The following is a 72,089-nucleotide window of genomic DNA, read 5'->3' on the forward strand; positions in this document are numbered from 1 at the left end:
CAGCCGGGTATCTTGCTTGTAGGACACCGTGTGCGTATACAGAAGGGTGTCTTGCACGTAGAACAGTGTGTACGTATATAGTCGGGCGTCTTGCACGTAGAACAGCTTTGACGTCTACTGCCGGGTGTCTTGCACGTAAAACAGCGTTGACGTATACAACAGGGTGTCATGCATGTTGAAGAAACATCGATAAATCCCAGTAGCACACCGTCCCGCATTCCACTAAAAATCGATTTAATAGAGATTTCTTTCCACAAAAATAGTTCAGTTGACTGGAAAGTTTTATTTGTTACGTTGAATGTCAACGTTTCGGATTGCAAACAGAAGAGATGAAAGGATTTTTTAATTGTCTCACTTTTACGTATTTATATATTTACTGACGTACAGTTTTTATTAAGCAGGATTGTTTGTTTTATTGGAACTTTATAACAATCAAATTTGTAGACTTTGTCTCGTAACGATTTATGCAGAAAAATGGCTTGTAAATTGTCAGTTGATAACCTTGTCATTCGCTATATATACACTTGCTGGAACAGTGCATTGATGAGAATCGATAGTGTGTAAAGGCCGAATATAAATAATATGTGAAAAAAGAAAACGATTATAAACAGTTTTTGGTTATCAATACATTATATTCGCAAATGATTTCCTTCATTAGTACTTTCCGATATTGTAGTGAGCGAGTATGGTTTTACGCCGCTTTTAGCAATATTCCAGCAATATCACGGCGGGTCCGATATTGTAGTCCATTCATTAACGAGACATAAGTGGCATTCTATAATGAGGTTAAATGAAGAAGTGAATGGTTAGCACATCTGGGTCAAGAGGTCACATTAGTTGGTCATCATCCACGCGACAGACCAATAACTTTTTTTTTATAACGAACACGTTTATACCGAACTGACGGATATAACGAATTGTTTTGGGTCCCGTCGATTTTCTGTATGTAGGGTGTATATGTGCCTATAAGGAACTACGGTTATAATGAACTAAAATAAGTGGTCTATTTTAATTCGTTATAACCGTAGTTTACTGTAAATAAAAGAACCATATACACATATTTTTTTGAAGACTTGCCTGAATATTTCCACAAACGCTACGGAATTTGTTCATATTGCTGATCAGGTGAGCTACAGTACCTCGGAACGCCTACCGCTTTCTATTTGACTCAGGAATCTCAGACCGACAACAAAGAACGTGATGGTACATTAAAGATTGTCCATATACATGTCATGCTATGCTACCCGTGAAGTGTGCAGTGTTTAGATAAGGCACAGAGAGAGAGTTGAAGGGAGCATCAATTGACCAGTGGATCTGTGGCCATCGTAGGTACTGGCGGTGACTTGAAGATTTGCTTGCGGGTAAAGTAGGGCGTCAAGAATACATGACAGTGAACATGGCAGTGAACATGACAGTGAACATGACAGACTATGTGAACGCCTCCGTCCCTTCAACAACATCTTCTCCATTGGGGATGGCAAATGTATCCGAGATGGCTGCCTTATTCGTGAGTAATGGGACCAACGACGATAACAGAACCGGTGTCATATGGTTGGCGAATTATTGGTCCAGTTTTGTAGAAAGACCAACATCTCAACAATCTACGTCAGCTGGTGTCTGGATTCGTCTTGTCGGCTTACCACCTGTCATGCTCCTTGGAATTGTTGGAAACATTCTGGCTATATTGGTCATGTCCCGGCCGGCGATGAGACGCCATTCTTTCAGCTCCTACCTGTTGCTGTTGGGCGTCTGTGATACCATATCTCTCCTCGTCCGGTTACTCTTCTGGGTCAACTTATTTCTGGAGTTTCAAGGGTCGCCTGTGGTCATCACTTTCACAAACCTCCCCGCCTGCATCATCAGTGAATATTTCATCACCGTCAACACAGTCGTCTGCTCCTGGGCTGTCGTCTGCATCACATACGAGCGGGTAATTATAGTGATCTTTCCTCTGACTGGTACCAAGTTGTGCAAGCCATTTATCTCCCGCAGGGTCGTCGTCCTGCTCATCCTGTTCCCCCTCCTGTTGATGTCCTACATTCCCTTCAACACGAAGTACCTACCAAACCTTGGCTGCGTCATGCGCTACGTACCAGACATGATGATCCATTACGTCATGGCCACGACGTTCGTAACCATGCTCCCCCTAGCTCTCATCTTCTTTGGAAATGCTGTCATAATAATACAACTAAAACGTCAAAACAAAGCAATAACCGGAACCGGAAACCGCGAAGACAAAGTCAGCCGGGTAACTACCATGTTGGTGACGGTGTCCTTGACCTTCTTCATTCTTGTTTTGCCGAACGCGCTGATGGCGTTGTTGCTCGCCCTCCGGTCTGATTGGGGTTTTCTCCGTGTAGCTGTGGATCCTGCCGCCTTCCTTTGGGATCTCAACTTCGCCATTAACTTCTACCTTTACGTCATCACCGGTGGCAACGTGAGAACCGAGGCGAGGGAGATGTTATCATGTATTAAGGCAATGTCTAACACTGGAACTACACCTGCGCTACAGCGAGACGGTGCCGTGGCACGGAAGTAAGACGAGCGGTGTTGTGTGACAATCCTATTGACGTTGATATGTTATCAGAAGCTGTTAATCCTAAATGTTACCTAGATCTTTATGTCTGAAGCCTTTTAGAGTTAATTATCGTGGATGAGCTGATACGTGATGCTAGGATACATAACTATTTGTTACCCCTATTTGTTAGTGCAACAGTATCAATGTTCACATGAGCTGTAACAGCTTTTCTATCTTTAAAACTGGTTATGATAAAAACTACTACACATGGAACATATTTGCTGAAGAAAAAAGCTCTTGGTGGCATTTCCAAACAGAGTGACATAGTTCTTCGCTTTTTATGACGGATGAACTTCGGATTCATTAATATATTGAGGAAGAGAATTCATATATGTCAGCTTCCAGTTGAGTTGGCTTCCATTTCTCCGTTGCTAATCACCTATCAACGCCAATTAACTGTTGGCTTCCCTTGTTAAGTTTCGACCTTTGTTATCTTATTACTTTTGTTGTTCTTCGGGCTTTCCTCCCACATTATGCTGACACACCGCGATATAACTGGAATACTGTTAAAAGCGACGTTAAACCCAACTCACTCACTCACTCATATAATCCGAAAATGTTCATCATAATAATAAATTGACATCCATAAATTCTCACTAAATGTATCACTTCTAAATGTCATTCAATGACATTAATATAATGGTTACATGATTTCTGATTTATGAAACGTATTCATAACGTTGACCTAGTTTGATAAAAAAAAATCACGCATATTCAGAAGAAGTCCAAATGCAATGCAGTCAGTTCACCAAGTTCATGCTCATGGCGCTACGTACGTTGAAGCAGGTTATGCTACAGCAGGGACAATGTCCTGGCTGGGGGCGAGGGGTGTTGAATTTAGACTGAATAGTGCTGCTTGAAAAGGTGGGTCTTTAGAAGTGACTTGAAGGATGGGGGTGATGGTGAGAGCTTAAGATCTGTTGGTAGATTGTTCCAAAGTGTTGAAGCATAGGATTTGAAAGATCTGTGAGCAAGTTTTCAAGAGTGTTCCTGGAACTTGCAACATAATATATTTATGATAGTTGACAAATCTTGTCAAACGACATGGCTATCGTGAATCTCAAGCCCCGACAAAAACAGACGTAGCTAGTTTCACGAGTAGCACATGTGAAAGAGGGAATGAGGTTATTGTACCGTTGAACAGTATTGCAGCTCTACCATGGCGTGTCGGTTTGATGTAACAGTCAAAAAAGGTCCTACCACTTTGATGCAACTCACGGGCAGGGGTATATGGTATATGTTTCTTTTTTGTTGTTGTTGTTGTATAACGCCGCACTCATGAATATTCCAGGTATATGTTGGCGGTCTGTAAATAATCGAGTCTTGACCAGATCGATCTACGCAACTGGGATACAATGACATGCATCAGCCGAGTCAGCGAGCCTGACCGCCGATCTCGTTAGCCACCATTTTGTTTAAAGCAAATACAAGTGATATGAGAGATGAAATCTGATTAGCCAGTAGGAAGGACATAGAAGGGACATAACTCGTCATAGCCACTGGTGGTGCTGCGATCGAGCCTGTAAATTCAAGCCTCGTTCGGCAAGGGTGAAAACTGGACTTTTAAGGTCAGTTAACTCCCTTGCCTCGGGAAGATGCGTTTACACATGTAGCTAATGTATTCGTATGTGTATTGAAGTCTAACTGCAACACAGCAAGATGAAGTCATGAATGAGTGAGTGAGTTGGGTTTAACGCCGCTTTTAACAGTATTCCAGTTATATCACGGCGTGTCAGCTTAATGTGGGAGGAAAGCCCGAAGTGATGCAGGTCTCAGACGTTTACCACTTCGGTAAAACCCACGGGCACGGGTATGGTGCTGACAAACCTAGAAACATAATTGGGGCGAACCGGGATTCGAACCCACAATCATAGGTTTCTGGCGTGCGCCAAGGGACGCAACTCTGCACAGCGAATCGCGGCGCCTTAGACGACTGGGCCACCCGTGCCCCCAAGTCATGAATGAACATCGATACATTTAAACGTGGCGCCCAAAGTTCCATGCATCTTTCGTCCCGCTCAGATACGTACAATTGTTTGAAGTCTGTATTATGTTGAGATCTTGCCCTGTGAAATATTCCTGCATATTTATATAATAGATAAGAGTGGTACGGGTAAACATACATATGTTGTAAAGTAGGTATAGAGCGGCTTTGTTCTCGTGGATGAGGTGACATCTGATGTCAAGATGTATTGCCATTCGTTACACCGCGCTTTCCATCAGCTGTAATAGCACAATAATACCGTGGTTGAAATACATGGAGGATATTTTATTTCTTGAGTGAAATATCATGTTTTCCTCATCGAGTGACGGGGAGAAAGGAGCTATTTTTACGAGTGGCGTATATGCTTTTTTGTGTAGTTGTCTACAGGAAAATAAAAATGTTTCATGGGAAATGTGAAACCTTGAAACCATCGTTAATCTCATTAAAATTATATATTAGTTCAAAGATCGTATAATAATGAGTCTGTGTAAAAGTGAGTTAAGTGAGTTTATCGTATTTTAACTTTGGCACAAATAAAATATATAGTCTCAGTTAGTGAATTTGTGTTTCGTTCCTACAGTCGTATTATCAGTATGCAGAGGGAGGGAGTTGATGGATGCTCAGAGGTTAGGGGAGGCGGACGAGGAGGGGGTGGGGGGCATCTTCTCGAGACAAGGAAGGGAGTAAACTGACTGAAAACGTCCTGTTTCCATGTTTCCATGTCGAACCAGGTTGGTGGTTGGTTGGTTTGTCGGAGATTTAACGTGCGCTTTCCGCGTGTAATAATAACACTTAAGCGTATCTCGCACACGGGGCTGCACTTATAGTATTGGGAAAAAAAGCGTAATGAATAAGATAAAGAAGTGCAACCCCCAAAAATATAAATTCCAATAACCTAATCTACGCAGCTAAGGGGGACGGGTGATGGGTGGATGGGAGTGGGGATAAAACCAGGCTCCAATTATGGAGTTATATTTTGGCTGGACTAACGAGTCTCTGCATATCCAATCAAAATCGCGAAACGACATCGACTTCCGGTTCGTAAACAACATGGACTTCAACGTGCAGATTTTGGTCGACTGCAGGATTTGCAAAGCATGTGTACCGTCAACTGGGCGTCGACACATATTTTCCAAATCTTTTCATGTTTTTAATCTAGGTGCTCGCGTGATTTGATGCACTTCGCGAAGATCCATTTTATTACAATATATATCTTGATCGTCGATCAGATCTTGACTAGGCGCCGCCATTTTCCTTGGAGCAAATGCAAGCGATATGAGAGGTGGAATCTGATTGGTCAATAGGTGGGGCATAGAAGGGACATGACTCTTAATGGAAACTAGTGGCGCTACGATCGAGCCTGTAAATTCCAGCCTAGTTCGGCAAGGGTGGAGTCAGTTAACTCCCTTGCCTCGGGAAGATGCGGAGCATCCCGAGCTACGTTACCTTTACATAATACTGCAGCGGACTCGCGATATTGCATCACCGTAAATCGTCCGATCCCTCCACATATAATTCGTACAACAACGCTTTTAATAATTTTAGGAGGTAGCTGTCAGATTGCATGTGCAAAGGATCAGTTTAAAAGTTTAATTTTGGATAATGAAACTAACTGTTTACGTTTAACGACAATCCCCAAAACATACTAAAAAAACCTTCTTGTGGAAATGTTGACATTAGGAAAACTGAAATAATCGCGCCAGTAAACAACTTCAGCAGAAGGAACACCAACTCATGGCGGGACACCAGAAATGATCTGTATGTATTGTACCCTTGTTGAGAATCGAACCCGGACCTTCGTTGTGACGAGTGAACGCATTTAACCACATGCCTAAACCATCGCCCCTTAACAACAACGAGGGTGAGATTGAAGTTCACCCTACATAAACTCCGTTCTTACAGTAATGGCATATTAAATTACAGGATCCATAACCCGCATGGAACATTCATCGTCACACATTTCATGCTGTCATTTTGATCACCCAGCACCGCTATCTTAGTCATCGATCGAGTCTTGCTGACAAATCAATAATACGTGCTTTTACACATGTGGATTGGAACAGACAGTGATTGACTTCCGGGGCCGGCGAATCCAGTCCGTGAAATACCATCCTATCTCGGCACCAGCCACCCGGTATATGGTTATATCCGATTTCCGTTCTCCGTGGTACCCGAGTTCCACGTGGAGTTACACGTGATGATAAAAGAATAGTGACTCCCACACAACTCATCAAAACAAACACTCCCTGGGGACGATCTTATAGCGTTTGGTGCAGAAACATTAGTAGTGGATTATGTCTTGTCATTGGTGAAGTCGCAGTAGCAGTAGAAGAAGTATTAGTAGTAGTGGTAGTAGAAGTAGTAGTAGTAGTTTTGTTTGTTTGTTTGTTTGTTGTGTACGCCGTACTCAGTAATATTCCAGCTATATAACGGCGGTCTGTAAATAATCGAGTCTGGATCAGACAATCCAGTGATTGACACCGCCGTTTTTAACATTATTCCAGTTATATCACAGCGTGTCAGCTTAATGTGGAAGGAAAGCCCGAAGTGATGCAGGTCTCAGACCTTTACCACTTCGATGAAACCCATGAGCACGGGTATGGTGCTGACAAACCTAGAAATATAATTGGGGCGAACCGGGATTCGAACCAACAATCATAGGTTTCTGGCGTGCCCAAGAGACGCAACTCTGCACAGCGAATCGTGGCGCCTTAGACGACTGGACCACCCGTGTCCCCGATTGACATCATGAGCATCGATTCACGTAATTGGGATCGATGACATGTATCAACCAAGGCAGCGAGCCTGACCGCCCGATCCCGTTAGTCGCCTTTTACGACAAGCATAGTCGCCTTTTACGGCAATCATGGGTTGCTGAAGACCTATTCTACCCCGGATCTTCACGGGTCTAGTAGTAGTAGTAGTAGTAGTAGTAGTAGTAGTAGTAGTAGTAGTAGTAGTAGTAGTAGTAGTAGTAGTAGCAGCAGTTGTAATGGTGGCAGTATAGTAGCGCACACACACACACACACACACACACACACACACACCACACCACACCACACCACACGAACAAAACACAAAAAAGCACGCATAAAAACACTTTACAGAATGGGCAAACAAATAACATCATCCACTGTTCAGTTTGAGTGCGAGTTTGATTCAATCTCATTATAATCAGACCTTAGTTCTCGCTACCGCTAAACAAAGATCTGAAGACATCCCATTAGGGTAACTAGGCAACTAACTGACCAGACGTTTATCGTCAGTTTACTCACTTGCCTTGGCAAGACGGTGTAAGGTTGGTCAGTTCGACATGGGCATGAGTCTGTGGTGCAATAAAACTTGCATATTAATAATATATTGCGCGGACATGAAATATGATCGTGTGGCTATAGAATATGTGTACCGAGTTTTCATGCGACGATGCAATACACGATAGGTTTTTACTGTTTCGATACAAGACGATACACTTGCTGAAATATATTACTTAATACTCAGCAATTTTATCAGTCAACTATCTCAAAATGTGTTTAAGCGTTGGTTCGAAAACCTTGGTTCATTTCCCCACAATTTCGAGTGAAACCCGTTCTTGGTCTCCCCGCCCTGACATAGTAGTCCGGTAATTAAAGGTTTATTTTTCATGAAGGTTCAACAAAATTGACGGAAAAGGTTTTTTAACACATTTCACTGCCTTGATAGGTCTACTTTAAAAAAAATAATAGTTTACCAAAATTTGACTTGGGGAAACACTCAAAATAGGTCAAATACAAGATGGCCGCCATCAATACAAACGAAAATCGAAAAAGTAAAAAAAAAAGAATCAATCAAAAATCTAAACATGGATGATGACTCTATTTATAATCAACTTCATAAGATTAAGACAGGGAAATATATATTTAACAATTTTAAAGTGAAATCTTACACAGAAATAAATTACGGCTGCCCGAAATGTGAAAAAAATGCAATTGTTCCATATCGGACTACAAAATACTTAACACGGCCTTATAAAGAGGGAATAACCCTGCAATACTACAGTTTACAAGTCAAACTTACTATCAATTTAAATGTCTAAAGTTCAAGACAGTCACACTCATATATTGGACATGAAGAGACGATTATTCAGTAATGTCAGAGAAGTCATGACTTGGTCCATTTGAAAATGTTATCCCTTTGCATTGTCCACATGCTGAGGTACATTGTAGACAAAAAAATTCTGCATGAGCATGTGTTTTCATCACACTTTCCAGTGCAATTGTATCTGATTATTTTCAACAGAAATTTAGGAGTGACAGCTTGGTGCCTTGTGATTGGTTTCAATATATTGCCCTTGTTGCTCTTGTGAAACGTCCAGCCCCATTCTGTCGCATCCATATTGTTGCCTAGCCAGGTCTGCACTTGGAGTCAGACTCGTTGGCTGGGCAATCTGGCAGCATCTGATGTCGGTGGAAGGTGTCGAAGGGTTAGGTAATTTGAGCTTGATAGATACCTTCTCAGTGAATTTTGTCACACGTTCAGAATTCAAATCCAAGCCAGGCATACAGCCGCAGAGGATTGCAAGTGCCTGATTACCAGCCTGCTCGATTTCTGCATGGTTTCCACCTGTCACCATGAAAACCTTTGAATATTCCTGAGACCATCCCTATGCCATATGGCCTCAATGTTGTGTCGGTCCCTGACAATGCATGTACAAAGAGCAAAGAATGGCTGAGATTAGGATCAAGGATCATCTGTAGGATGAAGATGTCAGTGATCTTTGTACTTGTCTGAAGAAAGATGGCCTCCAGTTCTTCTCTGATGGGTCTCATCCTTGGTAAAAAAAACACCACAATAACCATCAAACACGATAAGAGCATTGCAGAAGCGGTTCCTCAAGAAATGAGCCCGCACAGCTTGTGACACAGATTTGCCGTACAACATCTGATCTGTACTACCCTCTGAATATACTTGAGTGATGATCTCCTTTAACCCAGATCCAGCCATCAGATTCCCAACTGTACCCACAAAACTCATCTAAGTATGGAATCCCCCCAAGACCAGGGCTATTTGATGCAAGGGGCTCTCAGCTGGCCGTGATTCGAAGATCATGTATGCAATTCACCAAAGTTGCTGGTCGATTGTAATAACCGGTGTGATTCCATGTCGTCTGGCATATTTTGAAATATACTCCAGCATTGATCTGACACAGGATTCGTCACATGGTGTCACGTTGATAATCAACAAGAATATCTCAGAGCTCTTCCTGGGGTATGGAATGTCAGAATGGAGCAACTGCATGCAACTGGAACACAGTGGTCAACACACACAGAAGTGGCGCACTCCACAAATTATCTAGTTTGCTATTCTTTTCATCAAGACAGAAGTCACCAATTGGTGAATAGATAATGTTCGCCAGCACTGCCTTTGGATTTCTTTGTGAGAATGGTTTGACACTGTTGATTTTTTTAACATCATCCAAGTCCACCTTAACTCTTGGTACCCTCCGTCTCACCATCTCGCCCATAGCATGGATTGAGCCAGTCCCATCAAACCTTTTGCTGGCATGATCTATATAACCAGCCTGGTATTGCACGAATGTATCTGCAATGTCTCTGATTAGGTGAACACCATGAGTGGTCACCGAGAATTTTCTAAATTTACGAGGAGCTGAAACCGAGTTGGCTTATCATATCCACTAAATTACTATGACCATATATGTGTTATAGTGTGATACTTTGTCAAACCTGTCGAGGAGGCAGAAATGATGGGGACATTTCGAATGCATTATTGCCTGACCCAATGACGCAGCTCAGCTCTTGATGATAGCTTGAAGGAGGATGCGTAATGCATGTGGGAGGTAATCAAGATTGGTGTCAATCAATGCCATCTGCTCATTGTCGAGATACACATCAACATGTTTCGACATGCTCTCTACCTGCGTATGAATGTATCCTCCTCCAACTTTAATCAAACTGTCCATGTCGGATTTGTCTACCTTTGCAACATTTTCATATGCCGTAAGAGATGCAATGTTAGGTTGTTGCCTGATTTGTTATGAATACCTTGTTCCCATAGTGATTCATGAATTCCCTTTTCAGCTGAGATGTAGTGTGTAGTTGATTATCACTCAGTGCACTCATTGACTTCATAATGTGATGCAAATTGTCCAAAGGAATCGTTTCATCATCATTCTCTTCCCAGTAATAAATGGCAATCTCAAATGCTGTCATCTAGGACATACACTTCGGTCGACCAAGTCTCCATTTCTTTGGTGGAGCCTCCCCATGTTCAATACAAGCTGCAGGTATACTTGTCCCTCTCCGAAAATTCGTATCACAAGCATGGTGATGGATAGCTTCTTCAGCTGGTAGATTGTATATGGGCACAATACTTGACTGTACCATCTTGGTCCAATCATCTTGCCTGTTGACACAGTATGTTGCAGACATATGTTGAGTAACTGAAGAGCCATCGCAGGGCTGAAGTACACTTCTATATGGATGTTTGTACAAGTACCACATAGAAAACAGTGAGTTTTAAAATTTAAGGCTTTAACATATGATCAAAAGGTTTCAGCTACTTTGATTGCCTTTGGATTTTTATGCATACTTCGACACTGTCTGTGTACCAACAGGCTACAGTTGTATATGATGTCTGGTGCATCGAATTTACAGCAGCATTTTGCTGTCAACTTCACATAATCCTGGGGTTTGTCCAGGTTAACTGGTTCCATACATAGCAAACAAGTCGCCATCTGTGATCTACATAGGACACCTTCAGTTGAGAATAGTCACCTGCGAATAGTAACAGTTGATAGAAATATGGTTGACATGTGTCCAGATACAAATGTTGCTTTTCCGATTATAGCAAATGATTTTTGTGCTAAATGTCTTGATTATATCTTCTGAATTAACTTTTAATAAAGTTTCTGAGAAGCTAATACCATTTGAGAAAAATAACTGCTTCCCGGAGTTTGGATTATCTCCCTTGATTTTCCTTTAAACAAATGTTGATGTTAATTTTAAGGCTCTGTTTCAAATTTTATATTTATATTCGTTCATATTTTCATCAGTTATTCCTCTCTAGAGCCAATCAACTATCAACAAGTTTTCATTTTAGCTATAAAAGAAAAATAGCTTATACATACCTTTATGTTCTTGAGGTCTATCTTTAAGACATTGTATGCTCGCCCGCCATTTTGAAGAAGGGAATACTTTGGGTTTTTTCAATTATATTTGTTTCTAACTTGATTATTTACGTGAAGACAATAAACTGCATGATTTTATATGCAAAACGTCAACATAATAATAAATCGGTTCATGTTCTGCAAGAATTACTGAAAAATTTATGTACTTTTTCGTCATTTTGAAGCATTATTTTAAATTTCTATGTGTATTTTCCTTTCAAAATTGTTAAATATACATTTTTTGGAATTTATCCTGGCAAGCTAATATAGATAGACTCATCATAAATGGGTTTTTTGTTATTGGTTCCACGTTTATGACTATTATTACTTTTGCTGGTGGCCATCTTGGATTTGACCTATTTTCGGATGGTTCCCCATGTCCTATTTTGGTAAACTATTTTTTATTTTAATGTATAGGTGCCAAGGCACCAAAATCCAGCAATAAACCTTTTCCGTCAATTTTGTTGAACCTGGTTCTTTTAATTACTGGACTATAGGTCAAACGCTGCTAAAGGCGACGTTCGCGATATTCACACACTCAGAATAGATATGGGCAAATTGGATTTTATATCAATGGGTTTGCACTACTTTCAAAGTACATGTACTTAAAAGACTCGTATCAAGTCTACATTAGATACATTGACCGAGTCTTTTACGCCGCTTTGTGCAATATTACAGCGATATCACGACAGGGGACACCGGAAAATTGGCTTCACAAATTGTACACATGTGGGGAATCGAACCCCGGTCTTCGACGTGACGAGCAAATGCTTTAACCACTCGGCTGCCCCACCGCCTCCTGAGCCATTGAGACTTAACGACCACTTCCAGCTCGTGCCAATACTGATTTGTTTTCCTTTTGTATGTTTCCCGTTCAGAAAGGACTAACTTGTTTGTGTGTTGTTTATTAAGCTATCAGCAATATCCGATCTCTATTAGGACGACCTGCAAATAATCGAGTCTTGGTCAGACAGTACAGTGACTGACATCGTGAACATCGATCCACACATGCGATGACATGCATCAACCAAGTCACCAAGATCATGACCATCCGATTCATTGAGAAGCCTCCCACGGGTACCAATGAAGACAAACAGCATGTCAATTGGTCAACTGAAGATAAATGACGTGTCAATTGGTCCGCTGAAGACAAACAAAGTGTCAGTCGGTCCACTGAAGACAAAGTGTCGGTTGGTCCACTGAAGATAAACAACGTGTCAGTTAGTCCACTGAAGACAAAGTGTCGGTTGGTCCACTGAAGACAAACAAAGTGTCAGTTGGTCCACTGAAGACAAAGTGTCGGTTGGTCCTCTGAAGAAAAACAACGTGTCAGTTGGTCCTCTGAAGACAAAGTGTCAGTTGGTCCACTGAAGACAAACAACTTGTCGGTTGGTCCAGTGAAGACAAATAACTTGTCAGTTGGTCCTCTGAAGACTTACGGAGTGTCAGTTGGTGCACTGAAGACAAACAACGTGCCAGTTGGTCCACTGAAGACAAAGAACTTGTCAGTTTGTCCACTGAAGAAAACAACTTATTGGTTGGTCCACTGAAGACAAACAAAGTGTCATTTGGTGCACCGAAGACTAACAATACGTCGGTTGGTCCACTGAAGACAAACATAGTGTCAGTTGGTCCACTGAAGACTAACAGTATGTCGGTTGGTCCACCGAAGACAAACAAAGTGTCAGTTGGTCCACTGAAGACAAACAACGTGCCAGTTGGTCCACTGAAGACAAAGAACTTGTCAGTTTGTCCACTGAAGAAAACAACTTATTGGTTGGTCCACTGAAGACAAACAAAGTGTCATTTGGTGCACCGAAGACTAACAATACGTCGGTTGGTCCACTGAAGACAAACAAAGTGTCAGTTGGTCCACTGAAGACAAACAACATGTCACTTGGTCCGCTGAAAACGAACGGAATGTCAGTTGGTCCACTGAAAACTAACGGAGTGTCAGTTGGTCCACTGAAGACTAACGGTGTGTCAGTTGGTCCACTGATAACAAACGGTGTGTCAGTTGGTCCACTGAAGACTAACGGAGTGTCAGTTGGTCCACTGAAGACTAACGGTGTGTCAATTGGTCCACTGAAGACTAACGGTGTGTCAGTTGGTCCAATGAAGACTTACGGAGTGTCAGTTGGTCCACTGAAGACTAACGGTGTGTCAGTTGGTCCACTGATAACAAACGGTGTGTCAGTTGGTCCACTGAAGACTAACGGAGTGTCAGTTGGTCCACTGAAGACTAACGGTGTGTCAATTGGTCCACTGAAGACTAACGGTGAGTCAGTTGGTCCAATGAAGACTTACGGAGTGTCAGTTGGTCCACTGATATCAAACGGTGTGTCAGTTGGTCCACTGAAGACTAACGAAGTGTCAGTTGGTCCACTGAAGACTAACGGTGTGTCAATTGGTCCACTGAAGACTAACGGTGTGTCAATTGGTCCACTGAAGACTAACGGTGTGTCAGTTGGTCTAATGAAGACTAACGGAGAGTCAGTTGGTCCATTGAAGACTAACGGAGTGTCAGTTGGTCCACTGAAGACAAACAACGTTTCAGTTGGTCCACTGAAGACAAACAACGTGTCAGTTAGTCCACTGAAGACTAACGGAGTGTCAGCTGGTCCACTGGAAACAAACAACTTGTTGGTTGGTCCACTGAAGACAAACAAAGTGCCAGTTGGTCCACTGAAGACTAACAGTATGTCGGTTGGTCCCCTTAAGAGAAACAACATGTAATTTGGTCCACTATAGACAAACAACATCTCAATTGGTCCACTGAAAACGGACGGTGTGTCAGTTGGTCCACCGAAGACTAACAGTGTGTCAGTTGGTTCACTAAAGACAAACAACATGTCAATTGGTCCACTAAAGACAAAACAAGGTGAAATACCATTTCCAGGTCGAGTGAAATACCTCTTCTTATGGGACATACTTTCAGTGATTGACACTATTATTTGCACTCTAAGACAAGAGCTGTTAGAAATACATCATGTTTATCGCATCTCGAGACCTGAAAAAGTTGACATTTTCACTCGTAGCTGTGATACTTACGAAAATATCAATGTCGTCAGGTCACTCGGTGAGAAAGGCATATTATTTGACAATAAAAGCAATTTATCCTCAATTATTAAATCGTGCCGTAATTTGCCTTGATGGCAGTATGGCAGTAAGTGTACAACTAACAGGGTCGTGTCGTGCACTATAGTTTAGTTCCCTGAACCAATTACCAGACACTTCACATTAATCAACAACCGTGTATGCACACAGTTAATGGCCCGGAAGTGAGAGCTGTCAACTAACAATGTCAACATCTGTCCGAATAGACAACACTTGACACACAACTTGGGAGATCGATCTACACTGTTATATATCGGTGATTAGAGTACATTAAAAGGAATATCTAATTGATTTGATGGCAGTTTGTATGCGGTACCTCTGAGATGGATAATGGTAGGCATTAGTCTGAAGCCAAGATTTATCTATTTTTACTTCGGCAATCGGGTGATATCGTTGACGGATGCTCTTGCTGTCAAACACCGCTTTGCCCGCTTCTGTACCAACAAACTTGATTCACAGACCAACGCATATTCCCGAGTCAAGAGAGTTAACTGACTTTAAAAGTCCAGTTTCCACCCTTGCCGAACTTGGCTGGAATTCCTGGGCTCGATCGTAGCGCCACCAGTGGCTGTTACAAATTAAGTCCCTTCTATGTCCCTCCTATGGACCAATCAGATTCCACCTTTCGTATCACTTGCATTTGCTTCAAACAAAATGGCGGCGCCCAGTCAAGACGATCTGATCGATGATCAAGATCTATATTGTGATAAAACGGGTCTTACATCGCGAAGTACATCAAATCACGTGAGCACCTTGATTAAAAACTTGAAAAGATTCCGAAAATATCTGTTGACAACGAGTTGGAAGTGCACATGCTGTGCAAATCCTGCAGTCGACCGAAATCTGCACGACAGTTGACGAACCGGATTTCGATTTCGGTGCGCACTGGACTTTTATAGTCAGTTAACTCTCTTGCCTCGGGAAGATGAGACCAACGTGAGCTATATGCTTTCGTCTGTAAAATTTAATCTGCAATGTTTTCATCTTTAATTTTTTTTGCTGATTGAGTGCGGCGTAAAACAACAAACAAACAAAACAGTGAGCCTGACCACGATCCCGTTAGTCGCCTCTTACGGCAAGCATTGGTTACTGAAGACCCGGCTCTTCACGGGTCCTAATGCATGGATCATCTTATTCAAAATATCCGTGTGTTTTGCTGGATCATCCGTCATCCGTCACAACAGTATGTCTTGCAGAACAAACGCACCAGCTATCTTTATTGATACAGACAACCGCACTCCAGCCGAAAGAAGAGATGACTCATCCGATTGGTTGAAAGTAGGTGCTAGACCTATTTGTGAAGCATAGTAGCCCCATATAGGGCAGAATCGTACGCTTGGTAATACAATTATGAAAATTGGCACACAGGCACTATGGCTATTAACAATTTGATTCAAGACGGGAGCCCAACCAGATTTGACCTATGGCTGCCGTGGCCATTTTGGAAAATGTCCGCCGTCCAGATTTTGAACATCTCTTATCTTGGTAGACTAACATTTAGTCTATGAAATGTTATATTACACAATGCCCTTCTTGACTCTAAAGTGCTCGTGGGTTTCACTGAAGTGGTAAACGTCTGAGACCTGCATCACTTCGGGCTTTCCTCCCACATTAAGCTGACACGCCGTGATATGACTGGAATAATGTTAAAAGCGGCGTTAAACCCAACTCACTCACTCACTCTTGACTCTAAAAATAAAATATTTCTTTCCCTATGCTGATTTCAGAGACTAGACATTTTGAGAGCCTTCCTATCAGAACAATCTTGAAATGTAGTATGGGCATATGTAAGTGTCCAAATAAATATTCTAAAGCACATTCTCTGATCCCCTTATCAACCGATCTGGATCTACCCCCCACATGGTTTCCATCCCTGTATTTATTACTCCCCTGGACAGCAGTCCTGGTTGGGGGCAGGGGTGGGGGGGTGGGGGGGGGGGGGGGGGGGACAGAGAGGGGGGTGGGGCATGGTAGTATCACATGTCACTGACACACAAAGAACGGCCACATGGTTCCTTTGTGTGACTACTGCTATTGGTTTTGGAGCTGTGCTGTTATATTTATCTGGCTTATTCTATTATTCAGTAACATGTAATGATGGCTTTATCCCCACAAGATTCAGGAACCCCAACCAAACTTTCTAAAACTGTGAATATTTCACCCAAGACTAAAGCTAGTGTTTGCCTTGTGTGTGGGAATGATGTCACAGATGTGAATTACAGGAGGAGATTATTCAGAGGCGACACAAAAACGGACATTTGTTTACTATTTGAGAAGTATCTTGAAGCAAATATTTCAATTGAGTGTTCAACTAATATTGTTTGTAAAAAATGTCAGTTACACTTGTGGAGAGCCAGGGATATCATTGACAAACTTAGAACCTCATACCGTCAAACCGTGTCCCGTTTGTATGATACCCATGGGTCAGAGACTAAGAAACGCTTGCTGAACGAGGATTGTGAACAGAACCCCGCCAGGAGGAAAACATTTCCTACAGGATCAGATTTAGCTGGAGCATCATGTATTGGGAAGGAGACCAGTGACATTACGGTGAGTACAGTTTATTTGATACAAACAATTATGTTTATAAAATCATGATAAAACTTGCATATTAATAATGTATTGCATGGATATGAAATATGATAGTGTGAATATAGAATAGGGGTAAAACGATGCAGCGGTGGATTGTGATATTTCATGCGACGATACCATACACGATACGTTTTTTTCTGTATCGATACAAGACCATACACTAGTTGAAATAAATAACTTAATACTCGTTTAATGACAATCCAGCAATTTTGTCAGTTAACTATCTCAAAATGTGTTGTAATTAGCGTTTCAGGTTCACTACTAAAATAGCCGCTACGAATGCGTCTACAGCTAGCTTTTCCTCTTGAGTGAGTTGGGTTTAACGCCGCTTTTAACAGTATTCCAATTATATCACAGCGGGTCAGCTTGATGTGGGAGGAAAGCCCGAAGTGATGCAGGTCTAAGACGTTTACCACTTCGGTGAAACCCACGAGCACGGGTATGGTGCTGACAAACCTAGAAACATAATTGGGGCGAACCGGGATTCGAACCCGCAATCATAGGTTCCTGGCGTGCCCAAGGGACGCAACTCTGCACAGCGAATCGTGGCGCCTTAGACGACTGGGCCGGCCGTGTCCCCTTTTCCTCTTGAACTTGCTCTGAAGTATTTATACTCAAGAACTTAACACGCGATTTGACGTAAATATGTGTATCGTAGTGCGACCTGTATCGTCATACCAATCATACTGCGACCTTGCTGTAACTTTTAACCCCAGTGAAATAATATATTATGCACCAAAGACAGTTGTCATGAAGCTGAATTTAAATATCATTGTTTGATATGACACCTACTTATGATAGGTGACAGTAATCATTTCCATTTACCATGCAAAATGATTTACAAAACAAATGTAAATATCCCCCGTTTTTTCTTGAACTCTCTCCTGGCTTTTTGAATAAGCGTATACAGTGTATCACTGGGGCGTTGTAAGGCCCCCAGAATGGCGGTAAGCAGACAATATTTACATTTTAGAGATCATCTCAGAAACCTCGTGGCTTATGAAGCTGAAATTGTTTCATGTCCCCTGAAGCAGCTCACAAACTTTAAAACATTGTGGCTGTGGTAGCCATGTTGCCAGACTATGACTGCATTAGGAAATTCTATCTACACTACTAGGTATATGGCAGTTAAGATATCAAATGTGGAATAGGGCTGGCTAGAGTTAGCTAGACATGCTTTTGTATACGTTTCTAGATTTGTTTCCATAAAGATAATATATTCCACAGTCATCGTGCAGGACTAATATCTTGGCTAAAACTAGAGATAGGAAAATAATTTTGGTGAATATACCTATGTTTTCAGGGCGAAACATTACAATTATTATGAAAAATGCATAAATTCTTGAGTAATTTTATTTCCAATTTGAAAGCAATTAAAATGTCAAAATGTACGATCATATCATATCATATGTACCAGTTGAAATATTTTATGAAGATACAGATCTATTGTTACAATTTGTTTTAAACAACTGCAAGTATTTGCGACAGCCATTTGTTTTTTCTGACGTTGTAACCACTTCAAGCTGACATGTCAATGCTCAAATATTGAATGGGAATTCACGAGATACAGTTTTTTTCACACGGCTGCCACCTGGAAGTTTTTAGCATACGATTGATAGAGTATTCCCAGATGCCTATTTAAAATCGGTATTTTCCATGGTTGCAATTTCCTGGGACCCCAGGGACCTTCATTCCAAGTAGTTGTGATATGGTCCATGTACTTGACCACTTGTTCTCGACCACTTGTTCTCCCTTTGGACCCTTTGGACCCTTAGGACCCTCTATGATGGAGTCGGCCCATACGTCCTCCACTTGGTCAAAAAAAGGTACCAAGGTGAAGAGCCTTGTTGCCAGTCGTCGAAGTACGTTAAAAGATGGTACTTGGGGCTAATACAAGGGACTGTCGTCTCGGAGTCAGTATACTGTTTCTGAGTGGGGTATTCGTGTTAAAATGCGGCATGGTGTCTCAGTGGGCTGGCACTATAAAATCGTCATTAGTCCGGAGTACACACGCACGCACGCACGCACGCACGCACGCACGCACGCACGCACACACGTCGCTACATAAGTGCAATAATTTTGAACGCGATGTTAACCCCATTTCACCTCACCTTTCATCATAAGTTTGTATTGCAGGAAACTATCTCAAACTAAATGAAAATAATGCCTTTTTTCTTTAATAACACACCTGATATAGATCTGAAAATAACCCAATCTCACATCATTCGACTTCGGCAACCTCACCCAACACCACTCTGTCACAATTGTCTCACACACCTAACAAAGTGAATAAGTATATCCCAAGTGGTTACTATGCAAGGCTGGCAACACCGATGAATGAATGAATGAATGAATGAATGAATGGGTTTCAGTTTTCCTTTGGTCATAACGATTGATGACAAATGAACAGTTAGAAGAACCTGTTAATTTGGATTGTAAGTTTCATAAGATGGTTTTTATACCGGACGGCAAAAGAAACGACATCATAGATAGATATATGAGAAACCTCATTTGTCCAAACACTGTAAACATACTTTGAGACATATTAAAAAGATGAAACTGATCATCAAGGTTGAAATTTTAAGTGTCAAATGTTCAAAAAGTGAAACACAACACAAGTCAGTACCTCGTGTGTCCGCCATGTGCATTGATGACTGCCGTGCAACGTCGATACATGGAATGGATGAAGCGGTTGATGAAGGCCATAGGCACTTGAGCCCACACTCTGAGGAACGCCTGATACAGTAATGGTTCTCGTCCGAGAAGAGGACTCTTCTTCACTGCTGGTGGCGCCAATGCTGTGCTTTGTTGCCCACTGATGACGGTCCCGGCGATGACGTGGTGTCAGAATGGGTCCTCGGTGTGGCCTGTGGCAGTGGAGGTGTCTGCTCGTCAATCGTCGACGCACGGTGACCGCACTAATGTGTCGCTGGTGTGCCCCAATGGTCTGTCGAGCAGTTTCCGCAGCAGTAACAAAGCGATCTTGAAGATGCTGACGAAGAATCTGACGATCCTGACGCTGGATCTACGTGGTCGGTCATCTGTAGTGTTTGTGGTCTGGTACCGTTGCTGGAGCCTGTATATGGTCCTTACGTGGACTCGAAATGCATTGGCTACTTGCAGGGCGGTTTGTCCAGCTTGCAATCGTCCAAGGGATTGGTGTCGCTGATTTCTTGTCAATCTTGACATGTGGTAGCAATTCAATAACAAATGAATGTTATCCGATCTGGATGGATTATTACAGGGCAAGAAATGGGGGAACGCATGTGCATTTCAATTTGCACTGAACTCACGTGCATCGGGTTATCATTGACGTTGCCTTGATGCATTTGGGCGATCGGTTTTATTGTCATCTATATATGGAAAAAACAAAAGAGAAACGCACAGGTAGTATGTCGTTCATTGAACCTGACTACACAAAAAATCCGGCATATTAATTGGATATATGTCATTGGAAAATGTTGGTGGCCTGATTTTCGACAAACGGAGCGTCAAAACTCAGCCATTGTCGATTTGCAATGTCTTAAACAGCATTGTTTTCACACTTGTTAGAAAATGTTATGGGGGAAATCAGTAAAGTAAAATGCACGTGCAAGTTATGGCATCCGTAACTCGTGACTGTGGCAATAAAAAGGCAAGCATAAGTCAATAATTCGTCATTCAATTGTCGACATATTTCATGTTCGAAAATGCCGAGACTCAGCGCTGCCGATCGGAACATCGCCAGAGGACGTATCCAACGAGGGGAATCGCAGGCTTCTGTTGCACGCCACTTCAACGGCAATCACAGCACTATTTGCCGATACACATAGTTCAATTCCACTGCAGACCGTCCGAGAACCGGCCGACCAAGAGTTACCACCCCTGTACAGGATCGCTACATGCGGCTGTTCCACCTACTTCATCGCAATGTCACAGCTACGGAGACTGCAGGACGCATCCCTGGCTTGAGGAGGATATCGGACGCGAGGCTGGAATCCGACCCAGAAGACCAGTTATCGTCCCTGTTTTGCAACAGATCCAACTACAGCGATGCTTGCGTTGGTGCCATGCCTTACATCCTTGGAATTGGTGAAACTGGAGACGAGTGTGATTTCTTCTTCAGCAGCGAGATGGAAGACAACGTGTTTATCGTCGTCGAAATGAGCGTTTTGCCCCACATTGTGTACGTGAATTCGACAGTTCCGGTGGCGGTAGTATCATGGTGTGTGTGTGGGGGGGGGGGGGGGGGGCATATCCTACACCACCAGATCTGACTTGTTTGAGCTTCAGGGAAATTCGACAGCAAATCGCTACATGAATCAAATTCTTCAACCTCACCTTCTTCCAATCATTGACTGCCAGAGGGAGCTGTTTCAACAGGACAACGCTCACAGCTTGTGTCACGGTAGACTACCTTCATAATGCCAACATCAACGGCTTGCCCTGCCCGTCGAGATCTCCAGATCTCAACCCAATCGAACACCTAGGGGATGAACTCGATCGACGTGTACGTCAACGTCAGAACACGCCTCAGGCATTCCCACAGGACCGAATTCGTACACTTATCCAGTCAGTGCCGGGGAGATGCAGAGCCGTGATTGCTGCCCGGGGCGGTCACACGAGATACTGAGTTCAGCGTAACCTTGTGGCCTTATGTGACATGACAATGAACAGTTTTCAATGTCTTTGTACAACGACAACATGTGACGACTATCGAGCTCCAAAATTTCATATTTGTATCTATGATATTGAATAAAATATATCGACTTTATTAGGTAAAATAAATTTACTAAAAATCTACCTGTGCGTTTCTTTTCTAATCTAAACAAACTTCCAAAATAAATATCTGCATTTCTTTTGCGCACTCATCTTAAACCATACACATCTCCAAAGCACAACACATTTTATGCATACACGTGTCGCTGCTATTGTCGATTTTGTTTTATCATTCTCCCAGCAAGTTCCTGACTTACTGTTCATTCATACCTGAGATTCGCACATATTGCAACCGCTGTCCACATTTTACAAACTCCAAAACGTGACCTATCGCTAATATATACATACAACGTACATGAACGTCAATGAAAAAACTCCGCTTTTAAAGAGGCTCGCAAACTCCAAACATTGCGTTTGGTGTAAAGAGTTTTTCGCTTAACTCCATACACGGATCAATGCGATTCCTACTAAGCACTTTTACGGATAAATAACTCACTGCTCGTGACGGTGAGTTCCTGTACACCAACATGTGGATGGCGGAATGTGGTATAAAGATAGAGGTTATTAGGTAATATTTCCTTCTGCGCGGTTTATTCTTCACTATTTCATCGATACAACCGAAGCAATTAAGCTCTTATTATGTCCGATAACGATTCTCCGACTAGTGCTACTACGCTATGCAGAGTACAGAGTAGCTACAGCCAGAGACCAGTGCCACACAGTCTTGTGGATCGATGCTCGTAATATCAATGGATTGTCCAGTCTCGATTATTTATCCGTGAAGATCCGAGGTAGAATAGGTCTTCAACAACCCGTAAAAGGCGACTATGCTTGTCGTAAAAGGCGACTAACGGGATCGGGTGGTCAGGCGCGCTGACTTAGTTGATGCATGTCATCGATCCCAATTGCGTGGATCGATGCTCATGATATTAATCACTGGATTGTCTGGTCCAGACTCGATTATTTACAGACCCCCGTCATATAGCTTGAATACTGCTGAGTGCGGCGTTAAACAAGAAACACAACAAAGTTTAATTTAACATTTAGAATATTCTTTGATATCTTAACTAGAGACTATACATCTGTACATGTGCTAAGAAATAAGAATTTGTTCATATTTTATGTATGTGATGGCTAAGGATTTAAGTTATCTGAGTAAGTTTAAATTTTATAACACAATCAAGTTGGGCTGGGATGATACGCCAACTGTGAGTATCACGATACGTGCATGTGCCACTGCATGTGATGGACACTTTTATCGTGAAGTAAATAATCGCGATCCATCGGTGTATCATCCCACCACTACTATCAAGTATAGGCCAGTGATTGATATTGTGAGCAGCAATCCACGCAATCCAATCTCGGTACAATGACATAAGGGCCATGACGAGTCCAAATATGCTACCCGGTTACCCCACCCCTTATTAGCCAACCCTACCCAGGTACCGGCTGTAGGTCTCAAGAGTTCAGTACAAAATGTTTGTTTGACATGCAGTCAATCAAGTCACTGAGCCTGACCACCCAATCCATTTAGTTGCCTCTTACGACAAGCACAGGGTTTTGGGGATTCCCAATGGGTAACCACATGCATTTATCCTGAATATTCTTTCTTTCAGATAAAAACAGTGATTAGCTAACAGCATACACATCAGCACTACGGCAGCATGGAGAGATCCTACCTGTTCCGGGTGTTGGATCAGCTGATCAGGTGTCACAGACTGTCTTCTGTAAGTACGCCATGACAGAAGGTTAAACCAGGGTGTCATTACAGTACTAAACTAAACTTTATTTTGCTCCCCCGCACATTTGTTTATCTTCCATAGAATATTGAAAAATATGATAATGTTCTGCATATGTTTCATCATGTTTATCTTGAATTTGCAAAAACTAGTTTAATAAGTTTGAACACTGATTTGTTCACTAAAGCTGCAGATGGAGACACAAGTTTCAGCTGATATGAGTTCACAAATGTCAACAAGAAGGGCAGATCCATCATTTTTAAAATGGAGGGGTCCAAAATATCAAAATCCCCTCTCAGATAATTTTACTGCCTACAACTTACCACATTTGGTTTTCAAATGGGGGGATGGGGGGTGGTGGACAACCCCTCTGAATCCCGGGGGTGGTGGATCTGGCGACATTTGCTCCTGCCTGCCTGACTGGCAAATTCCAGCACTTATTGTTCTTACTGCTAAAGTCAGTTATGACTATAAGGATTGCGACACTGATAGTTTTGAGTCTGACATTGATGTGTGTCCCACAACCCGAAGAGGAAGAGCTACCTATCTGAATGTATCTGTAAACCTGAGAAAATGATTATTTCTACTCAAGCATGTAAATACAAATGCAGGCTGCAACTTTCAAGATGGATTAATTACATTTAGGACGCTTGTTGGGAGTGAAAAGTATTTTACTCCACAGAAGCAACAAGCTTCTATGTAGCACTCCATTGCAATGTCTTTATGACACAATATTTATTTATAGCCACAGCCATTTTAACCTCCCTTACATGAAAGTAGTGACCTTTGACCATAACATCTGACAAAGTTGGTGCGTTCATGAGTGATGCAAACACTTATGATCATGTCAACTTTATTGGGTCACTCGGTAAAGAGAGGACAAGTGTTCTTTTCAGGATATATGTTCTTACTCCTCTTCATGACCTTATGGGGGGCATGGGTGGCCCAGTCGTCTAAGGTGCCACGATTCACTGTGCAGAGTTGCCTCCCTTCGGCATGCCAAAAACCTGTGATTTTGGGTTCGAATCCCAGTTCCCACTGGTTATGTTTCTAGGTTTGTCAGCACTATACCAGTGCTCGTTGGTTTCACCGAGAGTGGTAAACGTCTTGAGACCTGCATCACTTCGGGCTTTCCTCCCACATTAAGCTGACACGCCGTGATATAACTGAAATACTGTTAAGAGTGGCATTAAACCAAACTCACTCACTCACTCACACACTCATTACCTTATGTTGAAAATAATAGTTCTATTATATATGTGGAGTCTCAAGCAAGTTTACAATGTTTCACAATGTTTCACCACGAAATACAGAATCAGTTACTTATTTTTATCATGTTTACTCGGGACTTCTCAATGTTGTTGGTTCTTTTCACTCACTGTTTCGCATCCGGAGGCAAAGGAGTTAACTGACTATAAAAGTCCAGTTTCCACCTTTGCCGAACTAGATTGGAATTACGGATTTAAGTTTTTGTTGGACTCAAGAGTCTATGCATATTCCAATCAAAATCGTGTAATGAAATTGACACCTGGTTCGTACACTGCTGTGCAGATTTCGATTGATTACAGGATTTGCAAAGCTTTTGTGCCACAACCTCAGCGTCAACAAATATTTTCCAAATCTTTTCATGTTTTTAATCAAAGTGCTCACATGATTTTATGCCCTTTGCGAAGTAAGGCCGTTTATATTACAAAAATGATTTTGAGTATCGATCAGATCATCTTGACTGGGCGCTGCACTTTTGTTTGAAGCAAATGCAAGTGATATGAGAGGTGTAATCTGATTGGCTCTTAGGAGGCACATAGAAGGGACATAACTTGTAATAGCCACTGGTGGCGCTACGATCGATCCCAGAAATTCCAGCCCAGTTTGGCAAGGGTGGAAACTGGACTTTTACAGTCAGTTAACTCCCTTGCCTCGGGAAGATAACTGTCACTGCAAGTTCTGGTATAAATTATCTTTAAAAAATATGACTCATTTTCTGTTTTCAGACCAATATCATCAATAACAGCCTGCCAAGAATCACACTTCCCCAGAAAATGGTCCAGAAGGTTGAAAAAGCCAAAGAACGAAAAGAATTATTGGCACTGCAAAAGAAGCGCCGATCAACATTCAAGTCCCCACTGGTGATATCATGCAAGAGAGAGCAGTTTAATCACCACAAGGGTCAGACTTACAGTGGGTTCGATCCAAAGATACTTGCATCCCACGGCTGGAAGAATAAGCAGTCGGCAGGAGACCACTTCACCCTCGTCCCTTATAGCCAGGTTAGTGTCTGTGAAAGGGTCCCTTATAGCCAGGTTAGTGTCTGTGACAGGGTCCCTTATAGCCAGGTTAGTGTCTGTGACAGGGTTCCTTATAGCCAGGTTAGTGTCTGTGACAGGGTTCCTTATAACCAAGTAGGTGTCTGTGACAGGGTCCCTTATAGCCAGGTTAGTGTCTGTGACAGGGTCCCTTATAGCCAGGTTAGTGTCTGTGACAGGGTCCCTTATAGCCAGGTTAGTGTCTGCGACAGGGTTCCTTATAGCCAGGTTAGTGTCTGTGACAGGTCCTTTATAGCCTGGTTAGTGTCTGTGACAGGGTCTCTTATAGCCAGGTTAGTGTCTGTGACAGGTCCCTTATAGACAGGTTAGTGTCTGTGACAGGGTCCCTTATAGCCAGGTAGGTGTCTGTGACATGGTCCCTTATAGCCAGGTAGGTGTCTGTGAAAGGGTCCTTATAGCCAGGTAGGTGTCTGTGACAGGGTCCCTTATAGCCAGGTAGGTGTCTGTGACCGGGTCCTTATAGCCAGGTAGGTGTCTGTGACAGAGGGTCCTAATAGCCAGGTAGGTGTCTGTGACAGGTTCCGATATGGCCAGATTTGTATCAGGTTTGGTAATTACAATCAAATTTGATAAAGATTTATTTCTGAAATTTGAATGTTGGTAATATTATAACACAATTTTTAGCAAAGTTCATATTGTAACACAGTTATCAGCAATGTTCATATTGTAACACAGTTATCAGCAATGTTCATATTGTAACACATTTATCAGCAAAGTTCATATTGTAACACAGTTATCAGCAATGTTCATATTGTAACACAGTTGTCAGCAAAGTTCATATTGTAACACAGTTATCAGCAGTGTTCATATTGTAACACAATTATTAGCAAAGTTCATATTGTAACACAGTTGTCAGCAATGTTCATATTGTAACACAGTTGTCAGCAATGTTCATATTGTAACACAGTTGTGAGCAATGTTCATATTGTAACACAGTTATCAGCAACGTTCATATTGTTACACAGTTATCAGCAATGTTCATATTGTAACACAGTTGTCAGCAATGTTCATATTGTAACACAGTTATCAGCAAAGTTCATATTGTAACACAGTTGTGAGCAATGTTCATATTGTAACACAGTTATCAGCAATGTTCATATTGTAACACATTGTCAGCAATGTTCATATTGTAACACAGTTGTCAGCAATGTTCATATTGTAACACAGTTATCAGCAATGTTCATATTGTAACACAGTTGTCAGCAATGTTCATATTGTAACACAGTAGTGAGCAATGTTCATATTGTAACACAGTTATCAGCAATGTTCATATTGTAACACAGTTATCAGCAATGTTCATATTGTAACACAGTTGTCAGCAATGTTCATATTGTAACACAGTTGTCAGCAATGTTCATACTGCAGCTCAAACAGCTTCACACAAACATTCTGTTTCAGAACCCTGCTCTTGAAGGAAGAAATCATCATCCGAACTTCACAGACTTTGAACTCCATGCTGGACTCCAAGAGGGACTTGATCAGCTGGGATACACAGAGCCCACACACATACAGGTGATGTCAGGGTACATACAGGTGATGTCAGGGTACATACAGGTGATGTCAGGGTACATACAGGTGATGTCAGGGTACATACAGGTGATGTCAGGTGATGTCAGGGCACATACAGGTGATGTCAGGGTACATACAGGTGATGTCAGGATACATACAGGTGATGTCAGGGTACATACAGGTGATGTCAGGATACATACAGGTGATGTCAGATACATACAGGTGATGTCAGGGTACATACAGGTGATGTCAGGATACATACAGGTGATGTCAGGGTACATACAGGTGATGTCAGGGTACATACAGGTGATGTCAGGGTACATACAGGTGATGTCAGGATACATACAGGTGATGTCAGGATACATACAGGTGATGTCAGGGTACATACAGGTGATGTCAGGGTACATACAGGTGATGTCAGGATACATACAGGTGATGTCAGGGTCCATACAGGTGATGTCAGGGTACATACAGGTGATGTCAGGGTACATACGTGTGATGTGAGGGTACATACAGGTGATGTCAGGGTACATACAGGTGATGTCAGGGTACATACGTGTGATGTGAGGGTACATACAGGTGATGTCAGGGTACATACAGGTGATGTCAGGGTACATACAGGTGATGTCAGGATACATACAGGTGATGTCAGGGTACATACAGGTGATGTCAGGGTACATACAGGTGATGTCAGGGTACATACAGGTGATGTCAGGGTACATACAGGTGATGTCAGGGTACATACAGGTGATGTCAGGGTACATACAGGTGATGTCAGGGTACATACAGGTGATGTCAGGGTACATACGTGTGATGTCAGGGTACATACAGGTGAAGTCAGGGTACATACAGGTGATGTCAGGATTCTTAGAGGTTGATGTCAGGTTACAGCTGATCCATTTCACATTTTCTGAATCTAATTATGGTTGTTGTTTAATGCCTTACTCAGCAATATTCAAGCTATGAATAACCAAGGCTTGATTTAACTATATACAACTCACACCAGTGCAACCTATTATTGATAAGTGTAACCTAGTCTTTATGTCTCCATGCACCTGGAAGTTTAAATGTTTGCACCAGACAATCCAGTGATATTACAATCAACGATCCTTGTCATCAATCCCTTAAGTTGCAATTGCTTTGACCTATTCTAACCTAGAGTCCACATAGGGCCTGCACTTAATTAACTAGGATTATATAAGATTCTCATGTAACACTTGAAATGTCTTTAGGTTTCATCCATATTTGTTTCCTTGCAGTCCCAAACAATTCCAGCCATCCTAGAAGGTGACGATGTGCTGTGTGCTGCTGAGACAGGTACGTAGACAGTGTGACATGGTGACAGTGTGACATGGTGACAGTGTGACATGGTGACAGTGTGACACGGTGACAGTGTGCTGTGTGCTGCTGAGACAGGTCAGGGTGGGGCATTATGCTGTGAGGGAGTTTTGTAATGCTATGGGGTGGGAGAGGAAGTGTTGTGATGCTATGGGGGCAGGAGAGGGAATGTTGTGATGCTATGGGGGTGGGTGAGGGAGATTTGTGATGCTATGGGGTGGGAGAGGAAGTGTTGTGATGCTATGGGGGCAGGAGAGGGAATGTTGTGATGCTATGGGGGTGGGTGAGGGAGTGTTGTGATGCTATGGGGGCAGGAGAGGGAATGTTGTGATGCTATGGGGGTGGGTGAGGGAGATTTGTGATGCTATGGGGGCGGGAGAGGGAGTGTTGTGATGCTATGGGGGCAGGAGAGGGAATGTTGTGATGCTATGGGGGTGGGTGAGGGGGATTTGTGATGCTATGGGGGCGGGAGAGGGAGTGTTGTGATGCTATGGGGGCAGGAGAGGGAATGTTGTGATGCAATGGGGGTGGGTGAGGGAGATTTGTGATGCTATGGGGGCGGGAGAGGGAGTGTTGTGATGCTATGGGGGCGGGAGAGGGAGTGTTGTGATGCTATGGGGGCGGGAGAGGGAGTGTTGTGATGCTATGGGGGCGGGAGAGGGAGTGTTGTGATGCTATGGGGGCGGGAGAGGGAATGTTGTGATGCAATGGGGGCGGGAGAGGGAGTGTTGTGATGCTATGGGGGCGGGAGAGGGAGTGTTGTGATGCTATGGGGGTGGGAGAGGGAATGTTGTGATGCTATGGGGGCGGGAGAGGGAGTGTTGTGATGCTATGGGGGCGGGAGAGGGAGTGTTGTGATGCTATTGGAGTGGGTGAGGGAGTGTTGTGATGCTATTGGAGTGGGTGAGGGAGTGTTGTGATGCTATTGGAGTGGGTGAGGGAGTGTTGTGATGCTATTGGAGCGGGTGAAGGAGTGTTGTGATGCTATTGGAGTGGGTGAGGGAGTGTTGTGGTGCTATTGGAGTGGGTGAAGGAGTGTTGTGATGCTATTGGAGCGGGTGAAGGAGTGTTGTGCTATTGGAGCGGGTGAAGGAGTGTTGTGATGCTATGGGGCGGGTGAGGGAGTGTTGTGATGCTATTGGAGTGGGTGAGGGAGTGTTGTGATGCTATGGGGGTGAGTGAAGGAGTGTTGTGATGCTATGGGGTGGGTGAGGGAATGTTGTGATGCTATGGGGGTGAGTGAAGGAGTGTTGTGATGCTATGGGGGTGAGTGAAGGAGTGTTGTGATGCTATGGGGTGGGTGAGGGAGTGTTGTGATGCTATGGAGTGAGTGAAGGAGTGTTGTGATGCTATGGGGGTGAGTGAAGGAGTGTTGTGATGCTATGGGGTGGGTGAGGGAGAGTTGTGATGCTATGGGGGTGGGAGAGGGAGTGTTGTGATGCTATGGGGGTGGGAGAGGGAGTGTTGTGATGCTATGGGGTGGGAGGGGGAGAGTTGTGATGCTATGGGGGTGGGAGAGGGAGTGTTGTGATGCTATGGGGGTGGGAGAGTGAGAGTTGTGATGCTATGGGGTGGGAGGGGGAGTGTTGTGATGCTATGGGGTGGGAGGGGGAGAGTTGTGATGCTATGGGGTGGGAGAGTGAGAGTTGTGATGCTATGGGGGTGGGAGAGGGAGTGTTGTGATGCTATGGGGTGGGAGGGTGAGTGTTGTGATGCTGTGGGGGTGGGAGGGGGAGAGTTGTGATGCTATGGGGGTTGGAGGGGGAGTGTTGTGATGCTATGGGGGTGGGAGGGTGAGTGTTGTGATGCTATGGGGGTGGGAGGGTGAGTGTTGTGATGCTATGGGGGTGGGAGGGGGAGTGTTGTGATGCTATGGGGTGGGAGGCCTGCATAATGTTAGTGGATTATATGTTCCCTGTATTGACCTGCATATCTTGATGCTGAGTTAGTCATTGTTGAACTCCTGTCTTTTAGGAAGCGGTAAAACACTGGCTTACCTGCTGCCAGCACTGGAGATGATCCACCACCAGAAGCAAAGACTCAGTGGAGACCACCCCCCCAACTGTCCACGGGCCATCATCCTTACCCCCTCTCGGGAACTCACCGACCAGATCCTGGTAGGTATCCCTAACTCACCGACCAGATCCTGGTATGTATCCCAAACTCACCGACCACATCCTGATATGTATCCCAAACTCACCAACCACATCCTGATATGTATCCAAAACTCACCAACCACATCCTGGTATGTATCCCAAACTCACCGACCAGATCCTGATATGTATCCAAAACTCACCAACCACATCCTGGTATGTATCCCAAACTCACCAACCACATCCTGATATGTATCCAAAACTCACCAACCACATCCTGGTATGTATCCCAAACTCACCGACCAGATCCTGGTATGTATCCCAAACTCACCGACCACATCCTGATATGTATCCCAAACTCACCAACCACATCCTGATATGTATCCAAAACTCACCAACCACATCCTGGTATGTATCCCAAACTCACCAACCACATCCTGATATGTATCCAAAACTCACCAACCACATCCTGATATGTATCCAAAACTCACCAACCACATCCTGGTATGTATCCCAAACTCACCGACCAGATCCTGGTATGTATCCCAAACTCACTGACCACATCCTGGTATGTATCCCAAACTCACCGACCACATCCTGGTATGTATCCCAAACTCACCGACCACATCCTGGTATGTATCCCAAACTCACCGACCACATCCTGATATGTATCCCAAACTCACCGACCAGATCCTGGTATGTATCCCAAACTCACCGACCACATCCTGGTATGTATCCCAAACTCACCGACCAGATCCTGGTATGTATCCCAAACTCACTGACCACATCCTGGTATGTATCCCGAACTCACTGACCAGATCCTGATATGTATCCCAAACTCACCGACCACATCCTGGTATGTATCCCAAACTCACCGACCACATCCTGGTATACATCCCAAACTCACAACCACATCCTGATATGTATCCCAAACTCACCAACCAGATCCTGGTATGTATCCCAAACTTACCGACCACATCCTGATATGTATCCCAAACTCACCGACCAGATCCTGGTATGTATCCCAAACTCACCGACCAGATCCTGGTATGTATCATAAACTCACCGACCACATCCTGGTATGTATCCCAAACTCACCAACCACATCCTGATATGTATCTCAAATGCATTTACTGCTTACCTTACCACAAACTGTCTGATACAGATGCATTAAGGAGTAATGCAGGATAAGTTAAAAATTTAGTAAAATCTTAATATGTTTTACATTTGTATACTTATCCTGCAATACTACGTTTAAGGACTCACAAGTCACAGACTTGCCTCCCCACTTTAGCCCTAGAAACCTCAAAAGTAGGTTTTTTAAGCTCGGGCAACAGGCAGTGATGGGAGGAAGGTGACTTCACATGACCGCAGCGATGGTTCATACAAAAAGCAGGAGTGGGACTTTGAAACAACTTTATTCCTCCACTGCTGTCTTTTTGTTGTTGTTGTAAGGTAAGCAGTGAATGCATTAAGGAGTAATGCAGGATAAGTATGCAAATGTAAAAAATATTTAAATTTTAATGATACTATAATTTTTTATTTATTTAAGGTTAATAGTAAAAACGTTTTCATTTATGTATTGTTCTATTTATAGGATGTCTGCCAAAGATTATGTGAATACACCGATATACAGCCTTATGCAATATGTGGAGGACGTGGAACTAAGGTATGCAATATGTGGAACTACAGAAAGCAGTATGTGTAACTTAGATATGTAGTACATGTATGTGTAGCATTTGGAACTGAGGTATGCATTGTGTGGAGTGTTTGAAACATAAGTATGCATTATGGGGAGTGCATGGAACAAAGTTATTGCAATATGTGGAACTGAGTTATGCAATATGTGTAGCTGAGATATGCAATATGTGGAACTGAGATATGCAATATGTGGAACTGAGATATGCAATATGTGGAACTGAGATATGTAATATGTTGAGGGTTTGGAACTTAGGTATCCAATATGTGTAGCTGAGATATGCAATATGTGTAGCTGAGCTATGCAATATGTGTAGCTGAGATATGCAATATGTGGAACTGAGATATGCAATATGTGGAACTGAGATATGTAATATGTGGAACTGAGATATGCAATATGTGGAACTGAGATATGTAATATGTTGAGGGTTTGGAACTTAGGTATCCAATATGTGTAGCTGAGATATGCAATATGTGTAGCTGAGCTATGCAATATGTGTAGCTGAGATATGCAATATGTGGAACTGAGATATGCAATATGTGGAACTGAGATATGTAATATGTTGAGGGTTTGGAACTTAGGTATCCAATATGTGTAGCTGAGATATGCAATATGTGTAGCTGAGCTATGCAATATGTGTAGCTGAGCTATGCAATATGTGTAGCTGAGATATGCAATATGTGTAGCTGAGATATGCAATATGTGGAACTGAGATATGCAATATGTGGAACTGAGATATGTAATATGTTGAGGGTTTGGAACTTAGGTATCCAATATGTGTAGCTGAGCTATGAGATATATGTAGTTGAGATATGCAATATGCGGAGGATTTAGAACTGAGGTATGCAATATGTGGAGGGTGTGGAACTGAGGTATGCAATATGTGGAACTGAGGGTATGCAATATGTGGAAATGAGGTATGCAATATCTGGAACTGAGGGTATGCAATATGTGGAACTGAGGTATGCAATATGTGGAACTGAGGTATGCAATATGTGGAACTGAGGTATGCAATATGTGGAACTGAGCTATGCAATATCTGGAACTGAGGTATGCAATATGTGGAACTGAGATATGCAACATGTGGAGGGTTTAAAACTGAGGTATGCAGTATGGAGAGTTACAAGGATATTCCCCAACTTAAAACACATCCCAACTTTTACACTTTGACAAAACATTTTCTTCTGTGATGTCATTCTATTGTTGATACGCTCAATTATTTTTCAGAAATGGAGTGTTGTTTGTCAGTTACACTTTCACCCGAGCCAGCATTTCAATTCATTTACACCTGGAATAGCCAGAACTAAGTTTTTTCATGTTTTGACAATCGAATTATTTCAAATTTTGTCGTCAGCAGGGTTCGAAGACCTATTGTTTGATTTGAGGACATCTAATGGTTGACCTCGGCTATGGCGAAACATGATTGTACATTTTCAAATACTTGCTTAATCCTTAAAAGCTAAGAATATAAAAGGCATGTAATGTTGTGTTACAACAGGTTACAAAACAAATCTTCATATTTAAAGCAATTAGAGAGAAAAAAACAACAGGTAAACATGTATATCCTTGTTCAGGGCTCTATATTTCCTGGGATCCCCATCAGCATTGTATAGAAAGTGCAAGTGATTGATAAAAATGTTAAGTTCCTTTATTCCAGCATCGATTGGCTTGGGGTGAAAAGGCCAATATGGATATCTTGATGGCAACACCAGGTGTTCTAAGGAAGTTCCTGGGTGCAGGTAAGATGTCGACATGGTCCATCAATGACAGCATCCAAGTTGTCATTTGGACATGTGCATTGAGTTAAACAGATCTGTGGGCAACGTTTTCGTCAATGTTAGATTAATACAGCGGTTCTGAATATCAGATTTTGTAGCTCACCTGAACCAGTGCTCTGTGTAAGCTGTTGATCTGGGAATTGTCTGTCTATCATCTAGACTTGGCAGCAGTTTCAATCTCTTTAAAATCAGATCTTAGTAACCAAATCTTCAATCAGCTTCATCAACAAGCTTGCTGGAGGCCTAAACTGACGTGACCCGTAATGTGATCTTTAGATCTTTGTTTAGCGATAGTGAGAACTAGGTACTGATTTTATTGAGATTGAGAGCAGTTTAGACCTCCAGCAGGCTTGTTGATGAAGCTGATTAAAGATTTGGTTACAATGTAGGACTGTTTGATTGTGAGTCATAATTCCAAGGAGGTGTACCTGACCCAGTTTGATTAATTACATATGGCATGATGTGGCAGGAATAATTTTGAAGGTGGCGTAAAACAAGATTGACTCAACCCCCTCACATCTTGCCGAGGCAAGCGTGTTAACTCGCCATAAAAGTTCAGTGTTCACCCTTGCTGAACTAGTTGGAATTCCGGACTTACATTTTGGGACATAACTGGTAATAGCCACTGGTAGCGCTACGATTAAGCCTAGAAATTCAAGCCACGTTCGGCAAGGGCGAAAGCTATATTTCTATAGTCAGTAAACGCCCTTGCCACACACATTGCTCCTAAGCAGGGTGGAACGCTGATTCTGGGAAAGAAAAGGTCCCCAGGGTAATGGGTTGCGATCCTTAACACCTAGAATCTGTTGATTGTGAGTGTGGTTTTCCTATATGCCCTGATTATGATCAACGTCCTCCTTGCAGGGTTAATGAAGTCTGGATTCCTACAGCATGTGATTCTGGATGAAGCCGACTCTCTCCTGGATGATAGTTTTTCTTCCGAAGTCATGTCTATTCTGCAGAAACTAAGGGTAAGGGTAGACCATATCTAGAATGTACTCCATGAATGTCCCCAATCTCTTCCTATACTGCCGAAGAATTCAAGCCTTCATTATGTTGAGGATGTGTCTTGTTGCCAGGTTACGGCGAGCAGTGGTCACGCAGCAGCTGGACATCGGGACGGGACACAGTTCACACTTGTGGGGGCCACCATCCCCCGGGGCCTGGAGGAGAAGATTGGAGACACAATAGCAGTGAGTCCATTATTGTTAAATGGAAATAACTGGCAGCAGATTGTTAATACACAGAGTCAGTAGTGTGTCTGTCTTATGTGAGAGTGAGTGGTGTCCTGTGAGACAGAGATGTGTCCTACGAGAGAGTGAGTGGTGTCCTGTGTGAGAATGCGTGGTGTCCTGTGAGAGTCAGTGGTGTCCTGTGAGTCAGTGGTGTCCTGTGAGAGTCTGTGGTGTCCTGTGAGAGTGAGTGGTGTCCTGTGAGTCAGTGGTGTCCTGTGAGAGAGTGAGTGGTGTCCTGTGTGAGAGTGAGTGGTGTCCTGTGTGAGAGTCAGTGGTGTCCTGTGTGAGAGTCAGTGGTGTCCTATGAGAGAGTGAGTGGTGTCCTGTGTGAGAGTGAGTGGTGTCCTGTGAGAGAGTGAGTGGTGTCCTGTGTGAGAGTCAGTGGTGTCCTGTGTGAGAGTCAGTGGTGTCCTTTGTGAGAGTCAGTAGTGTCCTATGTGAGAGTGAGTGGTGTCCTGTGAGAGAGAGGTGTGTCCTGTGTGAGAGTGAGTGGTGTCCTGTGACAGAGTGAGTGGTGTCCTGTGAGAGAGAGATGTCCTATGCTATTGTCCTGCCACACGTCAGCATGGATCATTATTCAACCACTATCAACCACTAGTTTTACAGGCTGCTTTGATATTGCTTGGATTTTTGCTGACTGCGGCATAAAATCTTGTTGAAAGCAGACACAATTGTGTGAGCATCTGACTGCTTTTCAGCTAAATGCGTGACTTTGGGGCTCTAGACCAGATGTCAGTTCTACTGGGTAGGTGGTTCTTGTGTCAGTTCTACTGGGTAGGTGGTTCTTGTGTCAGTTCTACTGGGTAGGTGGTTCTTGTGTCAGTTCTACTGGGTAGGTGGTTCTTGTGTCAGTTCTACTGGGTAGGTGGTTCTTGTGTCAGTTCTACTGGGTAGGTGGTTCTTGTGTCAGTTCTACTGAGTAAATGGTTCTTGTGTCAGTTCTACTGGGTAGGTGGTTCTTGTGTCAGTTCTACTGGGTAAATGGTTCTTGTGTCAGTTCTACTTGGTAGGTGGTTCTTGTGTCAGTTCTACTGGGTAGGTGGTTCTTGTGTCAGTTCTACTGGGTAAATGGTTCTTGTGTCAGTTCTACTGGGTAGGTGGTTCTTTTGTCAGTTCTACTGGTTAGGTGGTTCTTTTGTCAGTTCTACTGAGTAAATGGTTCTTGTGTCAGTTCTACTGTGTAGGTGGTTCTTGTGTCAGTTCTACTGTGTAGGTGGTTCTTGTGTCAGTTCTACTGGGTAGGTGGTTCTTGTGTCAGTTCTACTGGGTAGGTGGTTCTTGTGTCAGTTCTACTGGGTAGGTGGTTCTTGTGTCAGTTCTACTGGGTAGGTGGTTCTTGTGTCAGTTCTACTGGGTAGGTGGTTCTTGTGTCAGTTCTACTGAGTAAATGGTTCTTGTGTCAGTTCTACTGGGTAGGTGGTTCTTGTGTCAGTTCTACTGGGTAAATGGTTCTTGTGTCAGTTCTACTTGGTAGGTGGTTCTTGTGTCAGTTCTACTGGGTAGGTGGTTCTTGTGTCAGTTCTACTGGGTAAATGGTTCTTGTGTCAGTTCTACTGGGTAGGTGGTTCTTTTGTCAGTTCTACTGGTTAGGTGGTTCTTTTGTCAGTTCTACTGAGTAAATGGTTCTTGTGTCAGTTCTACTGTGTAGGTGGTTCTTGTGTCAGTTCTACTGGGTAGGTGGTTCTTGTGTCAGTTCTACTGGGTAGGTGGTTCTTGTGTCAGTTCTACTGGGTAGGTGGTTCTTGTGTCAGTTCTACTGTGTAGGTGGTTCTTGTGTCAGTTCTACTGGGTAGGTGGTTCTTGTGTCAGTTCTACTGGGTAGGTGGTTCTTGTGTCAATTCTATTGGGTAGGTGGTTCTTGTGTCAGTTCTACTGGGTAGGTGGTTCTTGTGTCAGTTCTACTGTGTAGGTGGTTCTTGTGTCAGTTCTACTGGGTAGGTGGTTCTTGTGTCAGTTCTACTGGGTAGGTGGTTCTTGTGTCAGTTCTACTGGGTAAATGGTTCTTGTGTCAGTTCTACTGGGTAGGTGGTTCTTGTGTCAGTTCTACTGGGTAAATGGTTCTTGTGTCAGTTCTACTTGGTAGGTGGTTCTTGTGTCAGTTCTACTGGGTAAATGGTTCTTGTGTCAGTTCTACTGGGTAAATGGTTCTTGTGTCAGTTCTACTGGGTAGGTGGTTCTTTTGTCAGTTCTACTGGGTAGGTGGTTCTTTTGTCAGTTCTACTGAGTAAATGGTTCTTGTGTCAGTTCTACTTGGTAGGTGGTTCTTGTGTCAGTTCTACTGGGTAGGTGGTTCTTGTGTCAGTTCTACTGGGTAGGTGGTTCTTGTGTCAGTTCTACTGGGTAGGTGGTTCTTTTGTCAGTTCTACTGAGTAAATGGTTCTTGTGTCAGTTCTACTGGGTACATGGTTCATGCCTCTCCCAACCAGGTCGACAGTCTTCACAGAGTGACATCAGATCACGTCCACCACCTCATGCCTCACGTGCCTCAGACCTTCCTACGACTGAAACCCTCACAGAAAGCAGGTAATTATTCAGACCTTCCGACGACTGAAACCCTCGCAGAAAGCAGGTAATTATTCAGACCTTCCTCAAACTAAAACCCTCGCAGAAAGCAGGTAATTATTCAGACCTTCCTCAAACTGAAACCCTCACAAAAAGCAGGTAATTATTCAGACCTTCCTCAAACTGAAACCCTCGCAGAAAGCAGGTAATTATTCAGACCTTCCTCAAACTGAAACCCTCGCAGAAAGCAGGTAATTATTCAGACCTTCCTCAAACTGAAACCCTCACAAAAAGCAGGTAATTATTCAGACCTTCCTCAAACTGAAACCCTCGCAGAAAGCAGGTAATTATTCAGACCTTCCTCAAACTGAAACCCTCACAGAAAGCAGGTAATTATTTAGACCTTCCGACGACTGAAACCCTCACAGAAAGCAGGTAATTATTCAGACCTTCCTACGACTGAAACCCTCGCAGAAAGCAGGTAATTATTCAGACCTTCCTACGACTGAAACCCTCACAGAAAGCAGGTAATTATTCAGACCTTCTTCAAACTGAAACCCTCGCAGAAAGCAGGTAATTATTCAGACCTTCTTTTAACTGAAACCCTCACAGAAAGCAGGTAATTATTCAGACCTTACTTTAACTGAAATCCTCACAGAAAGCAGGTAATTATTCAGACCTTCCTCAAACTGAAACCCTCACAGAAAGCAGGTAATTATTCAGACCTTCCTCTAACTGAAACCCTCGCAGAAAGCAGGTAATTATTCAGACCTTCCTTTAACTGAAACCCTCGCAGAAAGCAGGTAAACCATTTAGATTTGTTCATTTTTTTAGCTTTGTGGACTTTCCTGCACCTTTAGGTCAGAATACTGAGTGACTGACATCTGCAGTGATTGTACAAGAACTATTCCCGAAGCATCAGTAGTTCCCTAACTGTGCCTGGAACTTCTGACTTCATCTCTGAGCTGACCGTGTTTTCTGACTCTCTCCACAGAGACAGTTGTGCAGCTGGCCCGCACAAACCAACAGAAGGGCCTGCCAACCCTCGTCTTCAGCAACAGGAGCGAGACCTGCTTCTGGCTGAGTGAACTCCTGCGAGAGAACGCCGTGTCTAACGTCCTGATGAATGCTGTGATACAGGAGAAGGTACACAGGAGCCGGGTTTTCCGTCTTAAACTGGGGGTCATGATGACTCCCAAGGTCGTTTTGTTGGGGGGTCAGTTTTGCAAAATAGTCATTCATGTCAGAATATTACCTTATTCCACTAATCCTGCTTTTGGATCCTGTTTTAGGTATTTATCTTTTGGTTTGGTTTGTTGTTTAACGCCACACTCAGCAATATTCCAGCTATATGACGGCGGCCTGTAAATAATCAAGTCTGGACCAGACATTCCAGTGATTGATATCATGAGCATCGAGCCACGCAATTGGGATACGATGACATGCATTAACCAAGTCAGCGAGCCTGACAACCCGATCCCGTTAGTCGCCTCTTACGACAAGCATAGTCGCCTTTTACGGCAAACATGGGTTCCGGAAGACCTATACTACCCTGGATCTTGACGGGTCAGGTATTTATCTACCATCTATGTAGTTGTTAATCTGTTGTCTCATACTTTTTATTGTATTTGTGGATAACAGATTGATGTAGACTAGGGCTGGGAAGGAGGGTACTCGGGTCGGGTGGTTCCCGAGGAGGACCCGGGTACCCACAGGACTACCTGGACCCATGGATAGTCACGTGATATATTGTTTAATGACAAAAACTCACTATAGCTAAGAGGTTAAAATCCAAGTCGCTAATGTTCGCATTTCTTTCTGACAATGCACACATTCCTTTGACTTGTATATGTTTGAGTAAAGATAAAGCTTCAGTCAACTTCAGTGAACACATGATCTGATCGTTTGATACATGTATCTAAATAGTTTTGGCCAGGGCTGCGGTAAAACAATTCCCAATCAGACATTTTGTTCCCAACTCTTGAGACCTGAAGGGGGTACCCGGGTAGGGTCGGGCAATAGGGGGTCAGGTACCCAGCTAGTAAATTTGGACTCATCCTAGCCCTAATGTAGACTAGTAAAGCAATAAACAAACCAGATATCAGTTTGATTTTACTGTCATGGAATTTTTGTCAAATTTTGATATTCTGTTGTTATCGTGCAAGTTATGGATTTTGAAAGATTGAATTGTCTGCATCACGACTGATGCAATGGAGAAATTACATTGCATCTTCCTTCTTAGATCGGTCAAACAAACATCCCTGGCATGAGCACAATTGTTCATGAAGATCAGCAAACTCATCAGCAATTTGTGAAGTGAGGCAGATTTTATGGGTGCTTCATCTGGTCGATACTGTCAGAGAGGTTCATGTGTGGCCAAGTTCCTACTTGTTTATGGCTCATGTAAAGTAAGCTGACTACAAAAACATGACAGAACAGTGAGAAATTGACTATTTTCAAATATATACTGACTACAAAGACTTCTTTTCCACAAGAGAATGTTTTGTCAAAGTCTGAAAAAGGGGATGCGTTTCAAGTCGGAGAATATCCTCGTAGCTCCCATTCCTTTAAAAAAATGATGAGTTGAAAGGTCATTCCCATCTATGAATAGCCCTACAGGGAATATTGAAATACACATATTCAGTTTATAAAGAAACCACTGTATCTTCTGTCCTTTAAAAAATTTGCCTGATGTGATTTGGTTGGTTGGTTGGTTTGTTGTTTTACGCCGCACTCAGCAATATTCCAGCTATATGATGGCGGTGTGTAGATAATCAAGTCTGGACCAGACAGTCCAGTGATTGATATCATGTGCATCGATCCACGCAATTGGGATCGATGACATGCATCAACCAAGTCAGTGAGCCTGACCACCCGATCCCGTTAGTCGCTTCTTACGACAAGCATCATCGCCTTTTACGGCAAGCATGGGTTGCTGAAGACTTATTCTTCCCCGGATCTTCACGGGTGCCTGATGTGATATTAATGTGGTTGGAACATGTTCACTGCCAGGGGGATGGGTGGGGGATTCATGTATGATGACAGTATGGTGAAAGTTTGAGGCAAGTGTGATGGAATGTTTTTGTGGGCTAGAACTGGTCTTCAGCAACCCTTGCTAGTCATAAGCGGCAACTCAGGGATCAGGTGGTCAGGCTCATTGATTTGGTTGATGCATGTCATCGTATCCCAAATGCATAGATCGATGCTCATGATGTCAGTCACTGGATTGACTGGTCCAGATTTGATTATTTACAGACCTTCATCATATAAGTCAAATATTGCGATGAACAACAAATAAACGAACGCCAGCAGAAATAGTACAGATTTTATGAGGTGATTCTTACTGAATTGTCGTCAAGCCAAGATGACTACACGAACGTCATGGTGTTCATATCCTCCCAACTGTATGTGTATCAATCTGTTACAGAGGCGGTCCAGTTTGTTCAGCCGGTTCCAGAGTGGAGAGACTGATGTCATGGTGGCAACAGACATCGCCTCCAGAGGCCTAGACTTACTCAGGGTAACCTCACTGTTGATGCGATCTCACAGTAGTAATAACCATAGGTAATCAAGTGGAGGCCAGAGTCCAGCAGTATGTGTCAGAAGGCGAACTTGACAACAATTTTAGAATTTTTTTGTTAAGAAACGGACTTAAAAGACATACTGGACATAGACATTTTGCCAGACTCATGCTTCCAACAAGTGGCTAATGTTGCATGGAGACCATTGGTTGATATAAAGAGTTAACTTCATCTTGGCCACAGCTTAGTTTTGAAAAGTAGTTAATGTATAAAAGGCTTAATTTTTTTAAAAGAATTGGTTCTCAGGCAATGGCTTTTTAAAATATAGTGCAGGTGGGTGGTATTTTGGGGGTTGTTTTTTTATTGGGGGTGTGTGTGTGTTCAAACTAGTATGTGACCAAATAAACAGTTGTGAACAATCAACCTGGGAAAGGGCCTCCTTACATAAATGTATTCCTTAATGAGTAAATTACTGGAAGTGGAATATTTAAGGATTTTTTGTTTCTTTAAAAATGGAAATAAAAACGAAACGTGCAGCGAACTTTGTGATGATGCGGGCCGTGCATGAGAACCAAGACTATTATTTTGTATAGCCTAAGTTTTTGGAAGAAAAGTAGTTCTTCCAGATTTCCTCCAAAGTTTTATTTATACTGGCTCTTACCTCAACCAAGGGATGCTAGGAACCTATTCTAATCCCATCATGTAGCACTGGTGATAATAAGAATGTCCTATATAAGTAGACCAAAGTGAAACATTCCGGTATATAAGTGGATGTTATATCACCTATGTTAGAGGTCATCCTCTTTTATCCAGTGTATTTTAAGTCCTTTCAGTTTAATACCCTGGACCCATATACCACCATTCTTCATTTCATAAATAATAATGTCACCATCTCCAGCTCTCCATCTCACTAATAAAATTGAAATCAACAACAAATAAAAATTATCCAATCAACATTTTTGGCACAAATGTACAATTAAATTGTCGCTTTGTAAAGTGAACCGTCGATATATTTTATTCAACAAGAAGACTCTCGTATATTTGACTTTCACCTGGCAGATATGTATGTTCCCTTTTGTATTTGTGACTGAGCCAGACAAGTCCAACTTGTAAAAATACATGAAAGAACAGTGAAATTTTGGGGATGGGGTGCCTCAAGGGTGCTGGAGAGTGGTTACCCTGCCAGGCGCTGGGCACTAAGAGGCCATAACAAGGACTGGTCGACACAGAGTCAGTATTCTGTGTCTGAATGGTGTGTCCATGTGAGACCGCTGCATGGTATCTCTGTAGCCTGGCACTATGACACAGGCATTAGTCTGGACTAGTACAAGAGCCACAGACTCACGTCCATGCATGTTGCTAAATAAGTGTAATAATCTTGAATGTGATTTTGAACCCCATCTCATCTCACCTCACCTGTAAAGGTGAGTGATTTTGCCATTGGCTCTTCCCAACCTGACTGATAGGTCCACTGTATTTATCATCATAGAGTGGAGATGTAATACACTGGGTTCATCCGTCACATTTCGTTTACGGAGCAGGACTCATAAACTATGAGAGATATCTTAACGAAACTTGGCACATAGATAGGTCTAGTGGTAAACTGGTGCCCCATTGATAGTTTGCGATTTTTGAAAATTTTGTAATTTCGAGGTTCTATAGCAAAGACTTTGACTTATACTGAAAATGGTGGTAGTGCTCGTTTCCGGAGCAGATCTTGAAATGCGAACAATATTTCTTCACCAAACTTGACACATGGATAGGTTTAGTGGTAAACTGGTTCCTTTTGATAGTTTGGGATTTTAAAAAAAATATAAAATTTCAAGTTTCCAAAGCAACGACTTTGACTTAGATGGAAAATGGCGATAGTGCTTCATAAAGATCTTGAAGTGAACAATATTTCTTCACCAGACTTAAAACATAGATAAGTCTAGTGGCAAACTGGTTGATAGTTTGGAATTTAAAAAAAATATATTTTTTGAGTTTCAATAGCAACGACTTTGACTGAGATTGAAAATAGTGGTAGTGCTCGTTTCCGGAGTAGCTCTTGAAAACCATACAATATTTCTTGCCTTGCACACAACCTGCATATGAGTACACTGTTTTGCATGCTTGTTAAATGTCACTGTGTTTCCCAGAACCGTGTTGGCAGTATTACAGAACATACCTGATGAGAACAAAGTTTACACTTATGATCTGCTGGTAAACAAATACAAAGATACCTATGAAGTAAATGACTTCACCTCATCTACAGGTGCATCACGTGATCAACTTTGACTTCCCCCCATTTGTGTCGGACTACATTCACCGTGCTGGGAGAGTTGGTCGGGTGGGGTCACACACCCCAGGGCAGGTCACAACCTTCATCACCAAGAAGTGGGAGGTGGACCTCCTGTGGCAGATTGAGGTATTACTTGCCCTGTATTAATATAAGGCCACACTACTCTTATGGCTTTAGACTTTTTGCTTTCCAATTAGCTTGGCCTTAATATGACTTTTTTAGCTCTGTATTTATTAGTGCATTTGGCAAAAGAATTTTTGAGTCAACTGATTTAGTTGGTATGGATAAATGATTAATCAATTGGAAATGAGAGGGCACGGGTGGCCAAAGGGTGGCCAAAGGTGCCGTGATTCGCTGTGCAGAGTTGCGTCTCTTGGGCACACCAGAAACCTATGATTGTGGGTTCGAATCCCGGTTCGCCGCAATTATGTTTCTAGATTTGTCAGCACCATACTCGTGGGTTTAACCGAAGTGGTAAATGTCTGAGACCTGCATCACTTCGAGCTTTCCTCCCACATTTAGCTGACACGCCGCGATATAACTTTAATACTGTTAAAAGCGGCGTTAAACCCAACTCACTCACTCACTGTTAGAAGTGCAGGATATAATTTACAGTAACATGTAGAAGTTTTCACTTCTGTCAGAGAAGATCTATTCGCAGTATACAGAATACACATATTTCTTCACCAAACTTGGCACATAGATTGATCTAGTGGTGAACTGGTGCCTTTGATAGTTTGGGATTTTTAAAAAAGTTATTTTTTGAGTTTCCATGGCAACAACTTTGATTTAGACTGAAAATGGCGGTAGTCCTCGTTTCCAGAGCAGATCTTGAAAACTGTACCATATTTCTTCACCAAACTTGGCACATAGATAGATCTAGTGGTGAACTGGTGCCTTTTGATAGTTTGGGATTTTTAAAAAAGTTATTTTTCGAGTTTCCATGGCAACAACTTTGATTTAGACTGAAAATGGCGGTAGTCCTCTTTTCTGGAGCAGATCTTGAAAAACGTAGTATATTTCTTTACAAAAAGGCCCAGTGAACATAGTTGCATTGCACACATCTGACATGTCATATTGGCGGGGGATGTGAGTATTTCATGCTTGTTAATTATGTACTTCAGTGTGAAAGACTCACTTTTCTTAAGTTGAGAAATGCGATATTTTCACTGCAGTGAACATCACATTTGATATTTCCCTGCAGTGAACAAAACATTTGATATTTCCCTGCAGTGAACATAACATTTGATATTTCCCTGCAGTGAACAAAACATTTGATATTTCCCTGCAGTGAACATAACACTTGATATTTCCCTGCAGTGAACATAACATTTGATATTCACTGCAGTGAACATAAATAGAGAATACTACACTCATTCTCGTTAGATACCATTTTTACGAAACGAGTGGACTTTCTATGGTATCTGACCGAGCGAAAGCGAGGTCAGATACCATAGAAAGTTCACGAGTTTCGTAAAAATGGTATCTAACGAGAATGAGTGTGGTATTTTATTTATTACCCACGTTAAATATATATTAAAGCGTAAATACATAACAACTTGCGTTCGTTGACAGACCAAACTGAAACCGGTTGCAAAATTTGGTTGCGCATGAATATTGGTATATGACCAAATATGGGCATTGTTGACATGTTTATGCATACGTATTAACAACATGCGCCTGCTGATCTGTTTGCAAACAAACCAGCACCGACGCTCAAGATCTTTTTGGAAGAAAGTCTTCAACTTATGGTAATTCAAGCGCCATGTTGTTAGTACGCAGGACACCGATAAGAAAATTTGAAATGTCACATTAGCGCCGCGCTTTGAATATCGGACCAACAGTCACACGCATCACACTGCCGGGGTTCCGTCTGTGCAATCAAAATGGTTCGGTTTCCTTGATCTATCAGCTGAATTTATATCATGTCCGTACCATTTTGGAAGAGGGAAATCAGACTGTTCGCCAAAGACATTCATGTTAACTGTACCACCCTTTACTGAAGACGTGGAAATCAACAAACTCAAATCTGCTTGCATGTCAGTGACAGCTTCGAACGATCGAAGGGCAAGGTCGCCACCGGAATAAGAAAAGACAACCGCGATCCACTCACAGCGTTTTACGCTAGAGATAGGGAATGTTACTATTCACATTTGGGATGTTTGGGGCCACAAAATCAGAAGTCAGGCACACTTCCACGGAGTTTTCGAATGATTTGTATCGGAACTGTGAACTTTAAGTGATCTGGTCGTGCTGTCGTGTTCGTTCATTCATGAACAACACTTCCCGAAACAGCGCCACAACATACGCTTCAAAGGGGACACCGATGGCACAACCGGATCATCCCAAGTAAGTCTAGATATCTGTCCAGATAGTTTAAACAGACTTCATTTCACCACGCTTATCCTTTTACGTTATATCAAATTGAAAGTTACGAAAATGGTCGGGTGCGTCACGCTCAAGGGACGCGCTCGATTGGCAGTCGTACATTGTAAATCGATTTATAGATCTAGCTGGATTATATGTCTGTAGGAGCTCTATGCATAACTTATATAGAATGCAAACCGAATTTGATGCGTGTGACTATCTTGTTTGGTTTAATAAAGTGTTTGTAAATATCTCTCGTTCTCATGAATTTCTTCAGTTCTGCCTTGTAATCGCAAAATGAATGACGTCTCGCGATTTTTTATGAATGAAAAAAGTAGTCCCGGTGTGACAGAGGTCACGGTTATCCAATCAAAACGAATAAAACAAGGTCAACCTTGTACGACACACGTGTGACGTACGGATTTAGTATCTTACCACCTGTATCTTCTCCACGTGGGTAATAACATTTGATATTTCACTGCAGTGAACAAGCCCATATCCAAACTGTTGACGGGTTTTTTTTTCACATTAGTTCGATATTGACAAGGCAAAATAATGACAGATGGTCATTTATTGGGTTAATATCACTTCTTGTCATTTTTTATTGTCTCGAAAATGTTTCGTTATAAACTGTAAATTTCTCATTTTACTGTTCATTTCGCAAAGCACCATTTTGGTTGCTTAACCATAGTGTATTATTTCGCTTCTAACAGTGGTCTTCTAGCTTTCAAGAATATTTTTGTTAAAGTTGATTTTGTATATGTAATCATATCTAAATCATGTAAATGTATGCTAAAGAATTTTCGTGACCCTAAATACTATTTCATACAACACATGTAATATCCTCTCTGTCTTCATCTCTTGTTGCAGACCGCCGCCAGGAAGCACCAGGCCCTGCACAATGTCAATGCCAATATCAAGAGGAAGATATCATCTGTTATAGCTCGGAAATTCCCACATAGAGATGTATACTAGAAGTCTCCACCTTCATCTAGACACTGTCAGAAATTCAGAACCATGTCCTGGGTAGAGTGAGTGAGTGAATGTTGTTCAGTGTCAGCCAGCGATACACATCTACATCAGGATGGCCTGTAAATAACCAAGTCTGGACCACACAAACCAGTGACTGAAAGCATGAACAACGATCCACACTAATCAAAAGAAACATTTTACAAGCTATTGGAGTGCAGATATCATTGCTAAGAGCATGTATAGTAAGTGTAAATAAAACTGAGCTAGCATGCACTGATGCTGTTGTTGTATGTTTGTGTAAATATAAACAGGGATGGGTCGGCTTGTAGTCCATATACTGTGTCTCAGTGGAGATCAATGTTAAACTGTGGCACAGTATCTCATTGGGCAAGAGGGGGCACGGGTGGCCCAGTCGTCTAAGGCGCCGTGATTCGCTGTGCAGAGTTGCGTCCCTTGGGCACGCCAGAAACCTATGATTGTGGGATCCAATCCTGGTTTGCCCTGATTATGTTTCTAGGTTTGTCAGCACCATACCTGCTCGTGGGTTTCACCGAAGTGGTAAACATCTAAGACCTGCATCAATTAGGGCTTTCCTCACACATTAAGCTGACACGCCGTGATATAACTGGAACACTGTTAAAAGTGAAGAAAGACAAGATCTATGGATGAACAACTTCTTTATTACAATTAGTGCGACGTTTCGGTGTAGATCCTCACACCTTTATCAAGCAAGTATTGGATAGTGATGAACAACATAGGTATATATACTTATTTATATCAATGTTTATACAGTTAATTGATCGATGGACACAGAGAGCTGATTCAGTTGATTGGAAGCCAGTGAATGACTGATGGGACAGGGTAAACAACCACGGAAGCTGATTGGGATGATTGGAAGCCAGTGAATGACTGATGGGACAGGGTAAACAACCACGGAAGCTGATTGGGATGATTAGGAGCCAGTGAATGACTGATGGGACAGGGTAAACAACCACGGAAGCTGATTGGGATGATTGGAAGCCAGTGAATGACTGATGGGTCAGGGTAAACAACCACGGAAGCTGATTGGGATGATTGGGAGCCAGTGAATGACTGATGGGACAGGGTAAACAACCATGGAAGCTGATTGGGATGATTGGGAGCCAGTGAATGACTATTGGGACAGGGTAAATAACCACGGAAACTGATTGGGATGATTGGATGCCAGTGAATGACTAATGGGACAGGGTAAACAACCACGGAAGCTGATTGGGATGATTGGGAGCCAGTGAATGACTATTGGGACAGGGTAAATAACCACGGAAACTGATTGGGATGATTGGATGCCAGTGAATGACTAATGGGACAGGGTAAACAACCACGGAAGCTGATTGGGATGATTGGAAGCCAGTGAATGACTAATGGGACAGAGTAAACAACCATGGAAGCAGATTGGGATGATTGGGTGCCAGTGAATGACTATTGGGACAGGGTAAGCAACCATGGAAGCTGATTGGGATGATTGGGAGCCAGTGAATGACTATTGGGACAGGGTAAGCAACCATGGAAGCTGATTGGGATGATTGGGTGCCAGTGAATGACTATTGGGACAGGGTAAGCAACCATGGAAGCTGATTGGGATGATTGGGTGCCAGTGAATGACTATTGAGACAGGGTAAGCAACCATGGAAGCTGATTGGGATGATTGGGAGCCAGTGAATGACTATTGGGACAGGGTAAGCAACCATGGAAGCTTATTGGGATGATTGGGTGCCAGTGAATGACTATTGAGACAGGGTAAGCAACCATGGAAGCTGATTGGGATGATTGGGTGCCAGTGAATGACTATTGGGACAGGGTAAGCAACCATGGAAGCTGATTGGGATGATTGGGTGCCAGTGAATGACTATTGGGACAGGGTAAGCAACCATGGAAGCTGATTGGGATGATTGGGTGCCAGTGAATGACTATTGAGACAGGGTAGGCAACCATGGAAGCTGATTGGGATGATTGGGAGCCAGTTAATTAGAAGCCAGTGAATTGTCTAATGGACACAGAGTCAGCAAGCAGACTGATAGAGATGATTAATTGGATGGACATAGGGATTTAGCAATTAGGTGACGGTAAGCAGGCGGGATGTAGTAGCCTTGATCTCTGTTCATTGCTGGCTCGATCCTTTTGATGTAGATGGCTTCCAGGAGATTTTTTATTTTGTAGTCTGGCTGATTGTTGGCCAGGATCTTGATGTTGTTCCACTGTTCAACATCCATTAGAATAAATGAACACAAGACCTCAGTACAAAAATAAGACTCAAAATCAGCCATCTACGACGACACCCAAACCCATCCTGACCACAACATCCATTGGAACAACATCAAGATGTATTTACACTGGAGTGGAGAAGCCTGTTATGTAAACAAAAAGGGTGATATAAGATAAACATCTCAACTGATGAAGCCAGTAGTATAAACAAAAGGATTATGACTGATTGGGGTCTTTGATGAGTTGATGGTAAGCAGGGTCATGTAATGGCCTTGATCACAGTTGATAAATGGTTTGAGTCTTCAATGTTCTTTAACTTTGGGTTTTTAAGTTTTAGTAATAAGACCATCATCTGAAGGGACAATGTTTTCACTTTAAGAACATGTTCTATATACAGTAGATGCCCCAGTGGTTATTTAGTTACCGTCTAAAAGGTAACTCAGAACCCAAAGGGGCGGTCACTCAATCTGGACCTCATCACACATATTTCATCCAGGTCTTCCTGTCGATTACCCTGTCTTGCGCTCGGCATTATTGGGCTAAAACAAGGACTGGTCGGCTCGGAGTCAGTACCCCTGAGTGGGGTATTCATGTTAAAAACTGGTATCTCAGTGGGCTAGCACTATAAATCGGCATCCGTCCGGACTAGTACAAGCAGCCACACACACACACACACACACACACACACACACACACACACGTACATGCACGTCGCTATATAAGTGCAATAATCTTGGACACGACGTTAAACCCAATTTCACCTCACCTCACCTCTCCCTGTCGATGGTAATGTCTAACAAGGATGATCACCCAATCACATAGGCAGACTTGAATGGTGAGGTTGTGAGGTTGGGTTTCTCAATGCAGGATGGAAGCAAAGTGTCTCTGTCACTGAGTGGGGCGTGGGGGTAGTCGTCGGGGGTTGGCTGGTGCTGATTCCCCTGGGGCACAGCTTGGGCCTGAGCTCTCAGCTGAGCCTGGAACGTGCCCATCGTGATGGTCGGGCTGTAGGATGGGGCTGGTCCGCTGCAGTCTTTGCTCATGATGTTAAGGTTTTCGTAGGATTAAATGACTGATAGGTTCTACAAAATATATCACACATTTCTTTAACGAAGCATAAAAAACCCACAAAAATCATGTGTTATAGGTATTCGTAACAGTACATGATCATGAGATCTACGCAGTGATTACTAAAAACGCAGCACTTCAAATGAGTCCCATATAAATGGATCAAGAAGCGACTGTGTACTATTATATAAAATGTGGAAACCGTACACATGTATCAGATCAACCTGTGTTATTAAATTACCTTTCATTGTCGATATCGCCCAAAATGGGAACATGATGTTCTCAGCAGGTGTGCAGTTTGGTTAGACCACATAGGTAAATGGTGGAATATAACGCCTTTAGTCCGTATTACCGTAACATTCCTTACGCTGTTATAGGAATATAACATGACAAATATTCTTAGAGTGCTACCTACAATCATGTGACTACGATTACACAAACTATGGACGCAAAAGTTTAAGCTAACATACCTGTCTTTGGAACTACTGATTCGGGATGTCATCTGGGATTGATATACAGATCGTCCTGCCCGCTCTACATTTTTACCGTGCATTGATTGGTTGCTATTTGGTATTTTAACCAATCAAACACTTTCAAGTTACAGTTATACTTAGAGACAACAAAACCGCTCTCCTAATTGTGATAAAGAAGATCCATATTTCTTATGCTTACTTAGCACTCCAACTTCTAACTGCCTCTCAAAGAAGTCGACACTTGCTGCTCGAGTCTTTAATAGTTATTCAACATCGAGAATGAATAAATTCTCTTCCTTATGTGTATCACTTCTAAATGCCTATAAACGCCAACACTATAAATATCTACTTGGTCAGGTCACTCGAAGGGATAAACATATAAATTGACAGGGAAGCTGAGTTTTCCCCATGTATTTTGTCAGGGAAGAAACCTATGTATGTAAACTTCTTTGTCATGATAACAAATGTTTCCTCCTTGTATTGCAGTATCCTATCATACATTTTGAAATCACATTTGTACTAAGAGTCGTAGCTTCAATTCGACCCATATGCAGGTAGTTATTATATTTGAGAATGCAATGTGAATTGAACCGTGTAAAACTATTGCAGTAATTAAATTCTAGACTCGTCATATACCCTCTGGTCGGACTCGAACCGACGTCACCCAGGACCACCAAGCAGAGGCTTATAATCTGAGTCTAGATTAACTATCATACGTCTATTTGAGAGCATCTGTCTGTAGCAATGAAACCATTTTTATTTTTTTTAAAAACATCCACGGTGGTACACGGCATATTTTATAGATCACTCAAAATAAGAAATGTAGACACATGATTATTGATTACTGATGTTATATATATTGGAACAAAATGATTTCGGCAATTCATTATCATATTCATTCTAATTAAGGTAGTTCCCTCTTTATTAAAGAGAGAATGGAAAATCACCAAAATCATTTTATGCATAGTGAAATCTGTCTCGATGTATGACTTATTTTTACCATACACTCCCTGTCACATTGATTGGGTCCTGAGACGTTCTTTCAATTTTATCAAGGGGGGATTCGCTTACTTCAGACAGAAACGTTGGACGGGTGAACCCATCTTCAGTGATACCATGTGTTCTTATACTCAATGGCAAAAGTAGCTTTGTTCAGATTTTCGTAAAAGCACAAAACTTAAAACTCTTATATTTCACAGGCGTTCTACTGTGTGTTGGTGTTAAGTGCGTGCGCTGAAGAGGAATCCATGACTTTCTTATGAATTTTTAAAATTAAAACAAATTTCAAATTCAAATTCTGCTGTCAAAATTGTGTTTTTAACACAATTTATTTTGAAATGTGTAGATGTGTTCATTCTTTTAAATTTTTTTTATAGTAGTTAAAAAGATAACGTGAATTTCAGGCGGGACTATTTCAATTACCCCAGGCCACAACAATCTGCTCAGATGTCTCTTGGACAGTCGTTTGTTGGGTACACAGTTGTGATTAGATTCTAGTATATGTCCTATTATGTTAATTCATGTAGACCATATTTGCATAAGTATTATAAATGTTTAGTTATCAATAAATTCATATATCATCACATTTGATTGTGCATTTGAATGTATTTAATTTACTATTATTACCAGATCGAGTGGATTTACTCATCTTATCTTTGTATTACTTCACCAAAAATGTTGTTTTAGTTATTTATTTTTCCTTATAAGGAAATTTGCTTTATTAACCGACTGGATCCGTGGTCATGTTGAAGAGCGTCCGCCCAGAGAGCGAGAGGTCCGGGGTTCGATCTCCGGCCGCGTCATACAAAAAAACCCCGTTAAACCATGGCACTTGTTGTTACCCTGGCGCTCGACATCAAGAGGCTAAAACAAGGACTGGTCGGCTCGGAGTACTGTGTATACTGTGTCTGAGTGGGGTATTCATGTTAAACTGCGGCATGGTATCTCAGCGGGCTAGCACTATAAATCGGCATTATTCCGGACTAGTACAAGCACACACACACACACACACACACACACATACACACACACACACACACACGTGCATGCACGTCGCTATATAAGTGCAATTATCTTGGACGCGACGTTAAACCCCATTTAACATCACCTGCTTTATTTACCCCCAAACTATCAGACATAACATTTAAATATGTGAGTCCAAAGTTTTGATGGTTTTTTTAACAGAAAAAAACATATTTCGCACGTTTGCACATTGTATACATGTTCGTTATGTTCCCCCAGATATCGTAATTTCTTTCTAAGAACAACAATGACAAACAAAAAAAGACTTACCTTCAAAAATGAACATAATTCCTCCCTCTGTTATGAATGTACATGTCCATTTGTGAAGCTGTGGATATACTGCCTGGCTATGTAATAGAATACTCATAAAACAGTTTTATCTTTACAGCTCAAATCTGATAATCAGATTCGTTTTAACACTGACATGCGCAAACTTTTCAATGAATGTGTAATCTTTATGTATATATATATATGACCCGTGAAGATCCGGAGTAGAATAGGTCTTCAAGCAACACATGCTTGCCGTAAAAGGTGATTATGCTTGTCGTAAGAGGCGACTAACGGGATCGGGTGGTCAGACTCGCTGACTTGTTGATGCATGTCATCGATCCCAATTGCGTGGATCGATGCTCATGATGTCAATCACTAGATTGTCTGGTCCAGACTCGGTTAATTACAGACGGCCGTCATACAGCTGGAATTGTGCTACGTTAAACAACAAACAAACAAATTATGAATATACAGTAAACTACGGTTATAACGAACACGCTTATAACGAACTGACGGATATAACGAACTTACTTTTTGGTCCTGACTACTTGCTGTAGTCATGCTGTATATGTACTTATAACGAACTACGGTTATAACGAACTAAAATTAGTAGTCCCTTTGAGTTCGTTATAACCGTACTTTACTGTATGTTAATTCAGGTTAAATACCTCCATAACTTGATGTCATACGATACCCATATTACAATGTATCTTGTTTTGACATTTGCCGCCCAAGAAAATGAGATTTATTCATATGAATTTACCCAAATTAGCATACGACTCTCCGTTTTCTCATTACAACAACTAATTGTTCCTAACTTATGAATGAATCAGGTAGTAGTCAATTTCCCGCCTAGTTTTTTTTGTTTTTTTTCACTGAAACTGCATGAAGCCATTTGAAAGAAGCCTAGTCCTGTTTATTTGGACAACATACGCACACACGTACCTCTGATCATCAATAACCATTGATCTGCAGCCTCAACCATTCTGTAAAAGTCCATGATACATCCACGTGCAGTCCCGACATGTTTGAATTTGAATGTCTGTGCGCAGGCGTGTCAACTGTGCTCGTAAAGTTGGACGAGTCCAATCCAAATAATATTAATAGATATGTAGGTCACACCTGTGGGATGGCTATAACAGGGTCTCCACCAACATCCGAGGGGTATACTTTTTACTTCACTGTCTGTTTATCTATAAGAGACTTTCGACTGGGTATCCAACTCATAAATCTAGATACAAGTACCGCCGTCATATAGCTGGAATATTGCTGAGTGCGGCGTTAAACAACATTCAAACAGATACAAGTAAACAGGTTAGAACAGCTTGAACTCGCCTGTTGACCTCGATGAATATGCATACGCGACAAGCCGCATTGTATTCTAGGGGTGAAGGGTGTGAGTTAGAACGAAGGTACATGCAAGTCTTATTGCAGTAACTTGCCGAGTTCTTGTGTCACAGCAACCAACATTCTTTTGATGAAAAATGGTTGGATGTTCAGTGCATATATTGTGATATTCGGGAGCTGCATGGATGGATGCAGGTGGCCTCAGTCGATGTGCACCGTCTGATGGTGCAAGACGCATGCATACAGTCGCATACCAAGGCTGTAGTTGGGATGGGAGTGGCCCTATCTTCTGAGGCGAAGCAATTTTATTTACATCACATGTATATCCAGCATCTGCAGCGAACGTTCTTTTTTAGTAAAACTTGAGGCTATTTGTCCCCCGTATCGTGTGAAACAAATGATTAAACACTGTAAATTCATTTCACTGGTTTTTATGCAGGAAGTATGGAGTTAACAATCTTAACGATGTTTTACATACTAGTATGTCTTTTGTATGTGCATCACTATGGGCCATGTGGCCTTAAATGCAAATAAACTTGTCACTTGTCACTTGTCACTTGATGTTTCATAGTTTAAACGTTCAAGATAATGTGCCACCCGTGAAGATCCTAAGGGATCAGTCATACATTCAGGATTATTACTGCCGTCCTTGATAGGACCATTCCCGATTAAAATTTGTCAAAATGTCCTATCAAGATCCTGTGATTCGTGGCGGGAAATTCACAAATTTGCAAAAACGTTTATTAAATCACGACAACAATCAGATATTGTTCAGGAACCGTCCCGATTCAGCGGTTTCCAGCCGAATTCGTCCCGTCTCCTGTTCTCAATCCGAAACTGATCCGATTTGTATCTTCCGCGTGGTAAAAAACGACCGAATCTGTCCCGACAGCGTCCCGATTCTCCCGATTGCGATCCGACAGTGACCGGACAGTGAACCGGCAAAGACGGTTCGCATTCGGCAAGATCTTGACGCAATCTAGACTCAATGCATGTCATCGTATCCCAACTGCGTGGATCGATACTCAAAATGCCAATCACTGGATTGTCTGGTTCAGACTCGATTATTCACAGACCGCCGCCATATACTTTAAGCTGGAATAATTAAACAACATAGAAACAAACAAAACTGCTGCTGTGAGCGTTAGCAGTACGAACAATACTATAGTACATACGACATCATTACAACATACACGCGATTATAAATACTTAAATATGGCTGGAATGTCTAAAAGCGGCACAAAACCCAACTCACTCACCCCCTCACCATCCCAACTAAGCCAAACACCAACTCACCCACTCACCCGCTCATTCATTCGACCATTTACTTACAAACTCACTTGCGGACACTGATGGCACAGTCTTTCCATGCGCAGCCATTCTCAATGTAGAGTTGCGTCCCTTAGGCCGGTCAGGATCTTTTGATTGTAGAATTTTCTCTTATTATTATGTTTTTTTCTGTCAGCACTCAACCTATGCACAGTGGTAACCTTTTAGGGCCACATATTGGCACAACATTATGTGTCTTGTCCACATGTCGTGTAATTGCGCATTGAGGAATATGGTTGACATGTCTACTCTCCCAGTTCCGTTAAGAGTTATAACATAAAACGTCAACGCCAGAGAATAACAAGTCTCGATTATCCGACGAAACAGGTGAATGGACCACTGAAAATCAATGATGCCATCAGGTGTTCGCGAAAAGGGTAAGCATGTCCTGCCCTATCGTTAGGGGTAGCACCCACCACTCACACAATTTGCATGAATAAGTACAGTAAACTACGGTTATAACGAACACGCTTATAACGAAATGACGGATATAACGAACTTACTTCTTTGGTCCCGACTACTAAAATTAGAAGTACCTTTGAGTTCGTTATAACCGTAGTCTACTGTATGTGTTTGCTGCCTGACACCACACAGCAGTAGCCATGTTAACAACTCTCAGCAAAATAGACTTTCAAGCGAAATCTTTTTACAAGCATTTGGTGCTGGGCTCCTATTCTGTCGGAACCCATTTTGAGTGAGTGAGTGAGTGAGTATGGTTTTACGCCGCTTTTAGCAATATTCCAGCAATATCACGGCGGGGGACACCAGAAATGGGCTTCACACATTGTACCCATGTCGGGAATCGAACCCGGGTCTTCGGCATGACGAGCTAACGCTTTAACCACTAGGCTACCCGACCGCCCCGAACCCATTTTGAATCTAGTTATGACATCACAACAGCTGTGGAAAGGTGAAAAAAACCTTTTGGACTGCAAAGAGGACTTCAACGAAACTTGAATAAATATCCCAAAAATATTTGGCGAAAGCGTTTATCAACGTTGAAGGGGATTTTGACATCTTCAGGTCCAATCTTTCTGTATGAGGCTCCGACTTTATCAATCAGCCCTTCTATTGGGCTCTACTAAATAAAACGGTGAACGTTGTTCTGAAATATTCGGTAAATTCTGTTTATCAGAGAGTCATATGCATACAAAATGACCAGGCTGAAATTGGGGCAGTGTTATACAGCATGTCCAGAGCGGATCCTTTCAAATGAAAATGCAAACACGAAAGAAATGAAACCACAAGACTTCCATTGATATTAGAGAAGTATCGTTTCCGAAGTAGTAGGTGTCAGACAAACTTGAAAATTAATACAAAGTGACAAATAATGAAAGACTTGCCAGTCGCGAAAAGTACTACGAGTGTAGTGGCGTTCGTAGTAACGAGTCCATATATGGAATATCACATGATCAGACACGTGACGTCTTCCGTCATTTATGTCCCGCCCACAAACAAAACAAGCCGACTCCACGAGAATTCGGCTTTACTTTCAATCGTAAAGGTTTAGGCCATAATTTGTACGTCCAGCTCATGTTTTGGGTCCTCATGGCTCAAACATGCCACCTAACGGAAGTCGGCGGTACGCTAGCACGTGTGCGCTTATATATAAGCGAAGCTGTCGGTAATAGATCTAGAGACAGTGCATAATCGTCAGAGAGTCATATGCATACAAAATGACCAGGCTGAGATTGGGACAGTGCTGTACAGCATGTCCAGAGCGGATGCTTACTCATAAAAATACACACGAAAGAAATGAAACCACAAGACTTCCATTGATATTAGAGAAGTATCGTTTCCGAAGCAGTAGGTGTATCAACAGCCATCCCTGGCTCTTGTTATCACAGAGGTTAATCTGGATATCTTCAAGCAAATGTTGTTTCTTGCCAATTCATCACGAAGGCCAATATATTCACAAATGTGGTATTATGGTGAATGGCTTTCTCAAACACTGTTATGTTGTGGGGGCACGGGTGGCCCAGTCGTCTAAGGCGCCGCGATTCGCTGTGCAGAGTTGCGTCCCTTGGGCACGCCAGAAACCTATGATTGTGGGTTCGAATCCCGGTTCGCCCCGATTATGTTTCTAGGTTTGTCAGCACCATACCCGTGCTCGTGGGTTTCACCGAAGTGGTAAACGTCTTAGACCTGCATCACTTCGGGCTTTCCTCCCACATTAAGCTGACACGCCGCGATATAACTGGAATATTGTTAAAAGCGGCGTTAAGCCCAACTCACTCACTCACTCACTGTTATGTTGTAGCTAACATGCAAGAAACAGTGAAGTGAGTGTTGTCTAACGCCGTTGACTGCCATACTCAGCTACATCACAACCTGGTCCGTGAAGATCCGGGGTAAAATAGGTCTTCAGTAACCCATGTTTGCCGTAAAAGGCGACTATGCTTGTCGTAAGAGGCGACAAACGGGGCCGGATGGTCGGGCTAGTTGATGCTTGTCATCGTATCCCAATTCCGTGGATCGGTTCTCATGTTGTCAATCACTAGATATCACCATTGTGATACGCTTCACTCCACCGTCTTTACCTGTTTCTTATGTCTTCTGAGGTACTGTATGTACATGTATGCCCGTATACTGACCATTGTTTGATGGTGTTACACGTCGTATGTCCTCCATTAAAAGCAGATACGTATTGTTTGGAGTATCGTTCTAAAAAATCAATCATATTTTGTTTTGACAGTTTATGTATTAAATAGTTATTTGCTTTATACTGTACAAGTACAAAGGGGCAAGCGAGGACAACAAAAATATTGTTGTTTTCTTGTTACCACCCCCCCACACCCCCTTTTTTTGTGAAAAATTTAAATTTTGCTCAGATAAGTCGCTCTACGGTAAGTTCATCCATGCGTGCATATGAATATTCATAGACTATTTCCTTGCTCACATCAATCAAAAAGAACCAGTGATGCGCTGAATTACGATTCTTCAAACCAGGAAGAACGATTGACTGAAATCTCATGATGACACCTCTTATTGATACACCGCCACACAAACCCCTCACTCCTACTGCTGTCCCTCCTCCTGCTAATCACATCATTTATTTTCGACCCGTGAACATCCGGAGTAGAATAGGTCTTCAAGCAACCCATGCATGCCGTAAAAGGCGACTATGATTGCCGTAAGAGGCGACTAATGGGATCGGGTGGTCAGGCTCGCTGACTTGGTTGATACATGTCATCGATCACAATTGCGTGGATCGAAGTTGATGATGTAAATCACTGGATTGTCTGGCCCAGACTCGATTATTTACAGACCGCCGTCATATAGATGGACTACTGCTGAGTGCGGCGTTAAACAACAAATAAACAAACAACCAAAAGTCATCTCTATTTCATTTAACGGGCGCTTCATCTCTCACTCTTACTCCTGGTTGTCTTACTAACAGTATCTCGAGCACATACCTGGAGTGTGACGTCAACACTTTTAAATGCTACTTTTTGTCACGCAATAGCCGAGGGAGGACCTTCTTTCTCCTTCGACTCATCAATTCATATTGATGTCATTTATATCTTTTTACAGGTATACACCCTTATCTATCTGCTTTCTTTATGGTAAGCCAGTCAATAGAGTAGATAACGGGATTGTAGAAGCTAAAGCACAAATGTAATAAATTGTGAACATCATACTCGGTCTAAAGGCATCGCATTGCACGAGAAGTTTCATTTTTATCATGTATATATATATTATTATTACATAAAATATCATGAAAATGTTACTTCTTAATAACGGGATTTTAGAAGCTAAATCACAAATGTAATAAATTGTGAACATCATACTCGGTCTAAAGGCATCGCATTGCACGAGAAGTTCCATTTGTGTCACGCCACAGATGAGGGAAGACCTTCTTTCTCCCTCGACTCATCATACTCAAATGAACGCACACAAAGTGAAAGTCAATTCTTAAATATATATATATATACAAGTCATTATACAAGTTGTCACAAATAACTCGTCTTTCATATCACAATTCAACTGATGATGTCTACATATACATATTCAAGGTATAAAAAATATAGGTTTGGTCAGTAATGACAAAATAAGAATGTTCATGACAACATGTAGTCATTCACAGATTGTGTGTTAAGAAAAAAGTAGTGTTGACCTCGTCATAGTAATTACAACAGTCCTCCACGACCTAGGTCGAGGTATTATCTGTTTTGAAAACCGTTCATTTACATCGAAACATCGCAGTTTTCCCAACTCCCAAACATGTGCTTTCATCAAAAGACACCGTCAACAAAACGAGAGAGAGAATTGTATAACCTTATGTTTTGGGCATACCACTAAGAATATCTTGTTACATCCCTTTCTCAAAGAATGATCAGCCAATCACATAGGACGACTTGAATGAGGGTGTGGTCAGGTTTTCTTTCACCGCACAAGATGGAAGCAACATGGCTTCAGCACCGAGAGGTGCATGAGGGAAATCATTGGGTGCTGGGTGGTGCACATCTTGGGGCACATCTTGGGCCACCGCCTGGAGGACAGCTTCCTGAACAGCTTGGGGCACATCTTGGGCCACCGCCTGGAGGACAGCTTCCTGAACAGCCTGGAGGACAGCTTCCTGAACAGCCATTGGGAACAGCTTGGTGCACCGCCTGGAGGACAGCTTCCTGAACAGCCTGGGGCACAGCTTGGGGCATCGCCTGGTGGACAGCTTCCTGAACAGCTTGGGGCACAGCTTGGGGCATCGCCTGGTGGACAGCTTCCTGAACAGCTTGGGGCACTGCCTGGTGGACAGCTTCCTGAACAGCCTGGGGGACAGCTTGGGGCACCGCCTGGAGGACAGCTTCCTGAACAGCCTGGGGCACAGCTTGGGGCACCGCCTGGTGGACAGCTTCCTGAACAGCTTGGGGCACAGCTTGGGGCACCGCCTGGTGGACAGCTTCCTGAACAGCCTGGGGCACAGCTTGGGGCACCGCCTGGAGGACAGCTTCCTGAACAGCTTGGGGCACCGCCTGGTGGACAGCTTCCTGAACAGCCTGGGGGACAGCTTGGGGCACCGCCTGGAGGACAGCTTCCTGAACAGCCTGGGGCACAGCTTGGGGCACCGCCTGGAGAACAGCTTCCTGAACATTTTGGTGCACAGCTTGGGGCACAGCCTGGAGGACAGCTTCCTGAACATTTTGGTGCACAGCTTGGGGCACCGTCTGGAGGAAAGCTTCCTGAACATTTTGGTGCACAGCTTGAGGCACCGTCAGGAGGAAAGCTTCCTGAACATTTTGGTGCACAGCTTGAGGCACCGTCTGGAGGACAGCTTCCTGAACATTTTGGTGCACAGCTTGGGGCACCGTCTGGAGGAAAGCTTCCTGAACATTTTGGTGCACAGCTTGAGGCACCGTCTGGAGGACAGCTTCCTGAACATTTTGGTGCACAGCTTGAGGCACTGCCTGGGGGCAAAGGTGGGACACAGCCTGGGCCTGGGCAGTCAGCTGTTCCTGGAACGTCCTGGTCATGATGGTAGGGACGTAGGATAGGGTTGGTCCACTGCACTCTTGGGTCATGGCTGACTGTTTCTTTTGATGAAAGTAGTTTTCAATTCTGCAAAAACAACCAAAAACCCTCTTATGTATTGAGTTCCACCAGATGCAGATACTTATTACTTTTAAGTGTTAAGAGGGTGTTCTTAACTTCTTTTATACAGTAAAATACGGATTTTATTCCGTCAAATTCAAAAGGCACCAGGTTATGCAGTATCTGAAATATCCAGTTTTCTCTACCACATACATAAATTATTTTGAATATCAAATATGAAAATATAGAATATGACATATGACATACATGAATGACAAATGATCTTTTTAAAGACAACTGATAAAACTGTTCAAATATTTTGTGAATAAATGCAATCTTTATTATGTCAGATACATAGAACTGTATTACATCCAATGAATGCCTGGAAATAGTTTTAATGTTTTAATGACAACTACCCTCTTGGCAATTAACTTCTGACCTTATGTATGGATACAATGTAAGTGTCGGGGTGGGGATATTGTCATATGGGGTTGAAATACCCTCTGTGTCTTAACCTAAATGGATACATGCAATTACTAAAAAAGAACTTCCATTGCTATGTTGACGTTTACTGTGAGCTGTATGTCGATGAACGTAGAGTGTCGTCTGCTATCACATCTGATGCGAGGCCAGGACGGGAAAGTAATAAAATTGTGGAAAAACCCACACTATCTGAGAAATATATAAATAGCGCGAGATTTCACGAGACCTAACAAATAGACCGGGACCTACATACACTGTAAATACTCCGCATTCGAATGAACAATGACTGTCGAGGATACCTTCTAATTTCCCGTTATTGGTGTAGGTTTGACAAATGCGCCATGTGGCGCTAGCTATACAGAGGGATAATTCTGTAGATAAACAAAATTCACAAGTAAATAAATAAATGATACTTCAGATATACATTTGTATTCATTAGCATTACCAAATGGAAAATTAAATACTCTAAAGGTTAATATTTCCTTTCATAATTGTATGGTTGGCTTCCAAACACTTTCTGAATCTGAAATAATAATAATAATAATAATAATAATAATAATAGCATATTTCCAATGTTTTACCAGGAATGGATCCAAAACCATACAAAACGACAGGCGCGAAAATTTACCCTTCATAAAAGTTAACAAATATGGAGAAAATGTGGTTTAAAAACTATGACAATGTGTCACGTTACCGGTTTTATCATAATACTCAACAAATTATAATACGTTTACATTAAAATACTACTTCAAGTGCAAAATAATGTAAAAAAACCCGAATTATTGACTGCGATTGCGATTGTTTTCCAAACAAGCTTGTTTAGAAAACTAATGTGAATGCTACGTTTTGTCACAGTTGTAGTTGGTGACAGCGTGATCAAGCATGCGCTCTTTTGTTAATAACAAACGCACTGTTTTGTAGCTTTGATAAATATTTCAACTATTCTCTGCCGTATGTTTACAGTTGTTGATGATTTGCATATCTGGGTCGGAGTTCGTATGTCAGAGGTTATGTTTACAAACCGAGGCTTTTCCTCTGAGTAATATGGCGGGAATCTGCATTTACAGCCCAGGCAAGCAGAGTGAACTACTAACACTTTACTATGCCAATGAAGACAAGAAAATTAAAAATATTCAAAAAGATGGTTTCTATCACGCTACTTCTTGGACAAGTTCCAGTTGTTTCGTAATTTCCTAATCCTATGCCTTAAGAAAAAATGTTGAACTTTGATAGGTGAATTATACCCGATGCTATCCATGCGCAGCCTTTAAATTCACTAATAATTCTTTTCCGGATCATATCGCGCGTTGTCCAAGCCCCCAAATATGTGCACTTTGAAAAATGTACGACTGTTTGGATAAGCTACAATTGACAAAATCTAGGAGACAATGAGGCGACACTCAAAATGCCAATCACAGAGAAGAATGAAGTGAAGATATTGCACCAGGGCCTGGATGACAAACGTGACTTCATTTGTACACACTTATTTGGGGCAAGGACAACGCGTGAAATGATCCGGAAAAGCTAAAGAATAATATCGATAACATTGCTCATCATTACAAAGGTTGTCACTAGACCTGCCTTGCTGCATTACGGTACAGAAGTGACCCAAAGCATAGACTGCAACGGAAATAGATGACATGTAAAGATGCTGAACAAGCTCATAACCTTCACACCCTCCCTGTGTAGAACAAATCTGAATTACATGCACAGAATGTTGAGTCATTTAACAAACCCATGCTCCAGTGTGTGGATACACGGGTGGTATTTGCAGAATAAAATAATGAGAGTTTAAATTGCAGTCCTTGGCTGGAAGTATAACAGACCGAGCACATCATGTCGACTATCTAAAACTGTCAAGAATCAGAGGCAGTTAGGTTACCCTGTCCAAAGGAGGAAGGCAGGTGGATTTCGTAATACGTTGTGGATGATATGGTTGGAACATTTCTGTGGTGGACACACTGGTTTGTGAAACGCGTCCTGACAAGGTGACCGTGGATGTACTGGTTTAGATGTATTTACATCCTGAGGATAATACTGTACTTAACATAAACGCATAAAGTTTACCTTTTCAAAGGTCCACAGGGACGAACCATGTGCGATTCTAAAAATACCGCCATGTTGTCACGTGACTTTGTGGTTACACGAGTAACACGAACACATGTCACATGAACACGGTGGTTTGGCTTGACATACTACCATTCATTCATTCTTTGGAAGATCATTTTTTTCACAGGTCTCCTTCTTATGCTGATTCGTTTTAGAACCGGTCATAGTACTGATGCGGATCACATCTGTAAATAGAGAAATAAGCGACATTGTCGACTTTTACGCTTACTGTCAGATATTTGGCGCCCGGTGTATCTCCGACACCAGCTATGTACATGTGATCGCGTGGTGTAAATGACTTGATTATAATTGAATAAAATACGCTAAATTATGTTGGAAACCGACGCCATCCAGGGCAACCAATCAGAGGCGTCTAATCTGAGTCTAGATTAACTATCATGGTTCTATTTGAGAATAATCATATTCTTTCTAATGACGACCGTTCTCTCTAAATTAAAGACAGAATTCAGAGTAGCAAATAGTACACAAATAATTGACGATGTAATATGCGAGACCCGTAAAACAAGGACCCTCGGACCCGACCCCTTCGGCTATATGAGTTTCGGTCTGTAAATATTCGATTCTGGACCAGACAATCCAGTGACTGACATCATGAGCAATTGAAATACGACTTGCATCAAGCAAGTCAGCGAGCCTGACCACCCGATCCCGTTAGTCGCCTCTTACGACAAGCATAGTCGCCTTTTACGGCAAGCATGGGTTGCTGAAGACCTATTCTACCCCGGATCTTCTCGGGTCCAGTCAACACAATGTCAGTACATATGTAGAACTTTATAAGAGATGGACTGGTTTGTCCTTCAAAACTGATGCTGGAAGGTTAAATCTGTTCAGAAAGAAACACCAAAGTCAAAAATAGAAACCCAGTTTGCTGATTATGATCTTAGACGGGCTTGGAAGGGCGTAATGACTATAGCTGGGACAGATAAGAAACGGGCAAAAATAAGTCTTGCAGATAACTTGAACTTTGCGAATGAATTGAAGATGTTCTCCGCTCGCTTTGACACAACAGGCTTCGGTAAAGAAAAGGACTTGTTCAGAAACTCCTTATTGGATTACAAGTATTGTTACAATCTTTGTCTATGCACTGTACATGTATTCTGCACTATCACTTTTCACATATTACATTGTAAAGAACTTTATTTAGGAGAAGGCCTCGTAAGTGTGTCACTTGTGCCGAATCCATTTGATTTCCAGCAATGAAATAAATTTAAATTTAAAACAAATACAAAATCAAATCACATATTACGTACATGATTCATTGATCCATAACACTGGGAACGGGGCTGACGAATTAACGCGGTTCCTTGTACCAAGACTGGTGTTATTCCTGGTTGGGCTAAAGTGTTTGTTTGTGTGTTGATTAACCGTAATAACACACATCTGTGACGTCATTTTAAGGCTAAATTATTTTTTCATGAATAGACAGTTGTTTGTCAATTACACATGATCTTGAACCAACATTTCATTTTAATTTACACTTGGAATAGACGGAACTATTTTTAAAATATTTTGACAAGTAAATGATTTCAAATTTTGTCGGAAATCATGTTTCGATAGCAGGGTTTGAATCCGCATTGTTTTATTTGATAACGTCTTATCGTTGACCTCAGCTATGGCGACACATGACGGTACGGAGAGAAACTAACTATGAAACATTTTTAAATATTTGCATAATCCTATGAAGCCCAAAACATGACATGTATGCAATTTTGTGTTACAACTGGTTACATATACCAATGTTCATATTCTAAGCAATTGGATATACCTTGACGAGAAAAATCGATTGCAGAATATACATTCATCGATATCTATCATGTTTGGCTCATTTTTTTCTTAATATTTTTACATGTATATGGTCTCTCTTGAGAAATTTCAACTTTTCAAGCTTAGTATCAAAATTATTTCTCCGAAGTGTTTTATTTTGGGAAGTACAATCTAATGTTTATTTTATATAAGGAGCATAGTTTTTTTCAATTAATATCATGTCACCAATTAATCGCCTTTGCCATTTGTGAAACTAAAGTGAACTCAGAGGCTAATGATTTGTGAAAAGGATATACATGACAGAGGTCGTAAGGTTATCCAAACAGCGTATTCCTCAAATAGCTTCATACTACCTCATTTTTATTTTGCCTAATGCTCGGAAGTGCGCGTGTAACAGAAATTGCCCCATAGTTTGGATGTCCTGGAACAAGTGTATATGTCTGTAAATACAATTGTTAAGAGAAAACTAGTGTATGCTTTGAAGCAGTCGCCTACAAAATACTTTCTGTCCCTAAAAGATATTTCCCCACAGTGTGAAGAATATATACATCAATTCGTAATTGGATAGATAGATTTCCTCCCCATCTCTTTTGCTTTTCATTTACACTTCATTAGAAACATGTATCAGAAATAATAAGGATAATTATGGAAGAAGCTATGACATATGTTAGTCGATCCTGAAAATGTTTAAAGAAGACTTAAATTAAATGAAAGTTAGCAGATCCTCACCCAATTAATTCATCCTGAGTGTCGGTAGCTTTGTGTTCTATTATTTTTGATAAATCATTAGTATTCACTTATTTGAAAGGAACCTACTTGAGTGGCCATTTTAGGATAAATTTCCTATCAGCAGAGAGCGTTACGTGTCTTTGTATTGCATTACCTAATACTAACTATACAAAATGTTCTCAATTGATGTTATCATGAGAATAAACACAGATAACAGATAATGGACCACTTCCTCACCACCCTCAGTGCCGAATGGGGAATCGAACATACCTCAAAATCACCGAGATATCCTCAATGCAACAGACATATTGAAAGGATGACACCGACTATTGAAAACTATTTATTTTAAAAAATCAGACACAGCAGGTCAGACCAATACTCAATACTACCAGAAACTGACGTATTGTCAGACCCTCAAGAAATGACGTGTGAAATGTTACAAGATTCCACAAGGGAACAACACACACTAAACCGTTTAAAATGGCGTCTACTTTATCAATACAAAATAATTGATATATGATATAACAAAGCTGTCAACGCCACAGCTGATTCCTGACTGCTCTACAGCTTTACAATATCAGTGCTTTGTTATACTGCTTTGTTTTTTAAACAGGGTAATATACCGATACAAACCACCTATGTAAATAGTGGAATTTAGGTTTGGGCCGGTATGTAAGACTGATTGTTAATGAATAAAATACGCTGCACTGTGTGGGAAACTGGGAAATTAAAAACATTCTGAGAGTGTTCCGTAAGATTCTGTGACTGACAGAAGACAAAATATGAAAGAATAATGTTTAAACCCGTTTACCTTTCGGCGACTGCTGTCAGGTAACATGTGCGGCCTATTTCCTCGCCACGCTATAAATAGCATCAAAACAGACAGTTTGATATCTTCGCTTAGTAAAATGAATGTTTCTAAGTATAGCACCATATTGACAACTGGTAGTTGTTGTGTTAACACACACGATAATTTGTACATTGATAAATAACTTGGCTATGCAGTAATCAAACCATTTTATTTAAAAATCCGCTGATCTGTGCACGTCAGGGTTGGTGTTTACGTCCAACATGCAACGACTGGCGGCAAATTCTTTTAATATCACGTGACTGGTCTCGCAGAAACAAACTGAACAGGCATGAAGATCAAACAATACAACAGTTTGATTCACATCCCTGGAATGCTCATGATGTGTTTGAAGTAGATTTATTTGGAGAAATTGTATGTTTCTAGCTAGGGGCGGATCCAAGATTTAAAAAAAGAAGTGTTTGTACCTTCAGTGGGTGGGTGGATGGAGTGGGTTGGAGGTGGGGGTAAAACCTACCCAATAAATCATGAACACGATATGTAAACCATGTTCCATAAATTTCTGACTGAAATTGCATAGAGTACTATAGCACGAAATATTTTTTTGGGGTGCCTTTTCTTCACATCTGTATTGTATGTTGATCATTCTCACAAATTACATATAAAGTATATGACATGCTGACCAGAACTTGTAGACGAACATCTCGTCCAGAAAAAACTGTTGTTCAATTGTCTTAATGAAAATATATTAAAAGGGAGCCCAGAGACGCTCTTCATGCGGCAGTAATCTAGACTTGCCAAACATTATAGACTTGCATTGGGCTGTATTTGATATATTTGTATCAGGGTCTGTAAGACAGACTACAGAACTTGTTGAATTTATCAATATTGCTGGTCTTGGCATCTGCACATTTAGTAACATTGTAGTATTCGGATAGTTTAAGTTTAACATTTTGGAAAGTTGGTAATCCTTCGTGTTTAATTTCGTAAATGAGGTTGCTTTTTCACAACTAATGTCTATTATACTCAATGGGCCATCATTTCTTTCCGGGAAACCAAGAAATACATTCTCCTAGTTAAGAACGATTTTCAATTCTGTTTTCTCAAAGAGCCAACTTTCCAAAAATGTCCAAAGTCGACGAATGTTTCTACATTCCCAAGACACATGTGGTAAAGTTCCTAATTCTAATTTGCAAAAATCACACGTACTCAACATCCTACTTAGTAACAACTTGTTAAACAAATAAACTTTTTTATTAAAACCAGTGTTTTGAAGTGTGCCCTGTACATCTAAGTGGGATCATGTTACATTTTGTCCATTTGGGGAAATGTGTCTGCAGTTAGTTCCCCAATTTTCTAATATGTTGCTGTTTACAACAGTGTTTCTCAATTGATGTTGTGTAAAACTTATGTGATCCCTCATCGTCTTTAAGTGAAGGAAGTAAGCTGGATGGAAGAGGAGGAGAGTTCTATCTTCACACACAGAACGTATTATTCCTGCAAAATAAATCTCTTTTAATTTCGGAAAGGTCACAAAATGATCATTCTTATCTATTAAATCGTTAGTGAACCGGGCCCCCTCAATGCTCCATCTTTCATAAAATATACTTTCCTTGTCAATTCTGATGTGGTTGTTGTGGCAAATCATTTGACCGAGAATGTCATCATTGTGTATTGGAAGACTACCTTAAAAGTTATGAAACCAAGTTAAGATAAGATCATAATAAAAAATGGTTCTTATATTTGGGAGAATATTTGGTTTCCAGTGATTACAACTTTTGAACCTGAGAGGTTGAATTAATTCTTTGATTTCTTTTAACTTTAATTTTTTTTATTTTCTTCTTTTTTTTTTTATCTTATCGGGCTTTTTTCTCCAAACAAATTTGAAAACTATCAATGATATTTTGTGATGGCTTAGGTATGGAAGAAAGATGGTTTAGTTTCAGTAAAATAATGGATTTTAAAATTGATTTTCCTTTCAGTGTTGTCAAGTTACTGGCAGACAAAATATTCATCAGAGTTTTACATGATTTAAGTTTATCACTAAAGTGATATCAGTTATTTCATCAAGGTCTAAACTAAATTTTATACCTAAGGGCCTTGTTCTCAGTCTAGTTTACATTGCGGACATTTTTTTATTCTTGAACGTTTTTTGGACTCTATCTATAAAATCCTTATTTTGTCTTCAAGATGAAGATGGAAGATGGTCCACCTGTTCTTGTGTTTGTAACGGGTACCACCAGTGGGACAGGATACGCTCACCGCGAACACCTGGTATCATCACTATTTCATTATTTCTGACGGCAGTCTGTAAATAATTTTGTTTGGACCAGACTATCCAATGATTGGTATCATAAGAATCGAACCACGCAACTGGGATTGATGACATACATCAACCAAGCAAGCGAGGCTGGCCACCCGATCCCGTTAGTCGCCTTTTACGACAAGCATAGTTGCCTTTTACGACAAGCAAGGGTTGCTGAAGATCTATTCTACCCCGGATCTTCATGAGCACGGGGAATACAGTAGTCTCGGGCGCTTAGCCAAAGTGCATTTCTGAACATGGGAAAAACACGAGTAGCAAGCTAACTACTAGATCCATAGGGACGATGTAAGTATTAAAATAAGCTATGTACATTTATTGAGGAAATGATCAAAAATACATATAAATATCAGTGTAAACTGGTGGATCTGTAGCGCGTCTTTATCACAAATGCACCGCCAACATGTTCCGTGGGTCATACCCTCCCCTTTTCTTATCCATTCATTACCATCATTCGATTTCTTTGTACTTCTGTAATCATCTGTCATTTTCGAATAAACCGCAGCTGTTTTACGGTACTTGTTTGACGGCGTTTTTAAGCGTGTGCCCCGCTCAATTCCATAATGTGTGTGACTTGCCCTGTTGACGCACACAATTTGGCTTATATTTGCACGTGCATCACGTGCTGTTCCTGCATGATGTTTCAATTTCATTGTGATTAGATAATGCGTGTATTGTAAATGTACACCTCAACGACAGCTTCATTCAAATCATTAGTTAGCTTTGATCTTTCCTAATTCTGGGTAACTTCACACATATATACATTATATTCCTCATGACATAAAAACATATTTTATCTTATCACATATATACATCATATACCTCTTCACATATATACATCATATGCCTCATCACGTATGTACATCATATACCTCATCACATATATACATCATATACCTCATCACATATATACATCATATGCCTCATCACATATATACATCATATACCTCATCACGTATGTACATCATATACCTCATCACATATATACATCATATACCTCATCACGTATGTACATCATATACCTCATCACATATATACATCATATACCTCATCACGTATGTACATCATATACCTCATCACATATATACATCATATGCCTCATCACATATGTACATCATATACCTCATCACATATATACATCATATACCTCATCACATATGTACATCATATACCTCATCACGTATGTACATCATATGCCTCATCACATATATACATCATATACCTCATCACGTATGTACATCATATGCCTCATCACATTTATACATCATATACCTCATCACATATGTACATCATATACCTCATCACATATATACATCATATGCCTCATCACATATATACATCATATACCTCATCACGTATGTACATCATATACCTCATCACATATATACATCATATGCCTCATCACATATATACATCATATGCCTCATCACGTATGTACATCATATACCTTATCACATATATACATCATATGCCTCATCACATATATACATCATATGCCTCATCACGTATGTACATCATATACCTCATCACATATATACATCATATACCTCATCACATATATACATCATATGCCTCAGCACATATGTACATCATAAATCCTCATCACATATATAAATACAATACCTCACATATATACATCATATATCTGATCACAGAAAGACATTTTATATGTAGACATATATATCGTACATCTAATCACAGATATACATTGTATATCTCATCATGTAAATTGAATACGGATGTTTATATTTGGTTTGAAGATGATCTTCATATCTAATGTCTATTTGCAAAGAAATATAAATAGTGTTTATCAGGATCTCCCCTTCCGATGGTAACGTCCACTATGTAACATCACCCAATGACATAGGACGACTTGAACGAGGGTGCAGCACCGGTGAGGTTCGTTCTTATACATGAAGGCAGCAACACGTCCCTGTTGCCGAGTGGTGCATGGGGGTCGTCATCGGGACTTGGTTGCTGCGGATTCCCCGGGGGCACGATCTGAGGGACAGCATGGCCGACAGCATTGGCGACAACGTGGGCCTGGGCGGTCAGCTGAGCCTCGAACGTCCTCACCGTGATGG

At 41.8% G+C, this 72,089-nt stretch overlaps 2 protein-coding genes across 2 annotated transcripts; both read left to right on the forward strand.

Moving 5' to 3' along the window:
* Nucleotides 1-1,396: 1,396 nt before the first annotated feature.
* LOC139442415 (probable G-protein coupled receptor 139) lies at nucleotides 1,397-2,539 on the forward strand. Its single transcript, XM_071223227.1, has one exon. It carries the CDS (start codon nucleotides 1,397-1,399, stop codon nucleotides 2,537-2,539), a length of 1,143 nt encoding a protein of 380 aa, XP_071079328.1.
* Nucleotides 2,540-22,642: 20,103 nt separating this feature from the next.
* Nucleotides 22,643-47,750, forward strand: LOC139442742 (probable ATP-dependent RNA helicase DDX28). Its single transcript, XM_071223626.1, has 15 exons — nucleotides 22,643-22,699; nucleotides 23,748-23,858; nucleotides 25,862-26,137; nucleotides 27,593-27,706; nucleotides 28,963-29,020; nucleotides 31,016-31,158; nucleotides 32,732-32,803; nucleotides 34,491-34,572; nucleotides 35,476-35,582; nucleotides 35,691-35,804; nucleotides 38,273-38,369; nucleotides 39,343-39,494; nucleotides 41,776-41,868; nucleotides 44,124-44,276; nucleotides 47,388-47,750. The coding sequence occupies exons 2-15, from the start codon at nucleotides 23,796-23,798 to the stop codon at nucleotides 47,490-47,492; spliced, it is 1,629 nt and encodes a 542-aa protein (XP_071079727.1). The 5' UTR covers nucleotides 22,643-22,699; nucleotides 23,748-23,795; the 3' UTR covers nucleotides 47,493-47,750.
* The last annotated feature ends 24,339 nt before the right edge of the window (nucleotides 47,751-72,089 follow it).

The sequence above is a fragment of the Haliotis cracherodii genome, unplaced genomic scaffold (genome assembly GCF_022045235.1).
Source record: "Haliotis cracherodii isolate W230 unplaced genomic scaffold, xgHalCrac1.p SCAF_5, whole genome shotgun sequence".
NCBI classification, from domain to species: domain Eukaryota; kingdom Metazoa; phylum Mollusca; class Gastropoda; order Lepetellida; family Haliotidae; genus Haliotis; species Haliotis cracherodii.

What these genes read in the sequence shown, in the direction of transcription:
- LOC139442415 (XM_071223227.1), top strand. Translation starts at nt 1,397, where the DNA reads ATGGCAGTGAACATGACAGTGAACATGACAGACTATGTGAACGCCTCC.
- LOC139442742 (XM_071223626.1), top strand. Translation starts at nt 23,796, where the DNA reads ATGGAGAGATCCTACCTGTTCCGGGTGTTGGATCAGCTGATCAGGTGT. An exon ending in CTATTCTGCAGAAACTAAGG is followed by an intron (nt 35,583 to 35,690) that starts GTAAGGGTAGAC and finishes TCTTGTTGCCAG; the next exon opens with GTTACGGCGAGCAGTGGTCA. An exon ending in GAGGCCTAGACTTACTCAGG is followed by an intron (nt 41,869 to 44,123) that starts GTAACCTCACTG and finishes CCTCATCTACAG; the next exon opens with GTGCATCACGTGATCAACTT.